General features: G+C 32.5%; 11 protein-coding genes across 21 annotated transcripts in view; 7 read left to right on the top strand and 4 right to left on the bottom strand.

The window, feature by feature from the left end:
- LOC133702398 (uncharacterized membrane protein At4g09580-like) overlaps positions 1-1,422 on the top strand; it is a 2,594-nt gene extending 1,172 nt beyond the window's left edge. Inside the window, exons 2-5 of one of the 2 annotated variants that reach the window (XM_062126736.1) lie at positions 49-319; positions 397-567; positions 668-762; positions 937-1,071. In XM_062126736.1, coding sequence (XP_061982720.1) covers positions 49-319; positions 397-567; positions 668-721 — 496 coding nt within the window. In that variant the 3' untranslated portion in view covers positions 722-762; positions 937-1,071. Of the gene's footprint in view, positions 1-48; positions 320-396; positions 568-667; positions 763-936 lie in introns of both variants that reach the window. The other variant, XM_062126735.1, reaches the window with a different exon arrangement.
- A 2,372-nt stretch (positions 1,423-3,794) lies between these two features.
- LOC133701178 (uncharacterized) lies at positions 3,795-7,285 on the bottom strand. Its single transcript, XM_062125007.1, has 6 exons — positions 6,555-7,285; positions 6,413-6,471; positions 5,761-5,830; positions 5,551-5,676; positions 5,311-5,439; positions 3,795-4,444 (listed from the first exon to the last, which is right to left on the bottom strand). Exons 1-6 carry the CDS (start codon positions 7,170-7,172, stop codon positions 3,971-3,973), a joined length of 1,476 nt encoding a protein of 491 aa, XP_061980991.1. The 5' UTR covers positions 7,173-7,285; the 3' UTR covers positions 3,795-3,970.
- Positions 7,286-9,422: 2,137 nt separating this feature from the next.
- LOC133700773 (uncharacterized) lies at positions 9,423-13,455 on the bottom strand. Of its 8 annotated transcripts, none has more exons than XR_009843475.1 (6): positions 13,117-13,454; positions 12,874-13,012; positions 11,816-11,901; positions 11,412-11,558; positions 11,164-11,312; positions 9,423-9,770 (listed from the first exon to the last, which is right to left on the bottom strand). XR_009843475.1 is itself a non-coding variant. In XM_062124433.1 (5 exons), exons 1-4 carry the CDS (start codon positions 13,381-13,383, stop codon positions 11,427-11,429), a joined length of 624 nt encoding a protein of 207 aa, XP_061980417.1. In that variant the 5' UTR covers positions 13,384-13,455; the 3' UTR covers positions 11,108-11,268; positions 11,412-11,426. The 8 variants fall into 8 exon arrangements, 3 of the variants coding, with proteins under 3 accessions (XP_061980417.1, XP_061980416.1, XP_061980418.1); XR_009843476.1 differs by lacking the exon at positions 9,423-9,770 and adding an exon at positions 10,595-10,773 and having other exon boundaries at positions 11,164-11,268; positions 13,117-13,455; XR_009843474.1 differs by lacking the exon at positions 9,423-9,770 and adding an exon at positions 10,595-10,773.
- Positions 13,456-16,714: 3,259 nt separating this feature from the next.
- Positions 16,715-19,555, top strand: LOC133700998 (cinnamoyl-CoA reductase-like SNL6). The gene is made up of 5 exons (XM_062124749.1): positions 16,715-16,933; positions 17,068-17,222; positions 18,451-18,642; positions 18,774-19,108; positions 19,224-19,555. The coding sequence occupies exons 1-5, from the start codon at positions 16,798-16,800 to the stop codon at positions 19,321-19,323; spliced, it is 918 nt and encodes a 305-aa protein (XP_061980733.1). The 5' UTR covers positions 16,715-16,797; the 3' UTR covers positions 19,324-19,555.
- Positions 19,556-24,245: 4,690 nt separating this feature from the next.
- Positions 24,246-27,645, top strand: LOC133702143 (zinc finger CCCH domain-containing protein 12-like). The gene is made up of 2 exons (XM_062126383.1): positions 24,246-25,812; positions 26,962-27,645. The coding sequence occupies exons 1-2, from the start codon at positions 24,960-24,962 to the stop codon at positions 27,240-27,242; spliced, it is 1,134 nt and encodes a 377-aa protein (XP_061982367.1). The 5' UTR covers positions 24,246-24,959; the 3' UTR covers positions 27,243-27,645.
- A 2,897-nt stretch (positions 27,646-30,542) lies between these two features.
- Positions 30,543-31,533, top strand: LOC133700721 (RING-H2 finger protein ATL29). Its single transcript, XM_062124360.1, has one exon. The coding sequence runs from the start codon at positions 30,674-30,676 to the stop codon at positions 31,475-31,477; it is 804 nt and encodes a 267-aa protein (XP_061980344.1). The 5' UTR covers positions 30,543-30,673; the 3' UTR covers positions 31,478-31,533.
- Positions 31,534-32,725: 1,192 nt separating this feature from the next.
- Positions 32,726-36,207, bottom strand: LOC133701943 (replication factor C subunit 3-like). The gene is made up of 11 exons (XM_062126141.1): positions 35,926-36,207; positions 35,042-35,152; positions 34,928-34,957; positions 34,376-34,517; positions 34,087-34,265; positions 33,834-33,970; positions 33,594-33,689; positions 33,318-33,378; positions 33,146-33,229; positions 32,953-33,052; positions 32,726-32,781 (listed from the first exon to the last, which is right to left on the bottom strand). Exons 1-11 carry the CDS (start codon positions 36,205-36,207, stop codon positions 32,726-32,728), a joined length of 1,278 nt encoding a protein of 425 aa, XP_061982125.1.
- A 6,731-nt stretch (positions 36,208-42,938) lies between these two features.
- Positions 42,939-50,640, top strand: LOC133700803 (uncharacterized protein At4g17910). 3 transcript variants are annotated; one of them, XM_062124463.1, is made up of 16 exons: positions 42,939-43,255; positions 43,346-43,409; positions 43,483-43,528; positions 43,604-43,728; positions 43,844-43,917; positions 44,076-44,148; positions 44,262-44,351; positions 45,047-45,120; positions 47,114-47,201; positions 48,265-48,391; positions 48,471-48,575; positions 49,397-49,526; positions 49,635-49,686; positions 49,776-49,820; positions 50,010-50,087; positions 50,163-50,267. In XM_062124463.1, exons 1-15 carry the CDS (start codon positions 43,215-43,217, stop codon positions 50,085-50,087), a joined length of 1,212 nt encoding a protein of 403 aa, XP_061980447.1. In that variant the 5' UTR covers positions 42,939-43,214; the 3' UTR covers positions 50,163-50,267. The 3 variants fall into 3 exon arrangements, with proteins under 3 accessions (XP_061980447.1, XP_061980448.1, XP_061980445.1); XM_062124461.1 differs by lacking the exon at positions 50,010-50,087 and adding an exon at positions 50,377-50,640 and having other exon boundaries at positions 42,941-43,255; positions 50,163-50,261; XM_062124464.1 differs by lacking the exon at positions 50,163-50,267 and having other exon boundaries at positions 42,940-43,255; positions 49,898-50,087.
- Positions 50,641-53,852: 3,212 nt separating this feature from the next.
- LOC133700903 (transcription factor bHLH71-like) lies at positions 53,853-56,539 on the top strand. The gene is made up of 3 exons (XM_062124633.1): positions 53,853-54,515; positions 55,166-55,585; positions 56,098-56,539. Exons 1-3 carry the CDS (start codon positions 54,120-54,122, stop codon positions 56,191-56,193), a joined length of 912 nt encoding a protein of 303 aa, XP_061980617.1. The 5' UTR covers positions 53,853-54,119; the 3' UTR covers positions 56,194-56,539.
- A 3,520-nt stretch (positions 56,540-60,059) lies between these two features.
- On the bottom strand, positions 60,060-61,945 carry LOC133700929 (E3 ubiquitin-protein ligase Os04g0590900-like). Its single transcript, XM_062124662.1, has one exon. It carries the CDS (start codon positions 61,298-61,300, stop codon positions 60,194-60,196), a length of 1,107 nt encoding a protein of 368 aa, XP_061980646.1. The 5' UTR covers positions 61,301-61,945; the 3' UTR covers positions 60,060-60,193.
- A 5,912-nt stretch (positions 61,946-67,857) lies between these two features.
- Positions 67,858-69,118, top strand: part of LOC133701162 (protein TORNADO 2-like) — a 1,677-nt gene continuing 416 nt past the window's right edge. The window contains exons 1-2 of the mRNA XM_062124990.1: positions 67,858-68,532; positions 69,102-69,118. The exon at positions 69,102-69,118 is cut by the window's right edge and continues 416 nt beyond it. Coding sequence (XP_061980974.1) covers positions 68,035-68,532; positions 69,102-69,118 — 515 coding nt within the window. The 5' untranslated portion in view covers positions 67,858-68,034. The remainder of the gene's footprint in view (positions 68,533-69,101) is intronic.

Genomic DNA, 69,118 nt, shown 5'->3' with positions numbered 1-69,118 from the left:
TGTTTCCTGGCCTTATGTTAATAGTATGATGTGGATGCTATTTTGCAGGGATCACCTTGAGACCTATACAATTGACTACACCGCACAAGTTCTGGTGGGGTACTGTGTGGTCTACATTTTCATGCAGACCTTTATGATCCCCGGGACTGTTTTTATGTCATTGCTTGCTGGGGCACTTTTTGGAGTACTTAAAGGTGTAGCTTTGGTGGTGTTCACAGCCACTGCTGGTGCTTCTTCTTGCTATTTTCTGTCAAAACTAATTGGGCGGCCTCTTGTCTTTAGTTTGTGGCCTGACAAACTTAGTTTCTTCCAAGAGCAGGTGAACCTCGACTCCTGTTTATCATTTGTTTATATTTGATGGAAAATTGTGATAAAATTGTTTCTTTTCACTATCAGGTGGCTAGAAGAAGAGGAGGATTGTTGAACTACATGCTTTTCTTACGACTAACCCCAACTTTGCCAAATACATTTATAAATGTTGCTTCACCAATAGTTGATGTTCCTTATCACATTTTCTTCCTGGCAACCTTGATTGGACTTATTCCTGCTGCTTATGTCACTGTTAAGGTATTTTACTCGCAGAGTATAGGTTTATATATATAAATTTTGGTGCATTATTGAATATCTGGAGTGAATGCCATTGTAAAATGCATAATTTACATGTTAGGATCACATGAAGTTCAATGAGCTTTGGTCCGACGCTCCTTGGGATTTAATGTAATGTAGATCGCATTCATGATGTTCTACAAAACATACCCCAGTGTAAGAGGTCTTTAAGTTTTAAATATCAAATGCAATGTAGGGTAATTGGGTAGGAATTGGTGCGAAGCTTCTGGGCAAAGTGTGTATTAATTTTGAAAGGTAGAATGTCATTAATGAAAAACTTATATGCCATTGCTGCTTTCTAAATATATCGGATGCCTGGTTAACTTGCAGGCTGGAATAGCACTTGGAGAATTGCAATCGATAGGGGACCTTTATGACTTCAACTCCATTGCCACTCTGTTCCTTATCGGGATCATCTCAATTACCCCAACATTAATGAGCAAGAGTAAATCATAGTAATGTTCCCTAAACACTTGTTGTACATGCGTCTTCAGTCACCTAGCCAGCCATTGCGGTGCCACGTTGTTTCTGTATAGCAGCTAAATGCAATACACAGCTGTCCCTGCCTGTGGGTTCCCTTGTGAATGCTGCGGATGACAGAGATGATCTTGGGAGGATGCCTGACTTGCACAAGTTCATTTTCCTGTTGGGGTTATTTGGATTAGAGGTGTGGGGTTGGTGATAACCTGTATAATTTGAATGCCTAGAAAAAAAAGTCATCAATCTCAAGCATATGTGCATTTTTTCTGCAAGACATGTTGTAGTTTTTACGCCTGTTGCAGGGTTTATGCCAGTCGGTGCTGTCCACTTTTTTAAGCAGCAAATGTTGTTTATTTCAGCTGTATGTAAGATTTAGGATTTAAATAGAATGATATTTGTTCCTGATCATTAAAAATGTGAATAATAAATCAAGTCAATGTTGATGTCAGTTAACAAAGAATTAAAATTAATAGAGTAATTGTACGTAAAAAGTTTCTTGAAATAAGTTAATGTGCATGAAAGGTTTTTTAGATTACAACAAATGTAAGTTTGCTTTTTATAGAATAAAAAATGAGAGAGATTGGCAGTGAAATATTATTATTTCTGTAATTACATGACTGAATGCATGTGAAGAGTTTCTGAAATGATCTTTAAGAATACACTGAACGTAACTTTGCTGTTTATGAATGTGGAGGCTTTATGAAAGTGTTTTCTGGCATCACAAAGAATTTTAATCGAAAATTGAAAAGTTGATATGTGCATTTAATTTAATAGACTAAATGAAAAGGTTGATCTGTGTGTTTAATGAAATAGAATAAAAATTATACAAGTTAATAAATTATAAAAAAGTTATTAATGCGCAGAAAGAGAAAATATACTCGCATGAAGATATTTAATATTGTGCTGTGAGCTTCTCTACAATCTTTTTTATTTAATTATATCACAATAAAATTAGATTTTTTTAAAGAAATGTAATAATTAAATTAATTCAAAATATATTTTTTATAGTATAAATTCTCATTTCTTATTAATATATTTCTTTTAACAAAAAAATCTTGTTTTAGCTATGTTGTTTATTGTATAAAAACTGAAAGTATTTGAAATAAATATCCAAAAGGATTACAAGAAATCTATAAGTGCTCAACACCTTAGCTCGTGAGGTAAATGTTTATGGATTATAATAGTGAAGTGATGATAAAATCATTAGGGGTAAAATGATTTTTTTCAAATGGTAAAAAGTCATATACAATTTGATTGGGGGCAAGAAGGTCTGCAAACATGTCTTCAACACATAAAATTTACTTCCTCGACCTTGAAAGCAAAACTTTCTAAGCTTGGCTCTAAGGGTTTTATTGTCATTTTATTTTTTTAAAATAATTAAATAACATATTTTCCTTTACAGTAAAAGTATTAATAACTTTGGTTCAAGGGCCTTTGCATTTTATATAATAATAATAATAATAATAATAATAATAAGATTGTTAGAGAAGCTCTTTGTTAATTAATTTAATATAGATATTATTAAAAAAAACTCGGATAGCATGTTCAGCAAACACACTAGCATGTGAATTGTCCCTGCATCATTTGGGCCTCTCATGAGACATCATGAGGTGGTCATACTATGGTTTTCATGGTAGGGTTTGATTTGTCTCGGCTTCCCCTCCTTTCAAGTGTAACGCATGTGAGTTTTTTTTCCCTTTTTTTCTTCTTTATTGACGTTGACATGGAGCCTTTCATAATGGTGTTTGAATTATTTTGATAAACTCTTTCTGGTTATGAAGCAATGCCCATGGAGGAGTGATAGTAGGTCTTCAAGGAGCTTTTATTTCTTCTTCTCTCGAGTATGATTCATTAACTTTTTTTTTTCTTTTGCTGTTTTCAATTAGGTCTCGCAAGTCAATTTATTTTTATTCAATAAAATTGCTATTATTATCAACCTGTATTTCTAGGGTTTTTGACAAAAAAACATTATGATCGATCTGAAAACTAAAAACCAAATCAAATTTTAAAAAATTTATGAGTTTCAATCTACTTTTTTCAACATCATTAAATGGAAACCAACTCTATTGAGTTCTTCTCTTAAAAATCAAAGTTATTGACAATCGAAATCTGATCACCCAAAAGCTTTATTTATCCAATAATTTTTCGATAACTTTTTCTCTTATATCTCAAGATCTAGAGATTAAAACATAAAAAAATTGATACCAAAATGAAAAATTCAAAAAACATAAGAGATTAAAGATAAAAAAAAAAGTTTAAGGATTAAAGTCTATTTTTACCTTTAGAACAGTAAACATGAAAAAAGAATTTTTGTATGTCAACTTTGTACTTTGTTCCTTCAATGTTGTTTTTTTAGAATAATTAGAAATTAAGTTATACAAAATTGTTCATTGAACGCCATCCAACATCTACGTGATAACATACAATATAAAGAGAATGAAAAACTTTATGACTATGAAAAAATAAATTTTAAGGGACAGATTGAATGAAAATAAAGTTTGAAAACTAAACTAAAAATGAGAAAAAAATTACAGGACCAAGAAAAAAAGTTTGCATGGTGAGCAATGCTATTAATAATGTATTAATTGTGGCTGTTTTGGGATAATATATTATTTCTTAATTTTAGTTTTGGCCATCAACTCTCAACCTAAAGAGCATATTTAAAAATAAGATAGAAATTACTTTTTAAAATGTTTTTTTTAAATAGATTAAAATATAATTTTTAATTTTTAATATAATGTATTAAAATAATAAAAAATATCAATTTAAAATGTTTATTTAAAAAAAAACAAATGTATCGCTCAAACTGTAAAAGCTGCAGCCAAGGGCCCTCTATCGCACTTTTAGGTATTGCCCATAATACGAAGGCTTTTTCTTCCTCTTCCTACCCAAATTTCCTGGCTTTCTTCTTTCTGTTGGAAGTGTCTGGGGTCCGGCTATCTAGCTTGCGTTTTTTCCTGGCTGGTCCTGAAGCACCACCATCCTTGAGTGCTGTAGCTTTTGCCTTTCTTAGAGCAACAGCTGGCCTTTTCTCCTGACGCTTTTCTCTTTGAGTCTTAGATATCACCTTAGCTGTTCCATTGCGTTTTGCATTTGCGGGAGCATGGACTTTCTTCTCAATAACAGATTTGCTAGCACGCAAGCCCTGATAGGACTTGGCAGCCTTTGTATCTGGCCTGTTGTTGCGATCAGGAGTCCTCGAATCTGTTGCCAACTTCTTGTTTGACAAATTAGCTGTCTCTCCTGCAAATGAGTTCCTTCTCTTAGATGGCGTAGAATCCTGCCTGGCATGAGATGCTCTCAGCTCTCGATCACGAAGCTTCAAATTTCGTTTCTTGATCACCAAATTTGCAGCTTCCTGCTTGCCATCACATCAGAACTCATTAACCTTGTAGGACAGACACTGGAATTTTTTGAATACATTATAAAAACTAATGAAGCATTGGTATAAAATTTAAGCAGTGTGAGAATCTTTCAGCAACCATAATTTAAACAAGACAATTCTAAACTGCTAAAAGAGAATCCAAACACATCAACACGCACAAAAGAATCAATTCCGCACAAACAGGTAAATTTCATCCTTTCATTTCAGAGCATCTCATCATAGAACAGCTACATGAAAATACAAGCCCAACTATGCTCTTTGCTCAGTCTAACATGCCATCCACAAACATATTCCCAGAGCAAGAAAAATAAAGAACGGTCAAAGCTTCGAACTCCAACAAAGCTATGCATTCATACAAGTGAGTATTGGTTGATAGCTCCAACGATGCATGCCTGGACTAGACTTAAAAACTCTTCCGAAAAACTAACTGCAGCCATTGCTTAAGCAAATCATAGTTTCCCGCTCCTTAAATCTGAGAAGAAAATACAAAAAAAGAAGACCACACCTCTGCACTTATGTGAAATATGCTCTATTCTTTTTAAATTAGTTTATTTCCTGATAACATGGTATGTAATCAAAGTATTTAATGATCCGACATGATATATAACTTAAATTCTAAATGGACACCCAACCCAAGATATTGACTACAGTGTCACAGGAACCTTATATTTCCAAATTTGGAATACAAGTGGCAGCTCTTCGGAACATCAATTTCAATGGGTACAGCATATCAGATAAAATAGAGTTGGGACATGAACAAACAGAGGGAAGCACGTTACTATAAATTTCAGTGCTAAAATTATTGATAAAAAATGAGCATTAATTTTAGCGCATCATACCCTTGTTTTAAACAGCACATAGGCGATGCCCTTTCCCAGACCTATATGAGGATGTCTAATAACCCGAACAGCTTCAATGCTGGATGCAAGATCTTTAACACCAGTGAAAAGCTGATAAATTTCTTCGTCCTACAGTCAGATGAAAGAGACATATCAAGATAAGATTAACAAAATTAGGCAACAACAAATCCACAGAGTGTACGCAGAATGCACATAGAGAAATACAGGACAGTTGATTACCTTCACATCAAAGGGAAGGTTACCAACAAAAACTGTCCTCTTGTTATCATAAAGGGGAGCATCTGCCCCCTTTAACTTCTTACGAGGTGGGCATGCCCTATCTACACGAATGTGATTTCCTCCAACCTATAATAAAAAAAAAACATAATATTTTACTCAAAATCATGTTGATTAGCCAACTGTCAGAAATGAAACATTACATAAACATACCACAGCCATATTATGAGTGAGAGATGCCTCTGCAGATTGCTCAGTGTTGAAAACAATATATGCATGAACACTGCAGCACACGGTATTCTTCATCAAAAATTGACATAGCAATCAAAATGAATAAAAGCAGATATAAAGGATCAACCAAAATCACAATACAAAGTTTAATTAAACAGAAGCTCCTTATAGGCAAACTTAGAACATGTAGCTTTTTGTTAGTGATGCAACTCAAAGTTGAGAAATGGTAATTATATCACCAAGTACACTCTGGAAATGGATCATCATTTGATTCCAGCCCTGATAACTCAGGGTGAACATTTTTCACTTGTTTCTCTTTAATTAGTTGCCAAGGCATCTTTTTTTTTTTTCCTCACAGTGATCATTCGTGCGCTCGGACATCTAATTAATTCTTTTCCAGATTCTGACATGGAAAAGCCAGGTAACGTGGATTGTGTAAGGAATTTGAAATAAACCACGTAAACTGGAACATGCACTTGCTAGGATTTTTTCATCAGATGAAAAATAAGCAAATAGGGTAACATTACGGGGTTCAATTCTAGAATTTCAGAAGTAAGACATAAGAATGGACATCAAAACTAACTATCCGAATATGTAACACAAACACACACATCTGTGAGAACCAACAGCATACCTGTCAGCATTATCATTAAATTTCTTCAACAAAATAGCTCCCTTCCTGGGTATCTTGGACTGCCCAAGCAGAAATCCATCAAAATACAATACCAATCAACAAGAAAAAAAACCCATAATCATCAGAATCAAAGTACACCTACTTCAGTAATTGGCATAGACCGGATCCTCAAAGACTCAACCTCCCCAAACTTACTAAATTCCTCAATGAGTGCCTTCTTCTTCACCTTCAAAGGCAAATTCCCAATAAACACAGTCCTTAATAACTTCCTCTCATCGTCAAAACCTTCACTCTCCTTTGAAACCAGCACATCCGCCGCATCATCAGCCTTTTTCCTCTTCGCGCCAACAACAACACCCACATTTTCCTCATTATTTACCACTGGACCGTACTTCTTAGCCTCATATTCGCTCTCAAGATCATCTCTTTTTCTCTTCTTTCTCTTCCTTCCACTCTCATTTAACGTTCTCTCTTCTTTCGGCTCAAGACCCAAATTTGGATTTTGGGTTTTCACCTTTTTTAGTTTCATTGCAGTACAGTTGAAATTAGGGTCTTGAATATCGGCATTGGCGCTGGGTTTTTCGTTGGATTTTGGGTCATCGGGTTTTCTTTTGAAAGGGTTGCTATCGGAGAAAAGGGAGAAGGTAGCAGCGGTTTGATGGGCGCCGCTGAATAGGAATTTTAAGATGTCGGAAGAAGCAGAAACAATGTTGTTCTGGGTGGTGGCAGTCTCCGGTTCCTGGTGCTTCCTTCTGCCCATTGTTTTTTTGGAGTGGAGGCAGAGGAGGTGGTGGGAGAGGGAGGCTGTCACGCGGAGTTGGGATTCAAGGGATTTTATAACTTGGGGAAGGTTTTGTGGGGCGTCGAAAATGCAAGTGTTACTATTTTTAAACATACGGCCCGATATCAGTTTTCCAATTTAGGAAATCAAGTCAAATCCCAAAATTAGAACTTCTTTTCTGGGGTTATTCCAGCTCAAATAATAATAATAAAAAAGCCCCTCCATGTTATTATTTTGAATTCATAATTGGTTTATAAAAACTTTAGGTTGTACACTTATAACCTTCCTCTCTATTACTCTTTAAATAGTTTATGCATTCTGAGTTTTATTTTATCCTTCTTTTCTTATAAAAATAATTAAAAAAATGATCAAGTAAGTGAAAATAAAAACCAAACATAACTCAAATAAAATAGACCGTCCATATGCATAGCATAAAACAAACACTAATTGAGTTTAATTTTCATAATCATTTCAGGTTTTTCAATTCGAGGAAAAAGAATGAAAAATATTAATATTTAATTCTGAAGACTTTTTTTTAATTAATATTTAACCTTTTTCTTTTATTTAGAATTAAACCAAACTCCCAATAGAAAAAAAGAAAAAAAGAAAACTAAAAACGAGCTAAACAAAAACACAACCCTATTCAAAACCTAACAGTGATACAGGTGTTTTCTCCAAATTAATAACTAATCTCTTGGATTTTGTTAAAGGAGAAGTTAAAAATGGAGGATCAAGGTGACAAAAACAAAAAGAAAAAATCAAGTGGCCAATTATAAATTAGCCCAAAAAAGTTCTCTTTAGCCCCCTACTCTTACACTCACGTACAAATCACTATTCATTTATTTTTCTTTAGCTTTCAAAGTTTTGATATTTTCAGTTTCATCCTTCTATGTTGTATTTTTATTGTTTATATATATTTCTTCTATTTTGCATTGTCTCACGTAAACATAGTTTTGGAAAACATTCCATAGTTTATTAGACATCAATTTTTCAAAACCAAACTATAATTATTGTTAAAAATAATAATTACAAGAATGAAGACCAAATTTTACATCCAAAAACATGGAAGCCCCTTTGCTATTTTGGAGATTAGATGTGGAAATCAAGGAGAGGAAAGAGAAAAAAAAAATTGATAGCCAAGCGACTTTATTAACACGCACTGCCTTGGAAGGAGGTTCTCACCAAAATAAATCTAACGACATAAAAAATGACCTCCATCAAATCTTGGAGGAAGCCTCACGCGTCACCATAATACATTGAGCTTCCTCACATGATGGCGCACAGGTTAACGTGCCAAACACTTTTTCCATCTTTATTCAATTTAGTCGTTTATTCTCTTATAACTTGTCAATTAACCCTTATTTCTCACTTTTTTCCCCACTTCACTTCATTCAACAGAGTCCCTGTTTGGTCCCATATTTTATTTTAACCAGGCCCAATGAAGACTCAACCAAGAGAGAGAGAAAAGGAAAATAAAAGGGATAAAATGACCTAACTAGCCCTTAAATGCAGCCCAATTGAACCCAACATGGGAAAAAAAAAGTCATGCTGAAAAAATACTGTCATACTCATGTTTTTACCACCATAGTTTTGAAATTTGGTCAAGTTTGACGGGTCGATCCGGGACCTGACTGATCCGGAACTGAAATCGAGTTAGGTTAATGAAAAAATAAAAAAAAAATAACCCGTGTGACCCGACCGACTTAACGGGTTAACTTAATGACTCGGTCAAAAACCCGGTTGCAACCTGTTAATTTTTTTTAATTAAAATGATATTATTTTGAATTTTTTTAAAATAAAGAGTAACCCGACCAATCCAATTAAAATCTAAAATTTAAATCTTGAATTGAATCGGGTTTAAAAACTATGTTAACCACCATGACCACTGATCGTTTCACAAAAGGAGCACCTATTTCTCCTCTTTGCACTTTGTTAGTACAAACACACATTTGTCAGTACGTGCGCCAACCTTTCTCACCAGCGACTACTACAACGCATACCTTGTACAACTCATGATTCATTTATTGTTTAAGCATTTACTTTAGCATCTATCTTTTGCTTTTATTAAAAACATTAAATTCTCACTTTATCATTTTGTTTATTTTATTAAGCATAAGCAATATCCTTTTGTTTCTAAATTAAATTCATGATACTTGATAAACGCATTCATAATTAAGAATTGACAATCTTATCCTAACCCCGATAGATACCTATCCAAATCGACCCTAATAGATAAAGATTTGTTTTGCTCATTTAAATGTAGATAGGGTATGGATATTGCTTTGTCCGAATTGAAACCCTACCCGAACTAAATAACCTTAAAGTTTGAAAAAAAATTACAATTATACCAAGCTATATATAAATAAAAATTAGGGTTCTACACTTCTACTACCCTCTTTCCAGCTGACTCTCTACTTCATATAGATCCTTGAACGTTTTGTCCTCAATCCCCCTCTAGGTCTCACCCTCTTCTTCCTTTAACATTGCTCAATAGCTTTCTTTCTCCCGGTCTTAATTATCACTATGACAGATTTTGTTTGTCTTGAATTTGCAGGGAAAAGTTTCTGTAGTTGGAGTCTGTGATTGAGAAGAGAACACAAGAGCGTCAGCAATTCTCAATTCAAGGCAAGGTGTTCTGTCTGCATGTTAAACCAACAAAGTTTCCTTTTGCTTTTGAATTTTAGTCCAATAGTGTTGTTTTTTTTTAGAAATCAGTTGCTGTTATGGACAAATTAATACTCATAGCCAAGGATAATTTTCCCAACTTCTTTCTTTTTGTCCAGCCTTACTTTGCTTTATAACATGTTTCTCTTTGTTTTAAAAAAAGCAAAGAGCACAGCAGATATCCATTATAGTTTGTTTTTCAATTCTCAATATTTTAATGTTGTGTGAATGAAATTTCTAAAAGCCAACAACATTCAATGGGATGGAAGAGAATTGTTCAAGAAATAAATGAATTGGCAAGGATTGTTTGCAAGCCTGGTTTTTGAATGGCAGCATGTTTTTTGTCTGGCTAAGTTCTTGAACAAAGATACCAGAGATCTGATGAAAGAAAGATTTGGAGACTAGAAAAGATACTCCAAACATACATATACCTAATGGATACGAGAAAAGATATTGAAAAACCTGAAAACCGACTCGTAGATACTTATTGTCATTCTTATTTCATAACACAATTTTTTATATTAGCTAGATAGCAGGCCTTTATATATATATATATATATATAAAACTAGGCTCTCCCTAGAATTAAAAAGCTTTGGCTAAAAAAATGCATTTTTTTGTTAATTAATTTAAATCATTTGAGTTTTAATTGATATTTTGTTTTAATTTTTATATTTTTTCTATTAATAAAATACCATTGCTTCATTAAAATAACAAAAACATTAACAAAAAAAAGGAATTTCAACAAGAAGAATATATTTTTTCATAAAATTTAGATCATTTAAGTTTTTAATAATATTTACTGTGGACAGAATAACTATTTGACAAGATCATTGAAATTAACTTCAGTTATCAATTTCTCATGCTTGCTATCGGACTGGCAGCAAACCTTGCTGCAAAGCAAGGGCTCAGGAATACCTGCACCAGTGTTGACTCATATCAAAAGGTATTCGGATTAGCACGTGAGATTTCAATATAATTGCAAATTTAGAAAAGAGGAGACTTCGCTTTATGTCAGTCTCGGACTACCCTCTTATTATCGTCTTCTGTAATTACTATTCACTAATGCACAAGTTTCATGCGCAATACGAAATAATGTTAGGTTACACCATCGTGTATGTCCCAAGATCCCCATCAGAAGATATGGGATAAAGGGTTTTATCAACCCTATGAAAGGACTTAGTGCATGCTGATTTATTTCTTTTCAGGGAAATGCGGGTATATGAAAATTGTTGCAATTGCACAAATTAGATGTGACAAACAACACACATTATTATTTCTAATAGAGAAGAGGTACATTGAACTAACAGTTTTGATGTCAACAGTCATGGTAACAACATTCGTGCAGGTATTAAGGCACCTGTATCTCTTCTTCATGCTTCTTCATCAAAATCCAGAGTCGTCAAATGCAAACTGATCGTTGAAAAGAAAAATTATAATCAAGCCTACTGATGCATCTGCACATATAGAGCCATATAGCCTCTTAATTTGCATATTCAGAAAATAACATATTTCAACAAATCGGGATGTAACACCAAAGATTTAAAAGAGCTGACCTGTTTGTGTCAATTCTATTGATTCTTCTTTAGCTTAGAAGTGTTAGAAGTTGATGATCTAGGATCGGGGTTGGAAGTTCGAATTATGAAAAGAAAAGTTTCTACAAGCATTCCAAAAACCAATCCAAGAATGCCTCCAGCAGCACTCTGGAATGTTAGAAAAGTGTGCCATTAACATCAATCTAGAGAAATAGAAAAGAATGGTTGGACCAGTGTGTGTGCGCGCGCGCGCGTGATTGTAAATGCACATGTAAGCATGTGATAAAAGACAATCCCAACCAACAAGATTGCAGATGATTTTTTTTTTAAATCTAGGGTGGCATTTCTTAAGAAAGCAGATAATTTGAAATGCTTTGAGGAGTAAAAACAACTTTAAATGGAGGGAAAATAGCATCTGATGTTACCATGGCAGGACTGTGGCCAAACAAAGCTCTAAATGCTGCATATCCAACCAGATAGCCAGTAAACATGATAAGAACAACATGCAAACCTGCAGAAAGTTATGATTGACAAAAGCTTCAGGTTAACCAAAATAGACAAATTTGAAGATTTGAAAAGGAGGAAAGTTGTCTCCTTACTTAGAGGAAATTAAACACGTCTAGAGAGTCACTACAATCACAAGCTAGGAGATGCATTAAAAATGCAAATTATCAGGGGCAATGAACTTTATAAAGGGGCTCTTGTCGGGGATAACAAAATAACAAGAAACTTCATATGGCTACAGAGAATCAGCAAAAATCAGTCACTAGTAACTCAAGTTGTGAAGTGCACACAATGACTGTGTTAGATTCTGTTCATCCACAGGTGAACAACTAAAAGGATGCAATTAAAGCCCGGGACAACAATCCCACGGAGTCAATAGTTTGACATAGTGCAACAACACTTACCAAAGGAAAACTTCAACTAGGAAAATGTGCTAAAAGAATTGCAGGGAATAAAAGAGGGGAACCAGACATGTTAATTGAAGATGTTAATGTAACTTGACACTTTCCTACCTTGTCACACCCCGTACTATCATCCATTTAAAAATTAAGCATTTGTTCACTGACTGAATATTGGGAATGATACTCCCTCAATCAGAAAGATTCTACAATTCAAAGATTTCCCGTTTCCGAATAATGCAACTCTTTTTTCCGAGGGAGGGAAATAAAAGCATGAAAAATAGATTCACTGATAGCTGGGATACATTCTCAACCGTCTTTCTTAATTACCTTAACAATTTTTTATCATACAATTGAAGGCAGCAGGCATGCATGTAGCAAGATTGTGATTCCATAAAAATTAAAATTTGCAAATCCCTCCCAACTTTCTCCAAAATAAAACATCACTAACCCCACAAATTCAACAGCAAGTGACTGACCATATATGACCAATTCATTAAGAGTTGGATTAAAGTGTAACTAAAAATTCGAATCCTGTAAAAAAACAATAAGAAGCAGATGCAAATGAATGAAAAACTGACCAAAGCCCATCTGATCCTTATAAGAAGAGAAGGGCTCATCGGTATTCTTCCGCGGCGTAATATCCTTAACTAGCTCTGCATACGCTTTCCTCTCTGCCATTTCTTCAAGTTTCCTCAATCTCGCCTTGAGCTCTTCACTCTATAGTAACAACAACAACAACAATAATAACCAAATTAAAAAAAAAAAAGTCAAAACAAACGAGTGAATAGAGAGATAGAGTGCTTTTCTTTAATTATTATAACCTTTTCTCTGGGCTTGGGGCTGGATAGGATGAAATTGGAACCGGAGAAGAGGCGGATCAAGTCGGGTGGTCGGGTTGAGGGTGGGGATCGGATCCATATACTACGGAAGGACTTGTAGTGTAGGTTATTTTGAGAGGAGAGATTGAGAGCGAGATCCTGCAGTTCTCGAGGTACATCCCCGTCTTTCGAAGCTGAGAGGAGAAAGGAGCGGATAGGTTCGGTCATGGAGATTCTTAGTCCCGACGGTGGGTTTCGCGGCTCGCTCATGTCCAGGATTTGGTTCTCCGATCACCGATATTTTTTGTTTTGTTTTTTAATGTTTTCTGTGTTTAATTTTATTTGAAAGAAATTACTTGGATCTGTTTGCCTTGAATTTAAATTGGGCCATATCGGCCCACGATTTCTTGTTAAATTATTAAAAAGGGCGTATGCTAAATAAATTTTTACTTTTTTAAAAAAATAATAAAAAGCTCAAAAATCAAAATAAAGTTAAAATGGTGCAAAACTCTCTTATTTGAAAATACTTTTGAGTAATAAGAATATAATTTGTCTATGGTTTTTAAATATAATATTAGATCATCCAAGTCTAGTTTTAAATGTTCAATATAATAAATCCTATTCTTATTTATTTTGAATCAGAAAAAATATGAACTTCTCCTTTTTTTTTTTTCACTAACATAATAATAATAATAATAATAATAATAATAATAATAATAATAATAAAGAAAGAGACTTATGATGATAGTTTTCATAATCTATTTTTTACCCCAAATTTCTATATGTGTTTTCAAAAATTAAATTTTCAATCCAATTCAGTTTTTGACTTATAAAAAAATAAAAAATAAAAGAGTTTAGGAAGTGAAATAAAAAAAAAAGAGAGAAAACATCTAAAAAATCAATTTTCACCCAAAAATACCTCAAAAATACCATAATAATCTATATAAACCACCCAATAACCCAAAAACAACTCAAAATTACTATTAAAAAAATGAAAATCAGTTGAATCTAAAAAATCATTTTTTTGTTAATTTTTTAAATTAATTTTATTTTCAATTTTTTTCTTCAATATTTGAAATGCTTTTTTTTAAAAATAATTTATAAGATTAGAATTAGTTTTCTATTTTACCACCTTTAATTTTTTATTCTTTCAAATTTAATCTTTATTCTTTTTATCGTTATTTTTTTTATTTGAGATAAATTTTTTTTTTTACATTTTCATTCTCCTAAAGCTTTTTTTTTTCCCTATCAATTTTTATCATGTTATTTTTACTACATTTTTTTACTTTAGAAAATTTAATTTTATCATTCAACACTAGATTTATTTGGAATTGAGCTCCTTAAGTAAGTTCAAGTTTAGGATTTCACATGTTATATATTTTAGAGATTAACCCAGTTTTAAGAAATTTGTCCAAGTTTGCTTGATTTTTATTTTCCCTTTCTTTAAGCTCGTGGTTTTTAAGTTTCATTGTTCAACAATTATTCAATTGGATAGTGGGATCCATAATTTTTATTTTTTTCTGTGGAGTTTTTTACTAATTTAAAAAAAAACATGGGTTTTCTCATGTTTGTTTATATGTTGTTCTTTGTTGGATTTACTTTAGTTAATGAATATTAACTTGGATTTACTTTGCTCGAATTGGTTTATTATTTTTTTTTAAAAGATGATTTTTTTTCAATTTCATCATTAAATATTTTTATCATTAGCGATTAGACTCCATTCTTTTTCTTTATATGCCTTTTATATGATTTCTTGTGAATTTGCAAAATGACCTAAGTTGTCATGAGTTTTTTTATTTGTCGTTTTTTATTGGATTTACTTTGACAAATTTTTTAAGTTGATTTTTTTTTTAATTTCATCCCTCAATATTGTATTGGTTGGGAATTATTATGTTTATTCCATCCTTCAAGGTTGAGATATTTTTTGGTATCAAGCTTCATGATTTTCTCTGATTTCTTTTTTATTTGTCTATTCTGGTCCCATCGCTTGGACTGCGGGTTTAACGGGTTAGCTCGATTTTTTTTCTATGATTGCTCTTTTTAAATTTAATATTTTTTGTGTTTTGTCCTTTAATATCAAGTTATTTTGAAATTGAGTTCCGCGATGTTTTCTAGTTTGCATTATATTTGATTATCTTATTTACATTATCCATATAATAAAAATTGGTTTGCTTAGTGTTTTTTGATTACTTTTTAAATTGATTATCTTTTCAATTTTATCATTCGACATGAAAATATTTGGGATTCAACTTCGGTTTTTTTTTTTATATTTCTATTGGCTTGTATATCTTCCATACTTGATCAGGTTGATTCATGTCAATTTTTTTTCCTCCATTTTTGATTGAATAACTTCATTGTTTGTTTTTTTCCTAACTTTCCTTCTTTTTTTTGGCAAGTTTCATGTTTTAATTTTTTTAAGCTGCTTTATATTATAGTTTTAAAACTCGGCCCGACGGGTCGACCCAGAACTAGGCTGATCCGAAGCTGGAACTGGGCCGAGTTTATGAAAAATAGGGGTAGTTTAAAACTCGGCCGACCCGGCAAAACCTGTTGACTATTTTTCTTTATCAAAACAATGTTGTTTTGATTTATAAAAAATGGGGTTGACCTGGGTGACCCGGTCAAAACCCGATGATCCGGGTCTTGGATCGGGTCCGCCACCAAACCGGGTTTAAAAACACTAATTTATATATCATTTTTTTTCTCAATCAAGTAAATATCCCAAATCATATTATTTAAAAAACTTTTTTAAAAACACGCAACCAAATATTTTTTTTATTGATAAAACAAAAGTTCGAAGTCAAAGCCTTTATAACACACGGAAATGTAGATAGATTCGGAGCAAGAATTAAGTTAAAAGATTTGCCTCTGCCATCCTATATATTATACGATCATGGGCAGGCAAGGCATTGAGAGAAATGAATGATATCAGTCTGTCTGCCAACATATAGTTGCTCCGTGTAGAAATATGCTTGCTCACTCCCATCGTTGACCATCATTTGCCCAAATCCTTCATGTTTCCATTTCATCAATTCTCCCGCACCTCCTCCTCCTGTGATTAACTGGCCACACACATCGCTCTTTGAATGCTGGCCACATTTTTTTCCTACCACAACCACCTACAGCCACGCTCTTTGAATGCTGGCCACATTTTTTTTTCTTTTTCAAATTAGCACAATATTTTTTTTTTATAAGAAAATAAAGAGTTAATGCTATCTGCAAGCCTCAAGTTGCCTGGTTTATACTATCACCGGCAACTTTCTTTTTTTAAAAAATAGTAGAGATAATTTTATTAAGAGTAATTTTAAATATTAAATTTAAAAAATAAATAAATACTACCGTTTTCACAATTATAATAAAGATCATATTTATTTATTTTAAAATAACATTTTAAAAATAAATAAATATTAATCTCAATATAAAAAAATAACACACACACACACACACACACACACACACACACACACACACACACACACACACACACACCAGTCTAACTCCCTCTACCCAAAAATTTTAGGGGAAAAAAATTCCCAATTCCTCGAAACTTGTTGTCGTTTTCTCCTCCCTTATTCAATATATACACACCCCCCCGAAGTCACCCATCTAAACAACTCTCCCTACCATACAAAACACACTACTCTTCGAGTTAAATAAAAGAGTGTCTCCTCTCTTCCCTCTCAAATGGCACCGGCTTCTTTCCATCACATCACAAACACAGTTTGTGTGATGGACGCTTCAGGCAGCCTTGGGTTTAGCTTGGTTGAAAGGCTCCTCCAAAGAGGCTACACTGTTCATGCTGCGGTTCAAAACCATGACTGTAATGCTCAATCTCTCTCTTCTTTTTATTTATTTGTTGATCTTTTACTAACTACTTGGCCGGACGTCTTTCTTTCTGTCGTTGTTTTTGCATGCATGGGCCAATTCATAATTGTCTTGGATGATTTGAATCAGGTGAGTTGCAATTCGGCGGCCTATCTTGTGATAAGAAGAAGCTGAAGGTTCTGTATGCAGATCCTTTTGACTATAAGAGCATAATTGATGCATTAAGAGGCTGTTGTGGTGTGTTCTACAACTTTGAGCCTCCACAGGATCAATCCTCCTATGATGTAAGTTGATCTTTCCTTTTCATGATCTAAAAGTACATTCAACCGCACTTAGCATATGAGATCTCCGGCCGACACCTTAGAGTAGATCAAGAAAAAGCAGCACAAGCTACCGCGCGCTGCCTGGTGAATACAAGCACCGCGAATTCACCCTTTTCAATATATTTCTCTCTCTCTCTCTCTCTATATATATATATATATATATATATATATATATATATATATATATATATATATATATTAGAATGGTTAATAACAGCTAAATCATTAGTCCAATAATAAAAGAAATCTATAAATAATTTTTATAACAGATCTAGAATTTATGCTAAACAAACCGAGTATAACTCTTAATATATTTAATGATTGAGAGAATGCCAGCAAATTGCAAAGTTATCAACAAGCTCTGAAGTTTAAATTAATTAATAAAAGGGATTTAAATTCATGTGCTTTGATGTTATGCCCTTCGTTTACTAAAAGTAATTAATAATGTAGGTGCATAATTGCATGTCAATTTAAACTTTAATTTCCATGGGTTGCATTACCATCACAGCTCACCGAAAAAAAGACGTGTATTAATTATAATTGGAAGTTAGGCTAACTTTTTATCCATATATAACTAATTCACACACTAATAAGTTTTGTACATTTTGACTTTTGATAGGAATTATTTTTTAAAATATTTTTTGTTTGAAAATATATTAAAATAATTTTTTTATTTTACTTTTTCAAATTTATTTTAATATCAATATATTAAAAAATAAATTTTTTTATATCTTTTCAAAAATATTTTTAAAACAAAAAAAAAACAACCTCATAACCTATAAAATTATTAATATCACGGCTCTCCAGCCTTTTGAAAACCTTTGAAAGGGACCGGCGGCCTGCTTAATTATTCTTGTACACACAACATGTTAACCAGTAATTAGTTTTAATATGTTCAATTCGTCAAGTTCGTAAGAGTTGTTAAATGGCTTTGATTAATTGCTTGACTTCTAGGCTAATTGGGCTCATCACGGTTAAGGGTCTCCTCTATTATTAGCCAAGGAAAAGTCTTCGTTATTACAATCGACCACTTATACTAACAAGAGGCCATATCTGTTTTAATATGCTTTAAACCTTTGAGAGAGACGGGTGTCGACCGATTGTTGTCTAAATCTCGGGTTAATGGGCAGCAAATAAGCGTTCAAATTTCTGTCCTCTTGACAAATGAAGGGCCGTTGGTTCCGTGCAGGAATTCATGACAGAAGTGGAGGTCAGAGCAGCTCACAATGTGCTAGAAGCGTGCGCACAAACTGAAACAATTGACAAGGTCGTATTCACGTCCTCAGCAACTGCTGTTATTTGGAGAGATGATCGCAAGTCCATAACAGCGGACTTTGATGAGAGACACTGGAGTGACATCAATTTCTGTCGTAAATTCAAGGTACCAGCTTCTTTTATTTACTTATTATATGAACTTCAATTCTAGTGTTAATTACGTGCAATTATGTATTGAATTTAAGATCTCCTCCAATGAATCAACATTGTTATATACTGAAATGAGTTTCTGGGCAGTTGTGGCATGCTCTGTCAAAAACTCTAGCAGAGAAGACAGCGTGGGCAGTGGCAATGGACAGGGGAGTGAATATGGTATCTGTTAACGCAGGGTTGGTGATGAGTCCTGATCTTTCCATCAAAAACCCATATTTGAAAGGAGCAGCAGAAATGTATGAAGATGGGGTTTTTGTGACTGTTGGCTTGAACTTCTTGGTGGATGCCCACGTTTGCATCTATGAAGATGTGTCATCATATGGGCGCTATCTGTGCTTCAATCATGTTGTTAATCGGCATGAAGATGCTGTTAAGCTTGCTTCTATGTTAACTCCTTCCGCACCTTCACACCCTCAAAGGTTAGTACTTCATTACTGGGTGACATAATAACTGACTGATGTTCAAAATCATTGATTATAACATTTTTTAACTGCGCTAATGAAATAAATTTCCTCTTTCATTATTCAACCACAGCTTTGACCAAGATTTGAGAATTATACAGCAAAGGATAAGCAGCAAGAAATTGAACAAATTGACGGTTGATTTTGAGAGTAGACCCCAGCTAGAGAATTGATGGAAACCTGTCTGAAATTGTTGATTGGTGATAGAGGCACGCTAGCTGATCATCACACTTGCAGAAGTATTAAATGTTGTACTGACGTGTTTGCTTCATGGTCATGTAACTGTACCATGCATTCTTAAGTCACGTGATCATGGCTAGGAGGAGCGGGTAAAAATCAACTGTGATAAGAAGAAGATGTACATCATCAAGCTGTTAATAAAAGGCAATGGATTTGATTTCTGCATTTCATCTCTGCGTGCTTTGCTCTGGACTTGATGAGAAAAACACCCTTTGTCCTCAACATATATGCTGTAAATATTTCAACTGTTCGAACTGACGATTTCTGTGAAAGTAAGGGCTCAATATTGGCATCACATAAGGATGGACTGTACAGAAAACAGAGCAAGGACTCTGCAGAGCACTAAACACATGCATCTAACCTGTCCGTTGAAGATTTCTTAAGAGATTTCGAACCTTTCATTTTATATATATATATATATATATATATATATATATATATATATATATATATATATATTCACCCTTAAAAAACCGTACTAAAACCCAGAAATATCGAATAAAAAGAACACAGGAGCAAAATTTTAGAATTTTCAAGAAAAAAGAAATGGGATGAGAAACTTACGATCGCGTTCACTCGGTTGGTCCTCGTAATTTTATTTATTTATTAATCCTCACTTCTAAGCCATCTTTTTTTGATATTTGTGTATTTGTTAATGCCATATATAATATTTTTATAAAAATATTTTTTAATTAAAATTATATTATATATATTTACATTAACATATCAAAACCATAAAAAAAAAACACATAAAAAATCAAGTATATCTTTTCAAATGGAAAGAAACTTGAACGACAAAAATAAACACACCAAAAGATAAAAAGGAGCACCAAGGGCTCCCTAGATTACTTATCTCCATTATTACTACGAAGTGAAGTTCATGCTCGTCTAGCTTTAGGTCCAAACTAGTCCAGTGTCCAATGCTTCACCGCATATCGGATCAATTTCTTTAATGTAAAAAAGTGGAGTCATTATCAACATATTTTATAGCAGTAAAAAAAAATTATTGTGAATTAAAAATATTATCTATTTAATAAAACATGAGGAGGATTAAATTAAAAAAATTGTTAATATAACTAAAAAACAAGTTAGGAAATTAAAAAATAGATATAGAGTAACATATTTAAATATTGTGTTGCGGAGAGCTTTTTAAATTTTATTTTATTTAATTACATGACAATTATTTTTTATGAAAACAATAATAATTAAAATCCTGCCAAAACAAAATGATTTTTTTAGTAAAATTTCTCATTCCCTCTTTTTTTTCACGAAGAGATAAATCTTTTGTTCTATGTCCTTTATTTAATTAAAATAAAAAAAAACCATCAGAACAAATACAAAGAAAAATGGACGGTTTGAAATAAAGGTAAGAAAGGTATCCATTGAACCAAAACTCCTTTTGTTCTCCGTTTTTGACTTGGCCTTTTTTTGCAACATTTTTTGTTTTTCAGAGAAAATCTACTAATTTTGACGCGGACGCGTCAAAATATATAAGAACAGTTCCCTGTCTGCACATTACCGTGGGAATTTGTTTTCTGTCAATGCCGCCAAACTCAGCTTAGATGGCTACTTGGAGACCATTTAATTTATATTTTTAAATTAAATTAGAAGAGAATTGATTTAATAACACACGATTAAAAATTAAGTTCATTCCTAGAATTTTTTTTAAGATAGCGTTATTTTAACATTTTCTTTTCATATATTAAGATAACATCTTTTTAAATTAATCTAGATCAACTCAGATTAATTTATAAATTTTTAATCCAAAAATTAATTAAATAAAATTAAAAAATAAAAATATTTCACAATATTGCACTTATTAGAAATGCTATCCAAAAATAAATTTTTTTATTTTTAAAAATAAAACTCATTCATATTAAACAAAAAAAATCATAGATGAATTAGAATAATCTCTTCAAAAATTAAACATGAATTAGAATAATTTATTCAAAAATTAAACGTGTACAAAATAATTAAAAACAATCATTATTTATAAAAGGCTAAATAAAAATAAATAAATAAGAGAGAACATGTATTAATTTAAATATAAATAAAAAATATTAAAAAAACATCAATTAAAAAAAATAGAAATAAGAGAGAGAGAGAAATAGGCTAGACATTGTTGGGCATGACAAATCAAAGTAGAGCGCTTGTCCCATTTGAAAAGGGATTGTACATGCGGCCCTTTGTTTTTTTTAAGTTCTAATAAGATAGACGACACGTTGTCTGCCCCAAGTTTTTTTTTTAAAAAAAATCTATATAATGCATTGTCTACTTTTTCCTAGATTTTGGGCATTGAGATGCTAAAAAAAATTGAGATACATAGTTTTTTGCACTAGAAACTTATTTTCAATCTATTTTTGCCTAAAATAACTAGAAAAGACTCTAAACACATTGATAAACCAATAAACGATCTTAAATAACAAAAAAACTGGCATAAAACCCAGAAACCAAAATTTTCATATGCTTAGATTTTGTTCTTAGAGCAGTTTTAAGGTGGAAAGACATTAAAATAGAAAATATCCTCACCAAATAGAACTCGTCGATATCATAATCAACCATTTTAGTTGTTGAACTTGGTGTCAATGATGATTTTTTTCCTTCTACTATTGGAATTAGCCCATAATTTTTTATGATGAGATCCAAAGTGTATTTTGCACAGTGAATTCCCCACAACTTTTAGATTTTCTTACTAATTAATTGATCCATGCTCCATCGTGGGTCAGATTTTTTTTCTAACAAAAAAAATTAAATATACAAGCTTTTTCGATGCGTTTTTTATATAAAAATATTCCAAGTGTAAATCAAAATGCTTATGGATGAGTCTGATTAAATAAATTGAGAACTAATTGTGTTACTAAATAGAAAAAAAAAATTAACGATAATTAAAGATAAAACTGAAAAAATTATGAGACAAATATAAATTAAGATATTTAACTGACACGAGTCATTTACTCATTTTGTTTAATAGCTTTGTTATCAAAATTAATTTTTTACTTAATCAAATAATAATAGAAATAGACAAAAACATGAAATTGATTAAATAAAATCAAAGGGAAAAAAATATTATGTAAGGTTACATATATTATAAATATTATCCACAAAATTTTAAAAAATATTTTTTCAAAATAATTGTTTTTTTATTTTTTAAATAAAGCTTATTTATATAAAATAGAAAAAAATTATAGATGAATTAGAATAATCTCTTCAAAGATTAAATACATTCAAGATAATTAAAAAAAATTGCTATCTAAAAAAAGCTAAATAAATAAAATAAAGAATCAGAGAGAGGTATTGATTAAAAAAATAAAAATTAAAAAAGGGTCTCAATTAAAATGGTCATTTTCAAAATCAAAAAGCAAATAAGAAAAATTTAATGGAGCCAAATAACTATTATATAAATGCTCAAAGATTAAACTGAAAAAACATGAATTTTTTTTAAAAAACCTCTAACAAACTTGACTAAACTAAGGTTAATCTTCCATATCATAACCTCTAAAATTATATACCTATGCCCAGTTAATAAGCTAAGTTCCTAACCAATTCAATATCAAAAGATGAAATGAAAAAAATATTAATTTAAAAAATTTGCTAAAATAATAAAAATAATAATCAAAAGAATAAGAATTAAATTTGATAGAAAAAATTTAGAGGATGAAATCATAAAAATTAATTCAAACAAAACAAATGATAATCAAAAAAATATAAACCACATGAAAATCCAAGAGGAGAGAGAGAGAAAAAAAACACTACCGTTGTCAAACCAGAGTTTCGATCACCTCACGTGCCGCCCAAGAATAGAGGGGTTGCCGAAAAGATTCGATCATCACCCTTGAAGATGATGTTTGACCATCGGATGACGCTGTTTGTGTCGCCAAAACAACACAACCACCAACTATGTGTTGGTGCGTGTAACACATGCGTCAATTATTTTTTTTAATAATATTTATATTTATAAAATTACTAAATCACCCCTTTACCACTATAATAATAACAAAAAACCTAAATGAAAAATACAAAAATATCCCTGGATGTAAGTTAAAGAAAATTCTATTTTAAAAGACATTTAAGTCATTTTACTTGCTTAAAAATGGATAATACAAAAATGTATTTGTACTCCAGCTTTAAGAATTTTTGAATTTAAGTGTATAATAGTGATTTTATTGTGCAATATAAAAGTAAAAAGATTTAATTGTTCCATTTGAAATGGATCATTGTGACATTATAATACTACTTCTAATAGATAGTTTTAAGGTTTTGTTTTTGAAGAGCAAAACGAGTATTTCAATTATGGATTACCATACTGAAATATTCATATTTTTTAGAGTTCTTTTAATAGTAAAATAATAATTAAATTAATTTAACTTTAATCATATTGATCTCATTCTTTACTTTAAATGGCACACTATCTGCATTGGTTCAAATCTAACACTCCATTGTGCAGCCACGTCACTTGTATATGATTTTTATGGGTTTGGGAAAATTTAAGAAACGACCCACCATTTCTATAGATAGTATCAATTTTGATTCTGATATCAATTTTTTGTATATTTTTTTTTTAAATTGAAGAATTTTTATTTAAATATTTCTATCCCTGTTCAATTATCAGTCAAATTGTATAACAATGGACATTATCTTGTAGAAAACCTAACATTTTATGTCAAGGACTAACAACAAAAACCCATTTAATATGTCTAAATTATTTTAAAAATATTGATGCATAAATGTTTTTTAAAATCAAAATTTATCTCAATAATTGAAGGGAAACATTTGAGGATTGCTCTTTCATTTTAACAAGTGTTGGTAAAGCTCCTTTTATATATACATACTAAAAATTGAAAAGAAAATCCTTTCTTGAGCAATGTTAGAATGCCAAATGTTATGAATTTTATTTTTTTGTTATAGATAAAAAATGAAAACTTGGTGTCCTTAAGATTCGAAGCAACATGCATTGAGATCTTCTCTAAATTTCGAGTCTTCATTATCCCTCTTCAAAATGTTTATTTGGTCATATTTCCACTTTAGACACTCAATTTCTATTTTCACACCCATCTTTCATTTGATAGTTTGCAGATTCTGCTCCATATCACAAGGCCATGGATCCAAAACCCAATCCGTTACTTAATTTATCCTTCAATTTTCAGGTTTTACCTGCTGCTGATGCTGTACTCTTATCTCCATCTCCATCTCATTTTCACTGCAAATTTTAGTGAAAACCCGTTTGAATCTAGTCTTGGATGTGTTAACTAAAAACCCATTTCATAAATTTAGGTAATTGAGTGTGCTTCCTCTTTTGATCAGGTAATTGGAAACCCTTTAATATCAGTTCTTGCTGCTTTGGATGCTATTTTAGCTCAAGCTCCGTGTTACTCGGTCCTTGATGTGTTAATTCAAATACCCGTTTCTCAAATTTCGCTAATTTCATATCTTTGCTTGATTTCCAATCAATTTTAGTTCACGGGTCTCATGTTTTATGTGCTGATTTTATCATCTTTGTTTACAAGTTAGGGTTTCATCTTCAAAGTTTAAAACTTTGATATTATTTGGTTAGTGGGTTTGAAGTAATAAAATGGATTGCAATAGGGATTTTTCTGGTGGAAATGTGGTCCATGTAATTCCAATATCAGATCCAGAGAGTTGGATTCTAAATTCCTCTGATTCCAATTCTGTTTGGGCTACAGAAGATGATTACCGTGATTGGAACAATTCTGATATCCTTAATGACAACGCTTCTTCCAATTCCAACTACCAATCCTCAACACGATCCGGTAGCGAACCGCCAAATAAGAAATCAAAAAACAATTCCCAGGAATTGAATTCGAAGAAGTCGATTGGGAAAATGTTTTTCAAGACCAAACTTTGCTGTAAGTTCCGTGCCGGCACATGCCCTTACATCACAAACTGCAACTTTGCACACAGCATAGAGGAGCTTCGGCGTCCCCCTCCAAACTGGCAGGACATAGTGGCTGCCCATGAGGAAGAGAAAGTGAACGCCGTGGATGTCAGGGAGGAATTTCAAATCCCATCTGTAGTGGGATTTGGAGCGGAGACACAGAGGTCTTATAAAGGGAGGCATTGTAAGAAGTTTTATACGGAAGAAGGGTGTCCTTATGGAGATAATTGCACGTTTTTGCACGATGAGCAGTCAAAGAATAGGGAGAGTGTGGCAATAAGTTTGGGGCCTGGAGGTTATGGAGGAGGCAGTGGAGCAGGAGCAGGAGCAGGAGCAGGAGGTGGAGGTGGAGGTGGAGGTGGAGGTGGAGGTGGAGGTGGAGGTGGAGGTGGAGGTGGAGGAGGAAATGCAGGTAGCAATGCAGTTAATGTGAAGCCATCAAATTGGAAGACTAGAATTTGTAACAAGTGGGAACTTACTGGATATTGCCCATTTGGGAATAAGTGCCATTTTGCTCATGGAGTAGGAGGTATGCCTTATGAATTGTGAATTTTGTACCATTGATGATTTCAGTTTTTGGTAGGGGCTAGGATTATCAGCTGGAGACATTTTCTGTTGATTATTTGGGACTGAATAAATGTAAAAGATGGTGACTTTGATCATTTAGAAACAGTTGTTTGGTTGCATATGTTATTTGAGAGCGCTCCAGACTAAGAAAGTTGAACATGTTTGATTGATTTTAATGGTAGACAAATAGAAGAATTGTGGTTTCTGGGATATTTTTTGGGTATGTGGCTGCGTCACACATAATAGATATGCCTATCTTTATAGAAGTATTAGCTGGCTTGAGCTACTCATTGAAGGACTTATATTTCTAGTTTAATGGCTTAAGATGTTCACATGTCTCAGTTTCTGAATAAAATAGATATTTGTCTGTGTTCATGACCTGAAAATGCTTCTGTTTTTAGGGCAGTTTTGAACCTTCTATTGGAAAGTAATTAGCTGCAATTACTTCATAACACAAGGTGTATGATGATTTTCCAGCTAACCTGGGACTTGTTCGGGTTTTGTTACATTAGTTGGTGCCAATATGAATGCTTAAAATGAGCTATGTTGCTGTTGTTTCCTCTAAATAACTATCAAAAGATAGCTTTCTTTTTTTCCCAATTAAATTTAAGGTAAAATGTAATTTTGTCTTTCCTTGTATTAGAAAAAGCAGTTAGATTTCATTCCCCCATTACTTCTGGTCTGGTAAGCTGTGGTTGATGTGTGTTGCTTTAACAAATTATAGGTTGGTTTTTTAATGCAAGCTGTTGAAGGATTCTGCATATCAAATGAGAGTTGAAATGCCATTCTTCTCTTGTAAGCACCTTAGATGTACATGTTTTCTGTTGTAGGCATGTTAGATGTCTTGTGGTCATGTTTATGACTATGTGAGGATTGCTGGTTTTATCCTTTTATTTCTCTTTAGATGGATAATAACATGAAACTCATAGAGCTATTTGTTTAAAGAGGATTGCTAGTTGATGTTCTCTATGTATTAGATTAATGTTGGTTTCAGATTACTAACATGATGATAGAGCTGCCCTTTTTTTTCTCTCCTTTCTTTCTCTGTTTTTCTTTGATGTGATTGAAGTATTTTTTATGTTAACTTAGGATTTGAATTGTCTGGCTGCAGAGTTGCACCGATATGGTGGGGGGCTTGTGGATACAGAAGATAAAGATTCTTCTTCTGTCACTGTTGAATCAAAGCAGGGAGGAATGCCTTCAAAAACTCCACCAGAGACTGCGGTCGCATCAGTTACTTCAGTGCCTCATTCAGATGTTTATCACCTAGGAGTTTCATCACAGAGATCATCTATTCTGATTCAGAGACCAGGACAAAGAACTCATGAGAAATGGAAGGGTCCAGACAAAATCAGTAGGATATATGGTGACTGGATCGACGACATTGAATAGAATCAGAATTCTTTTCTGTGTAGCATTCTGATAGAATTGAAAATGTTCAAAGACTTGTGCAGGAAGGCTAAATGGCCAAGTGCAGAGTTTGTTTTCTCAAGGCATGAAGATTTTGGGAAGCTTCAGCTCTTAGGTTGAAGAGGTCCATGCTTACTGGCTTCAAGTTTCTGGATGATACCTTGTTCAATGGCCAAGTGCAGAGTTTGTTTTCTTAAGGCATGAAGATATCAGGCCTGTAGCGTTTATGCATGAATTTTAGTTTCTGGTGGAAATTTGAAGCTTTCACTACATTTCTAGTGTAGATCCTTGTAATCAAGCATGATAACTGGATGTCTCACATCCAAGGAGAACTGTTATCTTTGTAGTTGTACCACTTTGGATAAATTTTCCAATTTAGTAATTAGCTCTCTCTCAGTCTCTCTCAAAATCATTGTTGCTTTACTTAGAATGTGCAGGTCAGCAAGTGATCCATCAACATCTGTCATGAATTTGCACATTCTGAGGTATGTCACTGCTAGTTTTTGTTTTGTGGATCATTTGTTTTATGTATTTGTTTCATATATTGATTTCTCTAATGAAATTCATCAGGTATTAATTTGCTTCTCCTCTAGTCTAACTCTGCTCTCTATTGCCCCTGGCTGCTTAAGCATCTGTTTGCCTCAACTGATTGCAATGGGGCTCAAATAAAGGTGAGAGCCTCGACTTTTATCTGACCATGGGCAGCAGTTTTGATTTTTAACTCACTGTGCTAGAAAGGAGAGTCACGATCTATTAGGTATTTGGACGTGCCCAATATTTTATGCTCTACAAGGTTGTAATTGCTTGGTAAACAGAAATTTGAAACTGAATTAGTTGGGTCGATTTTGAGATTATATTTAAATGCATAGACCATGAATTCTACCAATGTTGTGAGACATTACCCTCAACCTTTGCTGTGCAAAATTTATCTTGTATGTAATTGTCTCGCCATTGTTTTTGGTGGAGATTCATATGGTTGACATTAGCGATGCATTTGTTGTTGGAGTATGGTTTTTTGATCAAAATTGGTTTGGATATGTGGGTGAGGACATTATTTTTAGTCACCCCCACAGTGGAAAGTACCCAGAATTGCAGATGCCTTGTGGTTGGAGAATGGAAGCTTTTCCGCTGCCCGTACTGGGCAGCTAATTTTGTCTCTGAATAAGCTTTTTTCTATACCAATCCTTAAGTAAGGATTCATCATGGTTTAATGAGGAAAATCATGAGACAATCCCCAAAAAAAATATTATTTGTAGGAGAACATGGTTATAATAATAATAATAATTTGGACCATTTTGCTGACATAATTAATGAAATCCTAAGCATAATTACCAATAAAGTAAATATTGAAGAACTAATTCAAAAAAGAACAAAAAAAACCTGACTTGAGTTAGCATATTAAATTCGTGATGTAAGAATGAGATAACACTAAAAATAATATATATATATAAAATTGAAGTTCAACTTTTATTAAGCAAACTATATGATGAAAAGAGAAATTAAAAAGAAAAACTAGTTTAAAAAAACATTGAAAACAAACACTAGTAAATTTAAGTTTATTCGACTAACTTACAATTTGAGACATGAGATTGAAATAACTCTATAGAAAAAATTAAAAAAAAATTATGAAACTCGAGGTCTAGTAATCTAATATTGAATGATAAAATTAATAAAAAAAAATCAATTTAAAAATATGGCTAATTTTTGAAACCCATGATTCAGGTCATAAGACTAAGATTATCCTATAGAAAGCAAACATGAAAAAATCACGAAGTATAATTTTTAATCATTCAAAATTAAAAAAATAAATAAATAACAATCAAAATAATAGAGACCAAACATGATATAAAAACTAAATGAAAGAAAATAATGAAGGATTAAATTGAGAAATAAAATAAATCAAGAAAAGGATGAAAAAATAACAATCAAGAGAATAAGAACTAAATATGGTATAAAAATTAAATGAAATAAAATGTTGAAAGATAAAATTGAAAAAAAAATCAAGAAAATGATAAAAAAACAAAACAAATAACAATCAAATGAATGATGATCAAATTATATATAAAAAATATATGAAATAAAATACCGAGGGATAAAATTAAATTTTTTTTTTAAAACATTAAAAGCAATAGAAATAGCAATAAAAAAAAAAGAACCAAAATCAATACAAACACAAACTGATAGAACACATTTAATTTTTTGAAGGGCCGACACAAAATATAAGGCGATGAGAGAGAAAAAAAGAAGAAAAAGAAAGAATGTCAACTAGAGCCCAAACGCTGCTCCTTCATGCACATACGCCTGACCAACAAGAAAAGAATGACGCAACATTTTCAATGTTATTGTGGAAGGTGGTGTTTAACCACCTGGAAACATTGTATGTGCCAACAACTTTTATTTTGTGATTATATTTATGTTTGTTAAAAGACTAAATTTTCTTTTATTTAAATTAATAATAGCTAAAAAACCATGATAAAAATATAAATAAACCCTAGGATATTAGTTTTAAGGGCAACGTATTCATTTTATTATGCAATTAAAACGTTTGAAAAACTCTATTATAGTATTTTTTTAGAATATTTTAATCATTTTACTGTAATCAAAATGGTGTTGTTGCATCATAACCCCAAACTGCCAAGTGCCAACAACAAAAGCAAAGTAATCACAAGTTTGGCGATAACATCACTCCAGATCCAATCTTGTTTGTGTATCCACAGGAACGTTTGGTACTGCGTTTGTACTTGTATTTCGTCAAAATTTGAAAATTTTTTTATTTTGCTAAAAGCGAGTGCGGTTTGTACTTTTTGGATCGTTTTGATGTGCTGATGTCAAAAATGATTTTTAAAAAATAAAAAAACATCATTGACATGCATTTCGGCATGAAAAGTTATTTGAAAAGCACCCGCAACCACACTGCCAAACACGCTGTGATAGGTACAAATGATCCGAGTCTGGTCAGGTTGAGTGGGATTTTTTGAGTTTGGTGATCATACGAAAATAGGACAAAAGACCTAAAAAAAGAAAAGTGTCCTTGTTTTGTCACAATAGAAAGAGAGAAATTAGCTGAGCCAAAATCGCTACTTTTCAGACAAAACTCCCCATCCTTCTCACAAAGACTCGCTCAGTGGCCATGATCTATTCTGTGTCAAGGACAACAAACCAATCTCTCCACAACCAAGGACAGGAAACTGATCTCTCCACATCACCATTCAAAATCAAGCCACCTTCTTAAATGTTCCCAACCACATTGAACTAACAAAACAAAAATATTCTTTTCTTTCTTTCTTTCTTTTTTTCCCCACCTTTTAGATTCGTTTTCTTATGGTTAAGTTTCCCTTCATCCATGCAAAAACCTGAGGTTTGCAAAATTCCAAGCTCCGGCCAGCCATCTAGGCTAATTAAATTTCTAATCGATGTCATCTAATTCTTCATCATCCTCAACAACTCTATCTATTGGCTCTCCTCTAATAAGCCTACTTGTAACCGTAATTCTTATTGTGGTCTTTTTTATAGGTTTCTTCTCTATATGCTTTTACAGATGTTTTATGGAAGGCATCATGCACAATTGGCATCTCAGGCAGAATTCACGTGGACTTGTAAACCTGGCCAGTTCGAAAGAAAATCCTGGACTTGATTCTTCACAAATACAATTTTTTCCTACATTTACGTATTCAAACGTCAAAGATTATCGACGTGAACAATATGTACTTGAATGTGCTATTTGCCTGGCAGAGTTTTCTTATGATGATCTACTGCGCCTTTTAACGGTTTGCTACCATGTTTTCCACCAAGAATGTATTGATCTTTGGCTTGAAGCTCACAAGACTTGTCCGGTTTGTCGTAGAGATCTTGACTTGCCCAAGGAAACATTGGAAAAAACTCGGATACGAGACCACAGAGCGGACATTAATGTGCATGATGCTAATGTAACAAATGCGTTGCTAGAGCATGCCATTAGCATTCATATTAGAGAAGATAGTGGCGAGGAAGGTGGAGAAGGAAATGACGAAGTAGGATCGACTCATGATGCGGACAGACAAAACGAGGAGCATAAAAAAATGTTGGGATTGTCAAGGTCACACTCGACAGGGCACTCGATAGTTGCAACTAGAGAAGAAGAGAATAGATATACTTTGCGATTGATGGAACATGTGAAGGTAAAAATTACTAGGGGACATTGTGCAACAGGAAGTTGTATTACATTTGGGGACTACTAAAGCTTTATGAATGATGGCTATGGAGAGTTCTCATGGTGATCCCATGCAGGGGTGGAACCAGGGGAGGCGAGTAGGGGCTCGGCCCTCCAAAATATTTTAAATTTTTGTATTTTTAGTATTTAAATATAAAATAATATAACATATTTTTATTTTAAATAGATAAATTTTTTAATAATAAATTATATCTTGAGTTCTGATCCTTTCTATTATATAATTCCAATTCCGCCTCTCATCCCATGAAGGCATCAAAAAAAAATAACGCTTTTATTATGCTCATCTTTCTTTTCTTTTCTTCTCTTTTCTTACACTATATTTTGATTACCTTATTTGAAATTTCTTGATAAGTCTTAAAAACTATACAGAATCTATTCAAAATCGGCTTGCCATTTTCTGTCTGGTTGAGGCCTCGGAACAATGCATAGAAAGGAGCTTATTGATTCCCAATTAAATTTGGATTGAGGTAGTACCTAGCTTTCTCTCTTGTTGTATATGGTTAGATACTTCCTCTTATGCAATATGACATGGTTGAAACTTTTAAAAATGGATGGTTGAGAGCTTCTTAACTGAGATTTTATGAATGCTTTCTCCTATAGAAGCAATTTCCTCGTTGCTGAAAGACTATACAACAAAGTTTTAGACTGCACTGAAGATCATTAAGTGATTGGAACATATTCCCAATTAATGGTATTAGAATGGGGTAGCCAGGGTAGCCCCTTATTTTTGTTGTTATGGTGACTAACCCTGATCATACTTCTAAGCCAGAGTTTTTTAAAATCCTCCATATAGTTTGAATCAATTGCGCATTCCATTCATATTATCAAACCGAGAATTTCAAAAAGGCTTTCAGATTTGTATGGCAGACTAACCGATGCGATGAGATGGATGATTCCTAGCTACCTCGCGAACACTACAACTATCACTGTGATTCGAAGTAGCTTGATTTTGTGTAGTTGAGACATGCTCAAATTTACAAACATGGGAAAAAGGAAATTTCACGGAATTCCTGGCTTAATGTTCTTGATGAAAAAGAGAAGAAAATGCTGAGAAGAAGAATCAAAAGGAATTGTCTTGTTGTGCCTATTTGTTAATACTGGCAATGTTTCAATGCGGTCTTATTCCATGATGACATGACCTCGTACTGCTGTACGATTCAAACACACCAGACTCAGGAGTGAAATTCTGAAGAAGCATTTTAAATGTTCCGGCTTTCTGAATAGGCAGGTACTATCTGTCTCACCTTTCTCACGTTCAACCTTGTTTTATCCCGTTGTACTTGTAAAAGCTCATGAACTTAGCTACAAATTCTGACAAGAAAAGGTACTTTGTTAGAGTAAGCCAATTTTATAATTGGAAATGTAAGGTATTAGCATCCAATTTGATGATCTTGTGGGTGATATTGGAAGGAAATGCGAGGGGCCTGCACTCATATCACGTGTGAATTATACGCAGCAACCATGAAGCTCTCAATTACTTACCTTCTATCCTCATAAACCCGGCAACCGTTGTTCTCATTTGCCCACAAAATAACTCTTCTTGGTTTCTCATTTTCTTTCTTTCAATACAGAGGTCTTCATTCTGCTTCATGAAGATAGCACATAAATGACAGTGAAATCAGTGATATGCACCATACTAAAAAGATTAGCTCAATTACTCGGCTGTCATTCATACATCATCGTTGTATGTCTGGGTAAAGACTCCGATTTGCCTTTGAATTCGGTCATCCAAATGCCTCTTTAGTTCTTCCACTAATGTCTGCAAAACAATCAAGAAAATTGCTTGAATTCATAATTTTCCAATAAAAAACAAACGCATCTTGATGAGAGTGCCTTACAAAAAAAACAAATTGGGGACACAAATTGTGCTGCAACAGAATTTGAAGCTTTTGTCTGAAAAGAAACAACCTGCATACAGAAGAAAGATCAGTGAGTAAAAGCATGAAGCCAGGTATGCTTCCTTAGTTATATCCTCATCTTCCAAATACATTTTTTCTTCATGAGTATTAACAAAAGGTTCGACTGGACAAATTGACTTGGACCGACATTCCCTTCATGTCTCAAAAGTTCTAGTCACTATAGTCTTTGATTTAAATGATCCTATCACTGCAAAAGCTCCTAACCGTTTAGAGCTTTGCTCTTCAATTATACTTGTAGCAATGTCTGCAATTTCTTTTTCCCAGCCAGTCAAAACCAGTTGTTCTTCTTTAAAGGGATAACTGTAACACGCAGGAAATTTGTCAAAGCTAGACAGAGTTAGAAAACAAAAGGAGCAAGCATGTATTCATTTGTTGACTCGTGCTGTGTTTATAATTAGTTGATTAAGGATAAATGTAGGTAATTGCGGACTTAGTCTTGCGTACTTCGAATGCCAGGTGGCCTCAAATGAACGAATGGCTTGCTGAAGGCAACGTTTGGACTTCTCTGCTATGTTGTTGGCTAACTGGTCAGGTAATTCAATGTCTTGTTTTTTAGCAATGAAATGCAGTACTTCAACAATCTAAAGAACAGAAGGAACAAATCACAGTCCTGAACTGAAAAGAGAAAAGGCAGTGGAACTATCAAATGTTGAAGAATTGAGATTTTATCTCAAAGAAATCTGAAGCAAATATTTACCAGTTCATCTGAAGGTGGAAGGAGTGGAATAACCATGCAGAGGGGACTGAGATCGTGGAGCCTGGAAATATCATAGCAGCAGAAGATGACTTTGCAGTGGCCTCTATAAGTCTGTAGGAAGCTTTTGATTCGGAGTTGGGCATCCTTAGAGAGACGCTCTGCCTCGTTTACAATAATTGCTGTTTTTTACATGAATGCTAATATCATTTTTCTTTTTTATAGATTAAAACTATAACCAATTGACAAGGCCGTCAATTATCTATATTGAAATGAGCGGATGTTTCCACACCTTGGCCGTTTATATATGTTTCCTGGAGTAGATCCAAAATTACTTCTGTAGCATGCCATCTTATTTCAGATAGATCAATCTGAATGAGCTGTGAAGATACTTCAATTTTGACAGGAATGTTAGAAATTGGCCCGCTTCCACTCTGAGATAACATAAATACGAAATTCAGGGTAGCTGAGGAGGGTGCCTTTCGAAGAAACGAAGGGGAAGATTCTTAAAGCTAGAAGATGGATGGAACCAAGACACAGCAAATTTATAGTAATTATTTTTTGAAAATATTTTTTATTTAAAATTATATCAAAATAATATTTTTTTATTTTTTAAAACAACAATGCATATAAAAAATATCTGAAAACTATAAAAAAATAATTAATTTATAGTAAAAAATAATTATTTTTTTAAAAAAATATTTTTAAAATACAAAAACAAACTAATAGATATTAAAAAAAACTCGACCAACCACATTTAAACCATGGATTAATAAAATCAGATAACAGAAAATAGCACCTCATAAACGACAAAACTAGAATTAAAGACAGCCAAGATGCATACCAGATCGAATTCTCTGATTTCCTCCTTTGTCTGTAAAAAGAAGGTAAGCAGCCATTACAAGGCCGTAAACACCAAGGGAAAATTAATACAAGAACAAGGAAATCACTGAAGGACCTCAGTTATATCCATTCCAGCACACTCTCTAAGCATTGCTAGAGCCATCGTTCTCTTTCCTACCCCTGGAGGTCCTTCAAATATACAATGATTGTAATGCCCACGGCATACCTAAGAATTCACCAAAAAGCCCATTTAGTGTAAAAAAAACTATGTACGTTTACAATGCTGGTCGACGACTGTCGTCAAAAACCACATATTAACTCCCTATAAAAAAAATATCACAGTTTTGAAATATTTTATCCGTGAATAATATATATTATATTTTAAATTTTTTTTAAAATTTTAAAATTTTAAATTAAATTGATTTTTTATATGATATTAGAGCCTTAATAATTAATCAGTTACGAGTTTGAATCTTAATATCCTTATTTATTTAATAAAAATTAAATATAAAATAATATAAACATGTACAAATTTCAAACCAAAATAATTTTCACTTGAGAATGTGTGTTAGAGAATAATATAAATAATATCTTAAAAGTTCATCTTAAAATTTAAGTTTTTGAGTTAAATTAGTTCTTTGCTAAACAAGACACTAGAACAGCTTGTGACAGTTGCCTCAATTTTCTTTTTATGCATATAAAAATAGATGTGTTTGAGAGTGTAATAATAATTAATTTTTAAAAATTATTTTTAATATCAACACACTTATTCAATTTAAAAATATAAAAAACAATTAAAAAAAATCATGAAATACAGTGCTGCACCCAACCCGTGACAGCCTTAAGAAAAAAACAATACAAGCGATTCAAAATTTCTTTCGTGAGAACCCCCTTCCGTACTGCAAGGGACCGGACCAATAACCTAAATTGAAAATGGCCTTGTGTACTTCTCACAAAATAAAATAAAATAAATTCATGTAAATGTATATAAAAGCATACCGTACTCCGGATGGATTCAGCCTTCTCCCTGTGACAGATAAAGTCCTTCAAAGCCTTGGGCTGATATTTCTCCGCCCAGCTGAAAGTATGCCCTACTTCAGGCCTCTCTCCTTTAGCAACCGGCGAATGAGTGCTTCTACGTGATGCTGCCCATGCTGTTACCATTAATGGCTCATAATTAGCTGTCCTCATTCTCTTGCTGTTCTCATCTGATTTTCTCATACATTGAATATCTTTTGTGTCGGAAGGATGATCAAGAGAATTGTCTGGTTGCGTGGACATATCTTGGCTGCGACTTTCTTTGGATTTTAACCAAGGAAAACACAAGTTGAAGAACGATGCCATGGCTGAAGGGTCAAAGTAGCAATAGCTAGCTGTGTTTTTTTTTCCAACTTCGGAATTAATTTAACAGCTGAGAATTTGGAAACTGTAATTAGAAAGGAATTTTTCTATAAAAAAAGGGGGAAGATTTAAATAATATTGATTCGAGCATTAGTTAGAGAAGAGTAATAAGCATCGACAACAGTACCAAGCACGATTCTAAACAAGTAAAGATGCCATGGTTGAATTCATAGAATGTGTATATATAGGATCAACAAGTAAAGCACAATTCTGGGTACAGCGTGGTCGTTGTAGTTTGCATTTATACATGAGCAACTTTGTTTTCTAAGAATATCAACAGTGACTGAGTTCGTTGCATGGAAAACGTCAAGAAAAGTTTCTGATTTACCAAGGACCAGGAGCCTGTTTCTTTAGTTCTTGGCATCGTTTTGCACAAAGGCTCATTGGATCTTTCCTTAATTACTGTCTATGTTCACTGTCTGTCTAGGTTCATTCCATACAAAAAAAAGGGGTTGTCTGTCTAGGTTCACAGTAGCTTCTTGTACTGTCCAGGTTCATGCTTTCTGTACTTAACTTTGTGACCATCTCCGTCCGTCCTCTATAGAAACCTTGACTTTGTGCAGTTTGGGCTCAAGTCTCACTAATTTTTCTTGATGCTGTAGAGAATGGACTAAAGATAACAAGTATACTACAAGTAAAGAGGGGCTAAACACTGTCTTTACTGTAGCATCATCTTCCTTTCACTGTGCATTGTAACTTTAAGAAACGATTACATTTAGCTTGCTAGATGGGGTAATAAAGTCTTTTTAGTTTTTTTATTTTTATAAACAGTAAAAATATTAAAATGCATTTAGAAACAAAAAAATATATATATTTGGCGTGTAAGAGCATTTCCAATACAAAATGCTATTTTGAAAAGCCAAATTGGTAAAATAACATTTTGAATAGTATAAATATGGCTTTTTTTACCATATCTACTCAAATAAAAAAAAGCCATTTGAAGAGCCATTTATATTGGAGTGGAAGAAACAAGTGTTTTATTATTTCTTAATAAGTTTGATGTTATTTTTTTTTTACATGACTATATTTAATTGGTTTATTTTTTTAGTGTCTCCACTTTGTTGATTTTGACTCTTTTGAGAGATATGTAGGAATAATATTTGTGGAAGAGAAAAAACATTTTAGCATTTTGTTTAGCACTTCCTTTGAAGTGTGCAAAATAAACATAAAAAAGCTAAAATAATATTTTTTAATATTTAACTTTCAATTTAGCACACCTATCTAAGTGTAGTTTTGGTTTTTCAATTTTAAGTGTAAAATTAGGTTACTTAAATGCCTTTAAAGTAAAAAAAAACAAAAAAAAATCTTTAGTCATGATTATTTTTAACCTTCAAAGTTGGTTTTTGTATTATTTATTATTTTGTCGATGGTATTGTCTTTTAATCCAAATTAAATAGTTTTAGAATTTAAAAAACTTTTAAAGCATGTAATGCATGTGCCTGCATATGGAAAACGTACATGCACTTCGATCAACGCTTATGGCGCCTCTCAATTGTAGAACATGTTCTTCCATTATGTCATTGAATATGTTGCTGTATTATTTTCCTCCTCGTACAACACATGTAGGTAGTAGGTGTGTGGTTTGTTGCTGGTGTGCTTTTCTTTTCTCTCTCTCTCTCCCCATAAATTGTAAATTGGTCTTTTTTGTTTTTGATATTTCTACTTTGCCCCTTTTCTTTTAATCTTTAATTTTTTGTCTTTGGTCTTCTCGTAAAAGTTTTATCTCTTTTCAATTTAGTCTTTTATTTCCAATATATATATAACGAGTTTTATTGGTTTTCAATTTCACCCTTCAATCCAAGTTTATGGTGTGTTATTCTTTTTAATTTGGTCCTCATTCTTTTTTTATTGGATTTATTTTTCTTTTAAATTTAACCCTCTAATAAAAAATTTATGTCCGTTTTCTTTTAATTTCTTATTTTTATCCTTAGCTCTTTTATAATTATTAAGCATATTATATAATTCTCTAAACTAGAAAACTTGAAAATATAGAAGAATAATAAAGTACTAAACAAACTAGAAAAAATAATTATTAAGCATATTATATAATTCTCTAAACTAAATAATAAAAAATAATAATTAAATAAAAATAATTTTTCTTAAAAAACTCTTACATTAAAACTTCTCTTTTCCTAGGAATAAACTCTCCATCCTCTCCAACATAAGCATGTTCTATTCCTGCAATATCTTTCAGCCATGATTATTAAATAACATACAACAACTAGTCATTGAAAATTATTGATCTTCGATATCGCCTGATGCAGACAAATAAAACATAAGAAAGATAGCAAAAACAACAAACACAAGATTTTACCAAATAGGGTCACTATACAAAAAACTTTACTGAATATGTTTTTTCAAGTAGTCTGTCTATTTAAAAGGTTTATAACTCCTTAAATAAAGCCAACAATCTATACAAACTAGAAAACTAAAAAAATAAAGGAAAAGCAATAAAAATCCTAAACAAAGTAGGAAAATAAAATTATTAAGCATATTATTTAATTTTCTAAACTAAATAGAAAAAATAAAAATAATTAAGTAAAAACAAGTTTTCTTAAGAACCTCTTTCATCACTAATTGATCTAAGATCTTTTGTTGTAGATCTGAATATTTCCCTACATTTAAAACTATGCTCGATAGGGGTTAAGTTTTTCCATCTTAAAAGATATGTTGAGGACAGCAAACTTAAGACACAGTTCACACACGCATATAGTTAAAGATGATGAAAGATACCAAAACTCATCACTCTTTAGTTGAGAGATTGATCACATCCATGCCTATTTTATTGGACTTTTTATTTAGTTTATTTAATATTAAGGTTAATTACATCAAGCCTCTTATAGTTTGCTCATTAATTTTTTTTGATTTGCCTCAATTCTTTCAGAAATTACAGTTTATATACTAGGTAAAAGCAATTTTTTAATTTGAATAAAAGATCAAACTAACCTCATATATAATTTATTAGAAATCTTTACAAATAACATATCATAATTTCTCTCTCTTCATTCTCAATTTCTTTAACTTTGATTTATGTTAATATGGTGTTTTATGCTAATATATTATTTTTAATATATTTCCCTCCCTCTTCTTGTTTGGAACTAACCAATACCAGTAATTTTCCAATAAGCAAAGCATAAAGCATGTCACCTAGAAAACAAAATGGAAGTTTTTGAGTCTTAGGGTTTGGATGATTCAAAATTTAATGTTGACTTTTAGGTTTGATATGGTTTTCTTGTGATAAGAAGAAAGCATACTAATTAGATTTTCTTTATTTGTTTAAGGCTTGATTTGATGGGTTTTTGTTATATGAATAATTGTACAAACTCTCTTATTTGCTTAAGAATTGAAAGTGAAAACCATTTATCTCTTGTTTACTTGTGCTTGCTGATAACGGGTGACTTATTAAAGAAGATAACATTCAATGTCTCTTTTGAGAGTTATATTAGTGCCCCAAACAAGGGCACTAAACAATACCATGATGATATTGAGGAGATTTTTTAGTCATTAGATGATATATAATAACAATATTATATAGAGTCTAATATTTTTTTGATTTTTTTTTCTGGTGCATTAATATGATAATATAAAGTGTTATGAAATTGTAACTTTTAGGATGAATTAAAATATAATTCCTGAAAGAACAGAGAAACCACAAAAATAAACAATCTATAAAAGGTTTGATGTAATTTAAATCTTTGAACATGTTATTCAGTGGGCAATAAACTCATTTGTTGGTTTTGATGAATCAAGAAAAACATGCAGGCTTTTCTTCCCTGTGCTCCTTTTCTTTATACCTTGTTTTTGTCTCTTCAAGACTTTATTATCCTGCATCACTTTGCTTGTCTGATTTGAATTTAGTTTAGTGTGAAATCCCTTTTATTTAGTTTTTAGTCTTTTTATTTATTATTGTATTCTTTTGGCGAGTCTTTATTTCATCTAGGCATCCTCCCTAGCTTTCTACCTGGGTTTTTTTCTTTGTCAATTATTTTTTGTTCGGTGCAAACTTTTTTCCATTATTGTTACAAAAAAGATCACTGGAACAAAAAACCCTCATTGTCAATATCCAGAGCCAGAAAAGTAATTTTTATTAATGAAGTCGGGAAAGATAAAACAACACTGTCCCTTGGGGACTTGGGAAGAAAAACGAAAGGATGAATTTCATGTGTTTGTGTTGCAGAGATTAAAATAGAAAAGAGAGTAAATTCATATGTGAGTTTTTTTTTTTTAATCTTTGGAAGGATAGATAATGTTAGCCGAAGTTTTAAATTAAAGTGATGTTTAATTTTGTGGTTTAATTATATATTTTTAAAAATAATTTTAAATAATTTTTTTTATGTATTTTTATATATATTAATATCAAAATTATATTTACAAAAATAAAAAAAATATTTTTTTAATATATTTCTAAATAAAAACTAATTTAAAAAATAATTTCTATCGTAGTTTAAATATTTTTAATATATATTAATATCAAAATTATATTTAAAAAAATAAAAAATATATATGTTTAATATATTTCTAAATAAAAACTAATTTAAAAACTAATTTCTATCGTAGTTACGAAAATACAATAATTCCAGCTTACTAGAAAATAATTTTTATAACAGGAAGCAAAAGATGGCTCATCAACGGGTCCCACTAGAATACATCCCATCTCTGTTTTATAATTTCATAATTTTTTCTTGAAACTGCTTTTTAGTTTTTACTAGGACAAGATATCACGTGCCCGTCTTTGTTTTTTAATAACTTGGGTAATTCACGCTAAGTTGTAATTTAGGTCAATTTTTTTCTAATAAAAAAATTATTCAAATAATGATAGAGTTTTTTAAAAATAAAAAAACTATGAATTCGGATTATTAATTTAAATAAATTTAATAAAATCAGTTAATTTAATAATATAATTATAAAAACAAATCAATGACAAAAAAATAACAATAATTAATAATAAAAATTAACGCTTGTGAATACTATAAATGGATACCTTTTAAATATACTTAAAAAGTCTCACCGATTTTATTTAATAATAAAACAAAAATTAAATGAGACTAAGATAACTTATAAAGTGGAAAATAAAAAAAATTTGACATTCAGTCATTAGCAAATCAAATAGTGATGAACCTTCTAAAAAAAAATAAAAAAAATAAAAAAAATCTAACTTGAGTTAGCATGCTAAATTTACAATCTAGTCGTGAGATCTTAATAAACCTATATAAAATAAATTGAATAAAACAATGATGGTTTACTCTTGAGCAAACTAAATGATGAAAGACAAAATTGAGAAAAAAATTAATTAAAAAAACATGAGTCAACTCGGGTTAATTCGATTAATCTCCTATATGATACACGAGATCATGATAACTCTATAGAAAAAAAAGCAGAAATTAAAAAAAATCAATTAAAAAAATCAAAGTTAAATTGAGCTAATCTTTAAAACTCGTGACTTAGGTCATGAGACCGAGATTACTACAAAGAAAGCAAACATGAAAATTAAAAAGAAAAATTCTCAATCATCCAACTATCAAGAGATGAAATTGAGAAAAAAAATCAATCAAGAAAAAGGATTAAAGTACAAAATAAATAGCAATAAAAAAAATGACGACCATATCTAATATAAAAGTTAAATGAAATAAAACAATGAAGGATGAAATTGAAAAGTAAAATAAATCAAGAAAATGATAAAAAAACAAAAAAACAATTAGAATAATTAGAATTAAATTAAATAAAAAAATTAAATTAAATAAAATGTTAATGGATGAAGTTGAAAAATAAAATAAACTTCAAGAAGAATTAGAAGCAAAATAAATAGTAATAAAAAAATAAAGATTAAAATTAATACAAATACAAATTGACATGACACATTTAATTTTTTGAAGGATAGGCGTGAAACCGAAGACGAGAAGAGATAAAAGAGGAGGGAGGAAGAAAAAGAAATTTATTGGAATTTAGTAGTTGCTTCGTGGTGTACATATACCTGACCACCTTGAAGAGGATGTTAGGATGCTTCTAATGCCATCGTAAAAAGCAATGTTTAGTTGTCAGGAAATGACTTATGCATCACTTTTTAATCTTAAATAATATTTTATATTTATTAAAATATCAAATCATTCCTTAATCAAATTAATTATAACAAAAAAATTAGGATAAAACTACGAAAAAAGCTTTGAACTCTTGTTTAAAAAACTTGGTATTTTAAAGTATTTAGTTATTTTATTATGCTTTAAAAAATAAAAATAAAAAAAAACTCATGGCTTTTTGTTAAATAAATTTTACTTTTAAAAGTAATTTAATTATATTTTAAAATATAAAAACACCTATTTATTTCCTATCAAACTAAAAATAAACTAATGAACCATTACAAAAATATCATATTACATTTAATAACTAGTTTATTTTTTTTAAATGAACAAAATAATCATTATATTATTTCAATATAATATGCAATGTTTCTTCGTCAAAAGACGAACCTATTAATTTTATTTTTTAAATTAATTTCTTTAGGAGAAAAAAAAAGAAGAAGGAAGAGGGATGGTACAAGCTGATCAGCCGCTGTAAAAATCTGTAATTTTAACAAACTTCTTTATATTAATTTCCCTTCTTTTTCTTTCTTTAATTTTAAATCAAGCTTCCTACCATTCTCGTCAATGGCGAACAAAATGTTGGAGAGAGAAATAGAAAGTTCTGTAAGTTAGTAATTACAGTTCCGTAAATTGTAAACCACATTTTGATAAGATTCCTTAACGAAATCAGCACCCTTAAGTTTGTAATTTGCAACCCATTCGTTCTTTCCTAAAATCCGAAGCTCTATCTTAAAACACTGCAGATTTGACTTTGCTCATTCTGAAGCACATCTTATTATTATTAACAAACAACTTGAATTCTCCTAAATCATGGATGGTTCTCTCAATCCCAACAAGCATCTCAAAGAACAGTAACACCTCTCTCTCTCTCTCTCTCTCTTCTATCCCTTTTCTCATTTTCTCTAATGATATCCAAAATTCACAATTTTCTCAATGATCAGATTCGTAAGCAATTTGACTGGATCTTCCATGCTCGAAATCGCCGTAATGTCCACTGTTGTCCCTGTATGTAACGTACTCTCCCATCATTCACTCCTCTTCTCTCCCTCCCTCCTAATTTCTCTTTTTCTCATCGCAGCTTCTCTTTGTTTTGCGACACTCAATCTGCTCCAGTTACCAGACCGGTGATCATTTCACTCCTCACATTTGCGATTTATTTATCTATCAAAAACTAATTTCATTTATCTTTGATGCTACAGTGACACCAACGAAGAAAAACGACCATGACAATGCCGTTTTGGGTTCTAAGAAGCTGAGAAATTACATGGCTACTCTGACCGTGGATTTTCTCTTCATTGTTCTTCCTATGCTTTTAATTTTCACTGTAAGTTTTCTCAATCAAGAGATTGTTATATTCGCTTTTAATAATTATTTTTTATTTTCTTTTTTTAAAATTCAATGAGCTTTATATTGAATCGTAGATTGGTTACTGATGATAGGTTCTAGCAGACTGGGTTTATATATTTGCGATCCCAATGATGGTATTGGTTTTCTCTGTTGTAGCAGCTAAAAGGTAGAACTTGTAAGTCACACACACACATCTATTTTTTTTTCACTTTTTGTTATTTTCTTTGGTTTCCCGGGGTTATGGAATGCTCGTTTTTAAGTGCTGCATTATTAATCCTCTAATTAGTAACATGTTGACTGTCATTTATTTGAACTTTGATGAAGGTTTGATGCTTCGAATTATTCAGGAGGGTCACTCTCTCTTAGGACAAATGTTTCCTCGTACAGGGTTCTTGTGGTACTAAATCTAACTTTACATTTCCATTGCTTTTATGTAGACACTAATTTTGGATGGACACTTGTTTTGTTTTATTTTTAATTTTGGGACATATGAGATTTTGATTACTGCAGATGATCATAACGTTCTTGTGTATCTTGGCTGTTGACTTCAAAATTTTTCCAAGAAGATATGCCAAGACCGAGACCTACGGTACTAGTTTGGTAAGATTATCAAGCTGTATCTGGGTATTTAGTGCTTCTTTTCCTTGCTCTTCTTTTCAGCTGGGTTATGATTGCTATTCTTGGCTTTTTTTGTCTTGCTACTTCTGCTCACCGATGTTTGAGAGAGCAATTTATATGTCCTTGTTTCCTTAGTGCAGCGATTAATTAATTAATTATCGATATCCTTGAATCCTATGGTATTTAACTTTGAATTGATTTTTCAACCCACTCTAATTATGTGAAAAGTTCTTTCTTAATTGAGTTTTATTCATCATCTATTATCGCAGAGGGTGGAATTCTTAGTTATTATAGCTCAACTGTGGCTTAACCTTGGCATTTACTATTCAATTTCAGCCCCAGTTTATACTGAAACCACTTCATCTGTCTTTGCAATTTTGTCCACATCAAACCGAACCATAACTAACACCACACAAAATTTTTTCATAGCATTCAAGGATGCACTAGTTTTAGACTAAATTGGTTTTACAAAATGATGTCCCCTGTCAAATTGTTGTTATGAAGAGTTTTTGGCGTCATGATTAGCAGCTGTACTCTGACTTTAGAACTTTTAAGTTGTATTTTTTGCGTTCAGTGGATATTTAGCTGTATACCAAGAAGCACTATACTCTCTCCTCCCTTTGTAAATTTCATTGCTCTGGTCAGCACCCAAATTTTTATTTCTGTGATTATATCAGATGGATCTCGGGGTGGGCTCCTTTATTCTTGCGAATGCACTAGTTTCACGGCAAGCACGGAGTGTCTCATCAGTGTGAGTCTTTCATTGCTTTGAAGTTCTGTACTTGCTGGCTTTGGCTTAACAGAATAATTTAGATAAAAGTTTTTTGTATTTTTCCACACTTTAACAATTTGTAAAAAGTGAGTGGTGCTTCTTTCCTCTTATCTATTTTATCTACCTAGTAGCAATCAAGAGATATAATTATAAATTGCTCAAAAAGGAAAGCTAAAGATCACTTGCAGAGCTAATAGTGGAATTGAAGAATAATTTAGATAAAAAGGATTGATCACTGATCAACCATCAGCAGTTTTTGATGGTTGTCATAGAATAGGAGCAAGGCTCTCTAGGCTGGTAGCATTTTACAGCTACAGATCCTTAATTGCCATTAGTTAGATGGAGGCATGCATTTATATAGGTTTATAGTGCAGGAGTTTACTTTTTTTAGTTTGCCTGTTAGTTTTAGAGACAAGTTCAACTGAACTTCAAAGATGTCAATATAACAAATTGATAGAGATATACTGAAAGGCCAATGGAAGAGAATATTTAGAGAAAAGAAAATGATAAAAATCAGCTCTCTCAAGTAGGGATTCAACCACCTGCTTTCAAGTTTTGGAGACTTACTATTAGGTTGTGTTTGGTTTGGGGTTAAAAACTGGAGGCTAAATGTTAAGGGGTTAAGTGTTAAGGGTGTAAAAAAATGGTTAAAGGGTAAAGTATTAAGGATGTTTGGTAGGTGTAAGAATTATTTGTAATAGTGGGATCCAATCATTTTCAAATCAAAATTAAAATAAATATAATAAAAAATAATAAATACTGTAAAATGGTGGGACCCATTTGTTAGGTGTGTATAAAAAAGAGAATGAAATTTGAATTTGAAAAAAAGCACAAACTTAAAAATTCTTTACCCCGCTCAAAATTTTTGTTACCCCACCCTTATTGGTTAACATTTAAACCCCATTTGGAGATTAAGGTCTTGTTTGGCATTGCGGTTCAACTGTGCTTTTAAAAAAATTTGAAATATTTTTTTAGCTTCAAATTATTATTTTTTTGGTGTTTTTGGATCGTTTTGATATGGTGATGTAAAAAATGAGTTTTAAAAAATGAAAAAAAAAAACATTATTTTAATGCATTTTCAAGTAAAAAACAACCTCTACCACACTCTCGAACAGGTCCTAAGTGTTAACCCTCCTGAACCTTTCCCCCATCCCCATAAAAACTTTTAAACAAGTTACACGGGGATAAATGTTAATCCTTTAACATTTAACCCCCTCTAACCCAAAACCAAACACACCTTTATAATGGTATGCTAATAAGTTTTTACTCGAGTAATTTGTAATGAATTGTGTGTTAGGTCTAGCTGATGGCTTGATCAAATTCATTGGTTCTTGCTGCCCCATCCTAAGTCTTGCTGGAATTTAGAGTGAGCTTGAGTCTCATTGTTTACTCCACCGCCAAGGTTTTATGCTTTCAAGGTGGTGAAGAATGAAAAGGCATGTTAACTCCTTATGGTGCTCTTGTGTGCTATGATTGAAAGCTTGCTATGATTTCTGATGCATCATCTTCCAGGAATAATGCCCTGGGAGTTTTATGTTACACTAGATTGTTGTATTCTCTTCTCTCTCATCCCTTTGTTTTCTACTTGTGCCAGGGAGTTACATTATTATCCTAGGTTTCCCTATTTGATTTAAAGCAGTCCAGACATAGATGGATTTATGGCAAGATTGACATTTCTGTAATTAGTAAATATAACAAATTGCTATTGGCCAGTTTGTGTGATTATCAAATTTTATTAGTTAGCCTTCCTTCATTTCTTGGCTTTTGTTTGTGTGATGCGACAAGTTCTTTTTTTGTATAATCTGTTTATATTTTGAATACTTTCATTCATTACCTTTTTTATGTTGATGATATATTCTTGAACTTGTTTTAAAATCACATCTTTACTTTCTTGTTCTCTGTCATTCTTATGTACTGTTCATTAATAATGGGGGTGACAGTGGTTTATTTTTTGTTTGCTGACACTATTTAGGAATTGGAAGGCTGCAGTCCAATCCACGAGCCCTCTGCTACTGCTAGGGTTTGCTCGGCTTCTTACTACAAGAAGTGTAGACTATCAGGTGGATTATATTTGCTTATCTTATTGGTCTAGGAATACTGCTTTCTAATTGCGTGTAAAGATGCTTTCATTATTTCATATAAGGCATTCTGATTGCTTTTGTTCTTCTATCCTTTGCTAAGAAATCATGGTTCAAATGCTTTTTATGGTGGTGGACTGGCTCAGGCACACAGCCACTGCTGATAATGAGAAACACTGTGCACATAATTAACTTCAGCTCTTTGAACTATAGCTCAAATTGAAAATGAAAAGGTAGCACATTGATTATCAAAACTCTTTCCAAATATCCTTCGACAGAGGTGGAGGGTTGATGAATTAGTTGGGTTTTTTTTTTTGCTCAAATGCTTTTTATGGGGGTGGACTGGCTCAGGCACACAGCTGCTGCTGATAATGAGAAACACCATGCACATAATTAACTTCAGCTCTTTGAAACTATAGCTCAAATTGAAAATGAAAAGGTAGCACATTGATTATCAAAACTCTTTCCAAATATCCTTCGACAGAGGTGGAGGGTGGGCATGGTCTCCTCACAAGTATTCTATGTGTTGGCCCTGCTTTGATATGTCTTATCTTTGAAAAAAATGATGAATTGATCTCAACTTGAACAAGCTTCCCATGTTACATTTTTAAACCTTTCATATATCAACTAATCCATTGTACAAAAATGTGTAATTCCTTCCTGGATCATAGATATATTGGAGATCTAGTGGACTTCTATTTGTAATGGTGACAAGTTTCTATGCCCTAACCTTTCCCTTATTCACTAGAAGGGAACAATAGATCAAAGCTAGTTGTTATGTGTGTTTCAATGCTGCTTCAATTCTCATTAGACACTGGTGAAATCAGTGTTGGTAAACCTTTAATTATAGGCGTGGGTTCATGTAGAATGTCCTTGCTGAAATATAGAATTTTAGTACAGTTAAGCAGTAACAAAGCTTTGTTCTCTTTTTCACATAATATGATATTGCATGTCATGCTTTATATTGCTTTTCAAAAGATTCATGTCTTGTCATGTTATTATTGTTATTATAAGAAATATGTCTTATTTATTTATTTTCATGCAGGTTCATACAGGGGAATATGGAGTACACTGGAATTTCTTTTTCACTCTAGCAGCTGTATCAATCCTTACATCCATAATTAACATCCCGCCGCAATATTCAGGAATTTTTGGTGTAGCAATTCTTATTGGTATAATTTTTTCCTGGATATGCATTAATTGAGTTCACTGAAGATTTTTTGATTAGCCTTGTTAACTTTGATTCTTCAGGTTTTCAATATTGGTTGAGTCATGGATTAAATGTGTACCTCCTTTCTGATGAAAGGGGTACAGATATCTTGAGCAAAAATAAGGAGGGGATATTTAGTATACTAGGTAAGGATAATATCATCTGAACTGATCATTTAATGATTTATGGTATTTAAAGTAATGTTTGTAGCAGAAGAGTAATATTCTTTAATTTGTACTTTTGCTATCCAGTTCTTCTCTAATGCATAATTTTCTCTATTGAGCTTTATGATGTAGTTAATAACTGTTCATTTTAGGAATGATAAGCTGCATTTACGACTCTGATTATGCCTCTTAATTCTTCCATGATTTTTGATCTTGTCAGCACCAACTCAAATCTTTTTACTTTTAAACCATTAGAAAATACCCCCCTATATGCATCAAAAAGTCAATTCGCGCCCCATATTTTGATTTTGGTCAGCTGCATCCAGAATTGCTTAAATTTGGGTCGGTCCACCCCCCTTACTGATAACATGCCTTCAATTCTAAAATAAATCAACTGATAAATGATGTTAAAAAGAGAGAAAAACAGTATGGTAAGTTGAATTCACATGTCTTGCATGTGATCTTAAATTGGAATTATCTTCAATTGGTGTATCTTGGCACATTTTTGAAATTTTGGGTACAATTGACCAAAACTAAGATAGGTTGTGAATAGCCTTTTTGATATGAACATAGGGGCTAAAAGAGGAGAGGGAGGGGGGGACTACTGAGAACTTAGTCTTACCTCTGATCTGTTGATTGTGAAAAATCCATACTACTCAAGTACGATAATTGATGAAGTTGTTGTATCATCCAAAGACTAAAAGATAGTTTATTATCTACCAATCAGCATATGCTTTTAGTGTAGTTTTATTGTTGCTATTTCTGATTAGAGTTTTCAAATGCTAATTTGTTATCATTCTCAGGGTATTGGGGTTTGTACCTTGTTGGTGTCCAATTGGGATATTATCTTTTCTTTGGAAATCGCCCCGCTACTGCATTGAGAACCATTAAGTGGGCAAGGGTCCGGGTCTCATTTATTTCCCTGGTGTTTTGGTATGGTCTACTGTGGCAACATATTTTTTTTATTGTCAGCATACATTCAAATAAAAATTGATTATTCTAAAGTTTCCAACTTATTTCCCTCTGCTGATTGTATTGCAGGTTAGTAACTGTTCTTTTAGACAGGCATGTTGAAAGAGTTTCACGTAGGATGGTAGGATGTAGTGCTCTGTTTGATTAACTAATGAGTGAAATTGTTTTGGTAACTTTGCTGATGAAAACCCATAAAAACTCATTTTGCAGTGTAATCTGGCTTATGTTACTCTGGTATTGGCTGAAAATCTTCAGGTGCTTCCCATACTCTTCCTGTTTTAACTATATTTGAGATTCAATGTGACACTGATTTTATGTAATTGTTAGTTTAGGTTTCATGATGCAATTCCAAGCGTTGTTTGCAGAAATGTTTTTTTTTCCTGGTTAAAAGAGATATTCATTCGTTTGTTTGTTGCTATCATTTGATGCGGCTCAACAACTTAGTATGCCCCTTCCAAGTCCCTCAACCTCCCAATCCATGGGTTTTTACATTATGTCAATACCGCTTGCCACAAAACCTAAGTTAGTCTGTACTACAGTGGTGTTGTTCTTTTCTATTCTCTCTTATACAAGCTGAAAGTTTCTCTTGTTCTTCAGGTTTTAGCGATACTAATGCTTTCTGATTTCACTACTGGAAGTAAAATTTCAGCACTTGAAGAAGCGTTGAACAGGAATCTGCTGGGCTCATTTCTTCTGGTAAACGAAGGATTCTGAACTGAATTTGATGTTCTGAAAAGCTTTCAATTTAATCCTCCCTCCCAGGCGAGCATGCATGAATGATTTGCTGACTTTCCTTGTTCGTACATTGCAGGCAAACTTGCTTACTGGACTGGTAAACTTGTATGTGGATACTCTGTTTACCCCATCGCTCTCAGCCCTAGTTATCTTGCTTGCTTATGCGTATTGTTTATCAATCATAACTGGTATTGCTGATTTTTATGGTGTCAAATTGAAATTTTGGTAGTGATTTGGTTTCTGTATAGAAAAAAAAAATTGGTTGAAGGCCATGGGTTGTTGCAGCTATAGACCCAATTCTCATCAAAATTGCAATGCATACTGTCAAGCTTTCTTACTATTTCTCTCTTTCCTTTTTTTATTGTTATTGTGTTTTTTTATGCTGTAAGTACATTGCTAGAGTATGCCATTGCCAACATCACATATTCCATCAACATAATGGAAACTGATGATGGAGCTAATGGTGTGTGAGTAACATAAAACTATTTCCCTTCTCTTTTCCATTTTTCTTTTCGAAAAATTGAAAAATTTGTTTATTTGCTGAAAAAGAAGCCGTATTTTTCCACTGAAAAGAAAATAAGAAATATATTAAGATTATAACTAAATTAAACCTTAATTTTGAACAGTTATATTAATATTTTTTATTAGTGTCATTCTAATCATAAAATATTTATTTTATTTTATTAAAATTAAAAATTATCAAGAAAAAGTTGTATTGTTGACTAGAAAATTATATTATATTAGATTTATAATAAGTTAAATTTATAACATTAATTAAATATGAAAATATAAAAAAATAATTTTAATTTTTTGCATTGCTAAAAGGTTCTTGTATATAAAAGAAAAAAATTGTATTGTTTTTTTTTTATTTGAAAAGAGGAGAATCTTGTAAAAAAAAAAAACTCTAGATAATTTTTAAAATGTGTTTTTCAAACTCTATAAATATAAATCTAAAAATTAAGAAAATTAGTTTTTCAGGTTTTAAATAAAGAAATATTACATTTGAATATATAATTGAAGTTTTTATTGTTTGAACTCTATTTTTTTTAGAAAATTAAAGTATGATTGTATTTCTAAGTAGTTTTTAACTGTTCCCGCGGCAAAAAGTCACGTCATCAAAATGTTTATAGATGTGTTTAGAAATGTAATTCTAATTGTTTTTTAAAGTATATTTTATTTGAAAATATATTAAAATAATATTTTTTTTTATTTTTAAAAATTATTTTTGACATTAATATATTAAAATCATCTAAAAATATTAAAAAATATTAATTTAAAAAAAATAAAAAAATAAATTTTTTAAAAATATTTTTAAAATACAAAAACATAACAGAATTTTAAATAATATATGCTACGTCACCATAATCATAAAACTTGTACTGTCATGATGACATCGTTCTTTCTGCACTCCTTTTCTGCATGAAAATGTGGATCCTTACCTCTGAATTGTGCAAATCATGAACAGCATGAGATGAGAGGAAAACGAAAAACTTCAAAAACACGACGGACAATAAGCATCAGCGAAAAAACATACATGAAAAGTATTAAAATGATATATATATTTATTTTAAAAATGTATTTTTTAACATTAGTATATTAAAATAATATAAAAACATGTAAAAAAAATTAAATTTTAATAAAAAACAGGATGAAATTTGCGTAAAAAAAAGAAGCTAAAGTTAAATTTGGACACTTGCTAGAATACTGCAACTTTGGAAGTTGATGGTCACATGGATTCTCTTTCAGAGCCTGTCAGCTTAGACCATGTTACAAGGTCAGATCACCCTAACAAAAGTCCTCATCACTGGGTAAGGCTACATTTCCCACTGTTTGTAATCGATAGATTGCTTTCACATGAAAGGCTACATTTCCCACTATTTTTAAGTTTAATTTAATTCATAGGTTCTTAATGAAATCTCATGTTTTAAATTATTTTAAGTGTCAAAAATTAAATGTCAAAATAAAATTAATTTTTTTAAAAATAATACAATTAGAGATCAACTGCTCTTTTTTACAGCACTAAAGAGGAAAAATTAATGATTACTCTCCAGCTCTTAAACTTTACTAATAAGGCTAGTTATGAGTAGAGATTTTATTTGATACATAGGCAAGGTTAATTAGTAATGGATGTCTTTGGATGCATTCATGCCTATGCTTTCTTCTTCTTCTTTTTTTTTAATGTTTCAAAGTAATAAACTCATGACTAATTATATCTAATTATCATGTAACTGTTGTGTGTCTTGTAACCTATCATGGTAGATTAATATTATTGGTTTAAATCATGCTTGAAAATAACTGCAAATCTTGAATGATTAATTTAGCAATTTATCTACAACGTTGTTTCAATGTAAGTGTGAATGATGCATTTGTTCCATTTCCAAGGATTTTGAAATTTTTAAGGATAATAGAAATCACCCGTCAGGTTAATTTATGATCACAACTTGCCGCAGAATATATAGAATTCCTTGTATATAATTTGCAAGTCTAAGTTGTGGCTGTGGGACATACTGACTGCATTCATTCGCGAAAATGTATCATTTTCTAGTCTCGCGCTCAATTTTCAGAGAGAAGGTTACTGATTCAAAGCCTTTCCTGTTACTGCAGTTGTTCAGGCTGAATATCAATTACTGTATGAAAGAACTGCATGCTACCCAAAGGCTAAATATCAATTATATCTGTTGGATGTTTATTTAAGGGTGCTGGGAGTGGGCTGACTTTGAATGTGAAGAACTTCCCGCCTTCTAATGGCCGGACAGAAGCTAGTACATGCTTTATCGTACATCAAGCATCACCTCGAGATGAGGCCACATTAACAGCCAAAAACATTCTCTATTCTAAGAATGTAGATGGTATTAGGATGATGATGCTCAAAGCTATTGCATGACTGTACCCTAAGACTTTAGCAATCACACCCTTGTAACTCAAGATGAGGGAACGAATTGTTTGAAGGCTTTGGGACATTTGAATGACAAGATGTGTGTAGCAACCGAGCTTGCTCAAGTATTGACGATTTATAACAAGCTGTTAATCACCCTGTTGTGTGTGCCGACCATGGAGGTTAGTGCTGTAATACCATTTTAACTGCAACATCGCAAGGCGTGATATGTTCACACACATATAGCAGTAGTCATTATATCACATATCCAGCCACTAGCTAGCCATTGCAATTAGTCAGACGCATGATGAACGGCCCAGATAACAGAGATTATCATTTTGCAGGCTAGAAATAAACGTTGAGTATGGTATGCTATGGGCTGTGAAGCGCACAAGCTAAAACGCTTATATTGGGTCTAAAATAATCTCCCCCTTTACATGAGAGAATCTACTGTACGTAAGCCAGTCAATATTTACTGCAAAATCCAACTCAGAATTGAATGTGGGGAGTAGGTTTTAATTACACAGCTGCTTGTGTTGTCTGTATGCATATTTCTATATAGATTTGGGTCCCCCCTCCAACTCCTTCCTCTCTTCTCTCTCCTATGCAGAAACTTTGCCAGCAGTGTTGATAGCACCTATGAGTATTGGGAAGGTTACTGGAACAAGGATGAAAAAGAGAGCTCCTCTCCTTGTTTTTTTTTCCTGCCCATCTCACGTGCACCATATCCTTCTCTCTCTCTATATTACCCTCTCAGCATAAATTCACCTCTAAAAATATCCAACAATTTACCCCTTCCTCAGTGTACAAAACACATACTATATGCTGCTATATAAAAGCTATAAGAATAAGTGGTGGCTGTCATTGGAATGCAACATTGTGATATTTCTTAAGTTGCATTTAGAGAGGTGAAGGTAGTTAGTTTAGCTAGCAGTTAAAGGGAAATGGCACTACAAGCACTATCTTCTAATGAGTTCTTGAACTTCATACTCTATGACACTATCTCTGCTACCCCATGTAGCAGCCATGCCTCGCTAGAGACAACAAGTTTATTGTTAGAGAATTTGAAACCTCAAGACCATGGTGTTTCTGTAAATAGCTCTTCCCTAATGACTGGACAGAGATGCTCGATGGGACGAGAAGCTGTCAATAGGAGGCATAATTTATTAGCTGTGCAAGGAAAGAAGAAAAGGAGGAGAAAGCCAAGAGTTTGTAAGAACAGGGAAGATGCTGAGACACAAAGGATGACACACATTGCTGTTGAGAGGAATAGGAGAAAACTGATGAATGAGCATCTTGCCGTTTTGAGATCTCTCATGCCTGAATCTTATGTTCAAAGGGTTTGTTTCTAATTGTTTCCTGCAACTACCACCCATCTGTTCTCTTGCTCCTTTTCTATAATGGCATGCAGATACATTAATTAATTAGTGATCATTCATGAAGAAGTTGTTCTGATTATTGCTTTTGCCAACCTTTTGTAGTAGAAATTTGGTAACTCTCCTAGACCTTAGTGGACAGTAGGCACATGAATATCTATGGATAGTTTGGAGTCTATGGATATCTCATATTCAAGCATATACATTTAAAAAAAAAAACAGTTGCAATTGTTAATTAGGTGAATTTTAGTTTAGATGTTGGTGTTAATTTTAGGAACAATTGGATTTTGTTTTCAGAAAATTTGAGAATAGTCGGATGAAAGAGACCGTAAAGCAGCACTCAGAACCCAGTCACGTGTATCTGAAAATACTGGCTCCACAACGGCATTTTGCTCTTTTTTTTCTTACATAATTCTTTTATTTTCAAGTGAGAAAAAAGCAATATTATAGAGACTCTAGAGCAAGTGTTCATCCGTGGTGCTGCTGGTGATTAATCTGGATTTATTTGATATTCAAGGTTAAAATTTTAATTATCTGAGTAAATTATATAATTTTCCTTGCTTACCTGCATGCATGTACTCATCACGTTTGTTAAAATCTTTCTTAAAGTGCAGGGTGACCAGGCTTCTATAGTGGGTGGTGCCATTGAGTTCGTGAAGGAGATGGAGCACCTTCTACAATCCCTTGAAGCTAAGAAGCTCAAACTAAAGCAGGGATTAACAGGACCTAATTACAGCACTGAAAATGCCACTACAACCTCAGAGTTTCCACAGCAACCCTTTTCCCAATTTTTTGTGTCCCCTCAGTACACTTGGTCTCAAATTCCTAGCAAGTTTACGTCAAAGACTGCGGCATCCATAGCCGATATTGAGGCCACTTTGATTGAAACTCATGCAAATCTACGAATTCTCTCAAGAAGAAGCCCTAGACAACTTTCAAAGTTAGTTTCTGGATTTCACACGCTTTACCTCACTGTCCTCCACATCAATGTGACCACCATGGACCCATTGGTTCTCTACTCAATCAGTGCCAAGGTATGTACAGTCAAAATAACTTGTACTATTGTTTGCACAATTTTGCGCATTAATTAAGTCTTTCTTCACTTTATTTCTGGGCCCATGCATAAAAGAATAAGAAAATTCGAGTCCTACTAATATATTCTTTTTGTCCCTTTGGGTGCCATCGCTATCAGTATATAGCATTTTTATTCAAAGGAGATTTTATATCATGTTCAGAAAAATGCAGTCACTTCCATTGATTAAATATTATTGAACATGTTACATTGATCATTGATGGGTTGTGTATTTCATTCTGTAAGCATGAACTATATAGCAAATGACCCCGCAGTAATGAAATTGATGGCGAGGAAATCTGTAGCCATTTCATAAGCAATGGTCTTCAATTATTGTCGTATGGGGTAGAATGGGCAGGTTGAGGATACTTTCAAGTATTTTCGGGGTTTCCTAAGTTTAGAAATGCATGTCTCTTTGTCTGTTCTACCAAAATGAATCAGCTCTCGACTAAATTTGGAACATTCTTAATGCAGCTCGAAGAAGGATGCCAACTTACATCAGTAGATGACTTAGCAGGAGCAGTCCACCACATGCTTAGAATAATTGAGCAAGAAGCTTCCCTATGTTGATCAAGTCATCATCTATCCAAAATGCCTATTGTTTTGGAACAAAATCACCATAATGCCACCTTCTTTTCCCTATTGCAACGAAGTTTCTGGTCTTCTTTCTTCGGTCTTTCAAAGTGTTTTTAGTGTAGTTGTGTTTGGTTCCTCCTGGACATAACTGTTGACCTGTAATTTTTAAGTTGTAATAATGGTGTTTTCAAACAGAAAAGAAATGGGACGATGGGGGCTACAATGGGATTTGGGCAGCCTGGCCATGATGGTAAGGATCAGGCATGCGAAGGTATCTGTTTCAAAGAGTACTGAAAATTAAATGTGAACTATATGGATAAGAGTGCATTTCTTCTCTTAACCTTTTTGGTTCTTTGTACAACCTCTTTCTTTTAACCTGATTCTCTGGATTTGCATGTGAGATCTCGATCTATACCTGATTGGCCAGGGTACTCAATTCTTCCATTAGATTGCGCTAGATTAACCTAATTTGCATGGCTTTTACCTTTTACCAAGAACAGAAAAACACAAGATTTTTTGGATGTCTGACAATATCAAGTAATTATGAGGCCTATTTGTGACCTCTCCAACAATGCCTTTTAGAAAACCATGCACTACAGGATCGGTTAAGCTAGATATATATAGGTTTCATCTTGCTGCCTTCCTTTTTATCTTCTTATCATGAATTGCCATGATCTTGTGATTCTCATTAATTAATCTTCTACTTATACTTGGGTGATCGAATGACCAGCTTCAATGTTAGCGGGAAAAGAAAAGATTATTATCCTCTCGAGTGCCCTCAATGAAACATAATATGATAGCAGCAAAAAAATGTTTATTGGTTAGCTCTCTAGATTACTAATAATTATTTATAGGCGTCAATGCCGCCTTGCTATGTGAGCAAAATCATGCAAGAGGACGAAAATTGTACGCATTCATGGGGTAACAACGCAAAGATAACCCTTTTGTTCAAGAGCAATGGTTCTCCTTAATTATGAAGTTGCTAGAGATGGAAACTGTCAAGCATGACAGCATAAATTACATAATTACGCTAATATTGATAATGAACTAAATCTTGCAAATGGTGATCCCAGATCAAAGTCATCATAGAATTTTTTTTTAAAATCCATTTATAATTAATTAGATGCTTCATCATGTAAATAAGCCCTTAATAATTAACTAAGAACGTTATCACCACAAACGCGCACAAACCACATCCATTTTTGGGTCTATCTAGGGCTTTTTCTTTCTTCGTAAAAAGAATGGAAGGTTGACATTGCACAAGGTGGTGGTGGGTCTTGGAAAAGGTGATGAGTTTTTGTAGTTCAGACCTGAGAAGTAAAAAGTTTTTGTGGGATCGATGCATTTTACCTTATTCATTGATTCTTAGCTCCCATTTTTGTTCTTTGCTGAGGATAAATCTGAATTCTAATTAAAACACATGTCTTCTAGTGTAGCAAGACAGAGACATGGCTGACCCTAACGTATGATTCATAGAGAAAAGAGAGAAATGGGATCTTATCACTTAGGTACCGTCACGAACGTGGTCCAATTTTCTGCCCTGTGTAATCTTCATGATCAATCGCAAGACTCTTTACTAGATAGCAGATAAGTTAAGTTCTTGAGATTTATATCAGGAGTTTGCCCTAATATGGATAGCATTTAATTGGTTTTGCCAATTCTTGCATTACCTTCGGCTTTCTGGCAGCTCTAGTTTCAACAAATATTACCCTTGAAGTTGATAGTTTTATTCTGTAAATATACCATCTGAGCAATTTTGTTTTGTTTGTTTCTTGTGTATTTGTTTTCCTATTCCCTAGCTCGTTAATTATGATAATTATATATTTTTTAAATTAATTTACAAAATTACTTGATATTCCAATCAAAGCAAACCAATCGCTAACACCATATACACGAATACCTACACATGCAAGTTTTTCTAACAATTGAGTATTCGTAGGTTTTTTCTTTTTCTATTGAAGTAGATTGCAGCTGAATAACTCTAATTTCATTAATAGAAAAATAGAAAAGATACCTTATCAAGTAGTCCTTTGAAAGCAAAAACAAAATGGAGCTATCTCTCTGTATGATCTTGTCAAAAAGAAAAAAAAAACTCTATCCGAAATGTTTTTGTTTCAAACTTGCATGGATTTATTAATTTAATAAGAGATATTATAGCTTCTACTTACCTGATTGATTAGAAAATCTTTAATACCATATTAAAAAATTATATTAATTTAAAAATTTTATGATGCTAGATAATTTAACAAATATTTTTATATTATTTTTCGATAAATATAATTATCAGACTGAGATATAAATTATAAAGAGATTAAATAAATGAAAAATTCACTCATAAGTCAATTCATTTTTTTTAACGAAAAACTCTCTCTCTCTCTCTCTCACACACACACACACACACAACGAGATGGGTCAACTGAAAATTGGGTTAGATGGGTCAACTGAATTTATCCTTTTAAACTTAACACAAGTTAGGCTGCAAGCCAACTCATTATATGGGCCCGGTTAGATAACACTGATTTAAAAGGGGAAGAAAGAATACATGTTCTAACTAATATAAGGTCCACACCGCCGCAGCTTTTCCAATTTTCATATGCAGTAATAGAAAGAAAACTCCATCGACAGTAAAGCCCTTGAGACAGATTACAGTGTAGCCCATTTATATAGGACCGAATGAGCCCATTGGGCCCCCAATAACAAAAATAAACCAGTTGCGGTTTTATTGATAGACATACCATCTCATTCCCAGTGACCCATTCAGAACCATACCCCAGCCTGGCATGTCCATTTATGAGCATGGTTTCCCCTTTCCTTCTTTTTTTTCTTTTTTTCTTTTTCTTTTTCCCTTCTATCCTTTTTATCCCACTTGAATTTTAAATTCATGACACTAAACGTTAAGGGTAAAAAAAAAAAAAACCTTTAAACGTACACGAGTCATTAAATATTAAAATCATGATCCAAGGCTCCCAAATTTTTTGGAGCCTTTTTTTTTAATCACAATTATAGTAGAGGGATAACATACTCCAACCTCAAACTCCTCCTCCCAAATCTCACTTCGAAATCTAGTTTCATTGTTCTAATTCTAAGGTTTATGCATTAGGCACATGGAACCAAGACCAGAGGGAAATGAAAGTTGGCTTCCTTTGTTCTAAAGCATGGCATTTTATTTTTATCCTTTGTCAAAATATTCCACACTGCTAAGCTGATTCACTAGTTAATTTCATGTGAAACTGTTCAAGTGTTTTTTGACTTCTGCAGCCACCTTTCGTCAACACTATAATTAAAGGCACCGAGGTAATAATGTCTAGCGGGCCTTGATCCGCTGAGGCCAGCCTCCCATCCCTATCTTCTCTCTTCTTTCACCATCATTTACCGATTTGGGAGAGAAAAATGCCACGGCATTTTAATTTTTCTTTCCAGGCTAGTATTAGTTTATCTACATCAAGATCTTACATATAAAGATGGTTAGTGTTTCAGTTAATTTGGCTATGTTGAGAGAACTTGAGAAAATCATCGTAAAGATAACTATCTTTTTTCAAGACTTGAGGTGGAGTTCATAGATTTCGGGTGCGTGAATGGAGATTTGTGGAAGTACTGATGTTCTGAGCATAAGTTTATAGACAAATTTCTTTTGAATTAACGGATTTAAAGCTTATGCATTTTTTCTATTAATTTATCTAAATACTGCATGATCTAGTTGATACTGCATGCCGATATCTCACTCCCCATTATCCAAACCATCCTTTCAATGGCAGATTTAGCATAATTGAGCTTCGAGCAACGAGTTAAAAACAGGGAAAAATGGGAACTGGTTGCATCGTAGCTGTTAGCAAACCAATGAACATAGAGAACAAACAAGATTTGCAAGACATATAGATATGTCCCTCGTCAATTTTATACATTGGAACACAATTCTCACGCTTACAGAACTTTATCATAACATTGATTAATGGAAAATATAACCATCAATGGAAAAACAAAACAGAGTTTCTGTTTAAACAAGACTTATGGTGTCACGCATTCTTCCATGCCCAGTGAGAAAGAATCTTCCACTAGAAAATGATCTCTTCATGGTAACAGGATTGAGTACACAATTCAAGACTCTTCTGCTGCTGCTAGACACGCATTTGCTGATTTCTGCTGAATGTTTCGATGATCCAACGTCTCCCGAACAGTCTTCTACTGGAACAACTTCATCCTGATTCATCCGAATAATTTCAGCGATGGAAGTGTGGCTTTGACATGGATGATCCATTGAAAATGATCTCCTAAGGCGTTGATATCTATCAATATCTCGCATCTCAATTATGATATCTCTCTCTTCCAAGTTACCCGAATCACTAAACACTCGTGACGGAGTCTTTGGAGCCCCTGCAAGATTCTGTGTCGCTTGCTCATCTCTAGCAACCCTTTCTGTGTCTTGTGTAACCGACACATTCTCATTAGCTCGTTGGCTTTCTTGCAAAGATTCATTGCCTTGAGGAGTTTCTGTCACTGGAGGAGGCAATTGAGGCAGGGAAGCACTAAAGAAGACTATGTTGGCACGACATAGTGGGCAATTCGAGTGAGAGCGAAGCCATGTATCAATGCAAGGGACATGGAAAGCATGGCTACACTTTGGCAAAAGCCTTATGCTCTCATCTTCTTCAAACTCACTTAGACAAACTGGGCAATCTGTCCCTTCAATCAAACCATCTCCCTTTTTGTACTTGCAAACTGTGATGGACCTTATAAGAGCCTCATCAACGCCAGTTGTTGCAGCATGCCAAGGCTCGTGGAGAGATGAGTTGTGATCGTCCTCAAATTCCTCATTTTGTCCATGATTTTGATCCCTTCTCCTTGCCGAATAATCGTTTCCACAATATTTAGATATGATGGTGTAGTAACATACTAGAAGGAAAGCACTGGCCAGTATGCCTATAATGGCAATGACAAGAGGAGAAAAAATTGGACTCGAATCGTCATCAGGGAACTCGAAGGGAGGCGGAGGAGGGGAGATGATGTAACACCATTGTGGGCAGTATAAGCTACAAAATCCTTGAGAACAGTCTTTAATGTTCACGTGTGGAATCCAAGTTTGGGGGGCGTCTAGAGATGCCATGGCAAGCTTTACAAACTATATGACTCTAAACTATTAGCATTTCTGACATGATGCATACATTCTACCACCTAGTATTATGCTAGAAATGCGAGAAGAAAATCATTTGGACCATATTTGTGTTGGACCTTTAAACAGAAGAGCCTGAAAAAAAATAAAACCTTCTTCGCAACTTGGTGGAAGAAACAGTGAAACAAAATTTTTTTGGTAAGAATTGGTTTGAAAATAATTTCATAAAACCAATGATGTTGATTTGCTGCGAAAAGAAGAAGAAGAAGATGAAAGATAAAAGAGAGATTACCTTAGAAGTGTATTTGGAAAGGATGGCTGGAGTGTTTCTTATTAATGATGATGAGATGCATATGAGCAAGATATTACGAACTGATGTTGTATTATCTAGGATAGGAGAAGACAGAACAGCAAGCACAGAGAGAGTTCAAGAGATTAAAATTTCGGATACCACAGAAGAGTGAGGTTGGAAAAGCAGGGAAAGAGGCTTACATGGAAAGCAAAGGAAAGAGTGTTGATGGGAATTCTTTCTTTTTCTCTTCTTTTTCTTGTTCATCGCCTTTTCTTTTCTTTGGTACCATCTTTTTTTTTTTTTTCTTTTTCTCTGGGAGATAATGGTTTGTTGACTAAGTGGATGGAATTGGTTGGAGAGTTCATTAAAGTAATCAATGCTTTTACTATTGTTCAAAACTGGTGCAGTTGGGGTGAGTGTGTAGCATGGGAACTCCTTTCCCCCATTAATCACTTGCATGTATGCCTACGTCTGTCCAAAGTAAATATCAGTAGCCAACAATTCTCCTAGATTTTCCATTACCACCATCGCAAGTGCAGTCCGCCGTCATCAAATCTTTTTCCCTCCTGGCAGGCAGGCAGCTACGCAGAATGAGGCCACAAAGAATTTCTCAGAGTGGAGGTTGTGGGATACTGTGATCACTGTAATCCTCTTGAATTTTCCTCTTATTTATTTTTCCCAATCTTGTTCAAGTGTTGCTGGCAGGCTTTCTAATTTCTATTGCGTGATATGGAAAGAGTGGAAGGGGCCACAATACAGGAAAGAAAAGAAGAATACTTGAGGGGAGACAAAGACATAATTATTCAACTCACTCTAAGGTTCCATTTTCTACTCTCAGTGCATCGAAGCACCGCTTTGTGGACCAAAGCAAATGGTCTTTAGATTCCACTGGAGATATTGAGCATATATTTTCCCATTTTAATTAAAATTAGCATCGTTTTCTTTTATCGTTCAACGGAGGTGACTGAGGGTTTCAGCAATGGTGGGGCCTAAGATACCAACAAGACATAATTTAGCTATTGGTTTCCTGCTGAGACTTTGAGACATTCATTAAAAAAAAAAAAAACAAGGTCCTAGGTACATAGTATTAGAGCATATGTAATACAGCTAAACATTTGGTTGTACGAGATTTATGTAAAAAATATATTTATTATCAATAAGTATATTATTTATTTATGTTTGATAACAAAAAAAATTCTTAGAATAAAAATATTTGACAAATAAAATTATAAATTGATTATAATTATGAAATTTTTACTGCATTAAAGTATTGTTCTTAAATATTTTTAATTGATATTCTAATAAAATTGGATATTAATTATAGTTATTGAGACCAATACATATTATGTTTTATATTTTTAACGATGAAAAGATAATAATTACATCAAGAAATTAGTCATGAAAAAATTAAATCAAATCAGTTATAACTAGAATTATGAAGTTTTTTTTATAAATAAAATATTATGTCTTATATAGATTATATAATATTTTAATATGACCATATCAAAATACACCTTAAAACACAAAAAAAAAAAGTTAAATTACTGTAAACTCAACAAAAAAAATGCTTGGAAATCACTGTAAACTAACATGAAATCTAGTTATTTATTTATTTATTTATTTTATCAACAATAAAGTTTCATTGAAGAATATAGTCTGATAGAGATAGCTTACTCATCATGACATTTATACCATGTTTATTTGTTGAAAAAATGGTTTTTTTTTTAAAAAAATAAATTATTTTTTGATGTTTAACAATGTCATGAGAAATAAGTTAAAAAAAACTTTCCAATATTTGATTGAATCATGAAAAATAACTTATTAATATTTTTTTTCAAGTTTATTAAAAAAACAAGGATCAAATTTTACAGATAAAAAAGCTGGAAGATGAAATTAAAAAAAAATATAATTTCTTAAATTATTTCAAATAAAATAAATAACAATTAAAATAATGAAGACCAAATATGACAAATAAAAAAATGATGAAATTAAAAAAAATACAATTTCACAAATTATTTCAAATAAAAATAAATAGCAATAAGAAGAATACGGACCAAATCTGATAAATAAAAAAATTCAATTAAAAAAATGACAAAAAGAGTAAATAACAATAAAAAGAATAAGAATCAAGGTTTATACAAAAATCAAATTAAATAAAATTCTAAGAGATGAAATAAAAAAAAAAGTAAAATAAAATATATAGCAATCAAAAGATTAAGAATTAAATTTGAGATAATCAATAAATAACAAGACGTTTATGAAACTTCTACAGCTTTCCACCCAAAATAAAAAAAAAATACTTTTCTAAAAAAAATAGAACAAAATATATAGTAATTAAAAGATTAAGAACTAAATGTGAGATAATCAACAAATAACAAGACATTTATAAAACTTCTACAGAAAAGTGTTTTTTGTTAAAAATAAAAAAAATATTTTTAAAAAAACCAAGCTAAATTTTTCATTAACTATAATGTATTTTTATTAACCAATTTTTCTAATAATAAATAAAAATTTTAAAAAAAAATTTTAAAAATCACTTTTCATATAACAAAACAAACAAGCCTGTATGTTACTTGAGAGTCAGCGCGAGAATACAGCAAAGACTACTTAGATATGTAATTGCATGAGCGCAGTTTTCAGTCAACAGAACAAACTTAAAAGCGGCACGTGTGTGAGAACCAAGAACTCTGTTTCCTTCTCAACAAGCAACCACCTCTTAGCCTTGTGGACCTTTTCACTTCTTTTCTTTTTCACTTTCTCAAGTGCTCTACTTTCCCTTCTCCAAAGTCACCCATTTCCACACCCTTAGTGACCTTATAATAACCTTACACGTGTGTGTGTGTGTGTGTGTGTGTGTACGTTCTAATATTAGATTATTAATCATCATAGGCCATGATTCATAGCGATTTGCAGGTTTCTATAAAGTCCCAAAAACACGCATCTCAACTCCCCCATGATGCCCGTGGCAATTAGAAACAAGCAAGGTATCTCGACATTAACGGGGCTTCAGCAATCATGTGTTCGATTTTTAATCACAGATCTATGCTATTTGAAAATGAAGCCACCTCCTTCACTTTCCTCAACGTTTTCCGGGTCATCAAGTAACTACCAACAAAAAATACCTGTTGATGCTGACTAGGATCAAGATGGCATTGAACCTCTCTTACCAGCAAGAACCACCATCTTTTGAGAGAGAGAAAGAGCATATGATCCTTAAGGAAGATCATGTCGTTTTAAATGCCATGTGGTCGCAAGAGTATATAAAGAATATCAGAGGGATTCGACACATTCAGGATAGATAATATGCAACAATGGAAGGAATAATATATAGGATACAATCGACTTAGAGAATCCTATCTAAAAAACATAAACTTAGATGCAAGGGCATATGTATATTCGATATGATTGCACGAAACGAGGGCAAAACTAGCTAAAAATTATGCATTTATGAGGGCATAATTAGCTAATTCATGCTACTAAAAGACTGGATTATCTTGATCAATGTAGGCTTACATGAAGTTCCAAACTGACTTCATCTAATCAAACATCCTATGATGCCCACAAGCAAACAGCTAGAAGAAAGATACCTCAACAAATCTTGATTCTATCTCTCATTCAGTCTTTTTAATTATGAGACACAACCTTTTTCTTTCTTCAATCTGCCCTGATCATCAAGTGAAAAACAAAAATTAGCTACCAACAACATCAAGATAAGCTCGAACCTCTAATGTGTAAAGTCCATCTTCAGATGGAGCATGAGATTCCAATCAACTTAACAGAGAAGAAAATAACTACTGAATTTCAAATCATAATATTGAAATCAAAGTATAAGCAGCATCAGAAGGATATAGATGATCATAATAGATTTCAAACCATAATAAGAATGACTTTCGCCATTTGCAAGTTTTATTGGAGTGCTAATTCAGTCATAATGACAGCACAAGTAGACAAAACAAGGTAGTCATAATGACAGTAACCTCAAGTTCCAGTTCAGTCAGAATCAATCACAGCAAGTTAGCAGCAAAGAACAGCACAGATTAAAGCAAACGTATGACAACTGCGGGGACCCATGACAAAACTCCAAGTAGCAAGGAATTATCTGAATGCCAAAACACTTACTTCATCAAGTGTCGATTGCTCAAACAGCTTTTACCAGCCTATCAATTGAATCTATTCTCCTTTTCCTTCTTCTTGTAAAAAAATTAACTTGGGACCTATGCTAATCACACCCCAACCTCTTAAAATTAGATAAAGGGATTGATTAAAATTAGAACATTTATTTTAATAGCATATAGAAAATTTATCTTCAACGAATATAAATATTAGAAGATGAAATTCTTTGTTGTTCCACTCATTCGGTATTGAAGACAAGACACAAGTCAACATTCCCATGAAACAGGGCACTTACAAGAACCTTGAAAGAGGCAACACTGCAACTGGAAGTTACCTGCTAGAACGGAATTTTAGAAGCCAATAAAATCTCGTCGTAAGCCTTGCTAACTACAAGCACATAAGAGATATGAAGATTTTGAATCAATATATTGCGGTTTAATCATTTATTTTTCAATCCAACCTTTTTGGAATACTTGCTTAGCAGCACCTAAATAATTTAATTCATCAAGTACGCAGATATTAAACACAGGCTTTAAAATGCTTTCTTTTCTTTCAATTTGGTCCCCAATTAATTATTCTTCATCAATGAAGGGGAGAATTCCATAACGACATTATACAGCTCTTCTGGATTTTACATCTAGAGGATGGCTAACCTAATAGGGGAGGCCTTCATCCATAATTTCCCATCCCTGGGTAAAATTGAGATTTAACCATGAGTTTCTGACAAGGGTTCTGGCCTCTTCATACCATGTTTTCCATAGACCCATATTTATGTGGTTAGAGGAGCAATACGCTGGTAGCCCCTCATAATTTCTTTTCACATGCATGCATGAAGAAGCCAATATTGAATTTTAATAATAGCCTTCAAGACCTCAAAACGAAGTTCCAGCTTGCTCAAACAAGCATTCTTCCTCATTTTACTCAAACATGGGTAGTTTTAACAGGTAGTTCAATTCTAACAGCTAAGCACCGATTGAGCAACCAATGTCGATGGTACAAAGTGAAAGAAATGAAAAAGAAAAGAAAAGAAAAGAAAAGAAAGATGAACGCGGTAGCAGCACCTAAAGTCATGTTCCAGCAAAGAAACTTAGAAAAGCGCTGCTTAAAAAAAAGGTGGAAAAGAACTTCGATTATGTAATCATAAATTTAAAATGTAGTGTGTGTGTGTCCATTTTCAAGGCTGTATAAGGAGGAAATTATTATATTATTTTATAGATAATTGTATAAAATATTTTTATATCTATTTATTTAAGAGTAGAGATGAAAGCTCTTGAAGTATTAAAACATTCCAAAAACAAAATTGAAAATAACTTAAAAAGAATATAAAGATAATAAGAAGTAATAAATATGAAGAATATGAAGCACTATTTAATAAATTATATTTTCAAAATAATATTATTCACCAAACTATATCTTTTTATTCACTATAATAAAATAACATTGCAAAATATAAGAATTGAACCTTAAAAAATAATGAACACCACATTGATAAGTTTGAGATTACCTTAAAACTTATGAGAGGTGACAATTCTAATGGGTAATTATATACTTGACAAAATACCTCATAAGAAGTTAGAAAATACATCATATGAATTACATTATAATATTATTTTAACAAAGTATCTAATATCATATAATCTTATAGAAAGCAAATTAAAAATAAATTATGAAATTTAATTTCTAATTAATCCAATGTTAAATGATAAAATTAAAAAAAAAATCAATTGAATAAAATGATAAGATAAACTTTAAGTAAACTAGGATTAATTAGCTACACTAGTGATCTAAATCATGAGATTATGATAACTTTACATAAAATTAATCAAAATAAAATATAAACCTAATATTAAAAATTAAAATTAAAAAATAAACTAGATTAAACAAAAAGATTTTTTAAAAAAGCAAAGCTCTGTTCTAAGATTTTTTTAAAAAGCAAAGCTCTGTTCTATGAATCAATTTCGTAAGTAAGGAGGTAAAAAGTAAAATCACCTCTTTTTTTAATTTTTGTTAATTAATAATTGTTCATGATGTGTTCTGTTTCTTTCTTTTCTTCCCTGACTTATACACGGTATCCCTTTCCGAAAAGTTTAGCAGAGCTAAAAAAAATGTACATTTTAAAAATTATCGTAGCTTGCTTTAGTAGCTTGGATGGATCCAAAGAAAGGAACTAAAAACAGGCGGGCCATATGACTTAAAGCAGATCCTGTAGTAGCTGTTTTTCAACATCCATCACTGGTACTCCACATTTTCTATTGTCCTGATCATTATCCGAGTCCAGGAAGAAACCAAACCCAGAGCAAAATCACCACGGAGAAGCACTAAAATGGCACTAAGCAATAATGTTATTGGTGCTATAAACTTTGTCGCCATGCTTCTCTCCATCCCAGTCATAGGTGCTGGGATTTGGCTAGCAACGGAACCAGACAACTCTTGTGTCAAGATCCTACAATGGCCTGTCATTATCTTGGGAATGCTAATCCTGAAAGTAGCTCTTGCAGGCTTTGTAGGAGGTTTCTGGAGAATCCCTTGGCTCCTTATCTTTTATCTCATTGCCATGCTCATCCTTATAATACTGCTCGCATGTCTAACGGTTTTTATCTACATGGTGACTGTTAGGGGCTCAGGCCACCTTGCACCGAGTAGAGCCTACTTGGAATATCGTCTTAATGATTTTTCAGGTTGGCTTCGCCGAAGGGTTCATAGTTCATATAAGTGGGATCGGATAAGAGGTTGCCTTAGCTCCTCTAATACGTGTGCTGAGCTGAACCAGAGTTATCACATGGCTCAAGATTTCTTCAATGCTCATATTAGCCCCTTACAGGTTATTAAAGTTATTTTCTTGCTTAGATTATCTATTTTTTATCATGTACCAAACAATTTAGAAGAAATTAAGATGCCTTTCAAACATGGACTCGATCTTTCTATGGGTTGCAGGCAACTTCCTACTTTCTTAGGGAAATCAAAGAAGAAGAAGAAGAAAAACCCACTTATAATAAATGGAAATGATCCTTCATCTCTTTTGTTTTTCTAGATAGTCATTGTTTTTATTACCAAAAAATACATTATTTTTCGTAGCCTCTAACTAGAATTATTAGGACATATCATCTTCTTCGAATATATTTAAAAAACAAAAACGTAACATAATTTTGTTCTTGGTGAAAATTAACTTAATAATGAAGTTAAGTGTTATACTTTCATAAAGTGTATATATTTCTTAATAATTAGCTTTTGTTTCGATGACCCTAACATAGGAATAACTTTTATCTACGGCTAGCGATAATTTCTAATATTGAAGAAAAGAATAATAAAGTTGATTATATTCTCTCATCGATCATGTGATTATCTTCAACTTTATGCTTTTTTTCTTTTTTGCTTTTTTATCCTTGACAGTCAGGATGCTGTAAGCC

This window comes from Populus nigra, chromosome 8 (assembly GCF_951802175.1).
Source record: "Populus nigra chromosome 8, ddPopNigr1.1, whole genome shotgun sequence".
NCBI lineage: Eukaryota > Viridiplantae > Streptophyta > Magnoliopsida > Malpighiales > Salicaceae > Populus > Populus nigra.
The sequence above is the reverse complement of the archived record's forward strand: the minus strand, read 5'-3'. Positions and strand labels throughout refer to the sequence as shown.

Excerpts from the sequence above, each read along its gene's own strand:
- LOC133700803 (XM_062124461.1), top strand. The coding sequence starts at position 43,215 with ATGGATGGTTCTCTCAATCCCAACAAGCATCTCAAAGAACA. Across the intron at positions 43,410-43,482 it reads TAATGTCCACTGTTGTCCCT|CTTCTCTTTGTTTTGCGACA; the intron begins GTATGTAACGTA and ends TTCTCATCGCAG. Across the intron at positions 49,687-49,775 it reads AAAGAGTTTCACGTAGGATG|TGTAATCTGGCTTATGTTAC; the intron begins GTAGGATGTAGT and ends CTCATTTTGCAG.
- LOC133701178 (XM_062125007.1), bottom strand. The coding sequence starts at position 7,172 with ATGGGCAGAAGGAAGCACCAGGAACCGGAGACTGCCACCACCCAGAAC. Across the intron at positions 5,831-6,412 it reads TTTAATGATAATGCTGACAG|TGTTCATGCATATATTGTTT; the intron begins GTATGCTGTTGG and ends CGTGTGCTGCAG. Across the intron at positions 5,677-5,760 it reads TCACTCATAATATGGCTGTG|GTTGGAGGAAATCACATTCG; the intron begins GTATGTTTATGT and ends TTTTTATTATAG.
- LOC133700929 (XM_062124662.1), bottom strand. The coding sequence starts at position 61,300 with ATGGCATCTCTAGACGCCCCCCAAACTTGGATTCCACACGTGAACATT.
- LOC133702143 (XM_062126383.1), top strand. The coding sequence starts at position 24,960 with ATGGATTGCAATAGGGATTTTTCTGGTGGAAATGTGGTCCATGTAATT. Across the intron at positions 25,813-26,961 it reads TTTTGCTCATGGAGTAGGAG|AGTTGCACCGATATGGTGGG; the intron begins GTATGCCTTATG and ends GTCTGGCTGCAG.
- LOC133701943 (XM_062126141.1), bottom strand. The coding sequence starts at position 36,207 with ATGTCCACGCAACCAGACAATTCTCTTGATCATCCTTCCGACACAAAA. Across the intron at positions 34,958-35,041 it reads CTGGAATGGATATAACTGAG|ACAAAGGAGGAAATCAGAGA; the intron begins GTCCTTCAGTGA and ends TTCTTTTTACAG. Across the intron at positions 33,379-33,593 it reads GAAGAGCAAAGCTCTAAACG|GTTGTTTCTTTTCAGACAAA; the intron begins GTTAGGAGCTTT and ends TTCTGTATGCAG.
- LOC133700998 (XM_062124749.1), top strand. The coding sequence starts at position 16,798 with ATGGCACCGGCTTCTTTCCATCACATCACAAACACAGTTTGTGTGATG. Across the intron at positions 18,643-18,773 it reads ATTTCTGTCGTAAATTCAAG|TTGTGGCATGCTCTGTCAAA; the intron begins GTACCAGCTTCT and ends GTTTCTGGGCAG. Across the intron at positions 19,109-19,223 it reads GCACCTTCACACCCTCAAAG|CTTTGACCAAGATTTGAGAA; the intron begins GTTAGTACTTCA and ends ATTCAACCACAG.
- LOC133700721 (XM_062124360.1), top strand. The coding sequence starts at position 30,674 with ATGTCATCTAATTCTTCATCATCCTCAACAACTCTATCTATTGGCTCT.
- LOC133700773 (XM_062124433.1), bottom strand. The coding sequence starts at position 13,383 with ATGAGCGAGCCGCGAAACCCACCGTCGGGACTAAGAATCTCCATGACC. Across the intron at positions 13,013-13,116 it reads GCCCCAAGCCCAGAGAAAAG|AGTGAAGAGCTCAAGGCGAG; the intron begins GTTATAATAATT and ends TTGTTACTATAG. Across the intron at positions 11,902-12,873 it reads TAAGGATCAGATGGGCTTTG|GTTTGCATGTTGTTCTTATC; the intron begins GTCAGTTTTTCA and ends AACTTTCTGCAG.
- LOC133700903 (XM_062124633.1), top strand. The coding sequence starts at position 54,120 with ATGGCACTACAAGCACTATCTTCTAATGAGTTCTTGAACTTCATACTC. Across the intron at positions 54,516-55,165 it reads CTGAATCTTATGTTCAAAGG|GGTGACCAGGCTTCTATAGT; the intron begins GTTTGTTTCTAA and ends CTTAAAGTGCAG. Across the intron at positions 55,586-56,097 it reads TCTACTCAATCAGTGCCAAG|CTCGAAGAAGGATGCCAACT; the intron begins GTATGTACAGTC and ends TTCTTAATGCAG.